Raw genomic sequence first — 72,089 nt, forward strand, 5'->3', positions numbered from 1 at the left:
TCGATGCAGCTTGAGCTAATAATTGAATTTGTCTTTTTTTCACTAAAGACAAGAAGGGGAAGAAAAAAACATGAGACGTGACTTCCATCATTGCACCTTTATCTGCATTGTGATTGGATTCCTTGTCTGACTCTGATACATTTGAAGAGGTCGATAAGGGTAATTACCATGAGGCACCCAAGGCATCAGTACGTACTTCACCAGAGGTGGTGTTTGTGTGTGTGATGAAAAGATCATAATCACACAATATTAGTACTCCAGAACACCAAGGGCTCCACATTTGCTAAAATTTGATTATAACACACCAGGGCCAATTCAGTCTACATTTTTGTTTGGCTTTTCCTCTCTTTTTTTATTAAACTGCTTAAAAAATGGTAATTTATGGTACATATGCACCTAACCATTATCATTTATATACAGTTTTATTACCTTCACAGTATCTTTAAACATTTCATGTAGGCTTTTTTTAAACAGCTTTAAATCAATTGCAGCAAATTAATTAAAAAAAGTGACTAGTGACAAATCTGGCCACTTTTTCTGATGTTATTGGAGAAATTCTGGAGACTGACGTCAGCAGGAAGTACTGACTCAGTTAAAAAGGTTAGCTTCTGTAAAAGTTAAAAGTACCGTAACATGTTATAAACCCCCAGTTAAAGAACAGTCGGAGCTGTTAGTTAAAGTACTTAAAATTGAACTTTGACGTTAGTTCTCTTCAATTTTGGCCATGGATATTTTCTATTCATTCAACTATTGTTCTAAGATTAAAAGTTGATTAATCAAGATTAATTCATTACAAAGCATCTTAATAATTAGATAATTTTGTAAATCAAGTCCCACCCTAGTCTGAACATACTGCTGTAAAGTAAATGCTGTCATATGAGATATCAAGGATACTTACTTAGTCTTTACTCGCCAGCCAAATGCTGCAACACCGCTGCCATCAGCAATATGCAGATGCATCTATATAAAGAGTTGTGGAAGGGATGATGATGATGATGATGCTGGGGTGCACACCTGCCCTTGCAATCTCCTTCTGAAACCTTACACACAGCTTGTGCAAGTTTCAGTTGCATGGTACTTGAGATACAGGCTACTGCTGAATCATCAAAAGAATATTTAAAAAAGTTTCACTGAGTAAGGTAGTAGGAGAAATTTGAACTTAGAAAAAGACCACTGTGCTGAAATGAGATTCTAAACCTACTTAACCCCTAAAACTACAGATGTTCAATAAATATTCTCCAAAAGCACTTCAGATACTTAATCTAATGCAATCTTATATCATATTATGTTTAGTTATGATGTAGAATATTACTTTATTATGAAGTTTTGTAACTAAGAAAAGAATGAAAAAAAAAAAAAAAAAGAGTGCTCAAACTCAACCCTGTTCTAATATTTAGCCACGCAAACCAGATAAAGACAATCGAGCATTGTTTTAATAGATGCAGCCACAATGAATTGTGGGATGGAATTGTTACCTTTCTTTTAATAAAGTATGGTGTGGTGTGTCTCATGTTAGAGGCAATCTTAATGGAAACACTGGGACTCTTATCATGGCTGAAGCCTCAAGATTATTTCATTCAGTTAGGAAGGCTCATTAGCAACTTAGACTGTGCAACCAGACCCCTACTGTTCTGCATGTTTTAGACGTTAGTATCGTCAACAAACCTGGCACAAATGATGGATTTTTTTAACAAATTTCTGCAGAGCTTGATGATAAGCTGATGCTGTGATGTGTTCAATAGAATCTGGTGTGTTGGGGCAGGGAAATATCTCATACATGTAGACCAGTGAAGAGCAGGATCGGGAACTACAGAAAAGTCTGCACAGGGATGTTGTGTCGGTTTCAACTAGTGGTACTTGTCACCCCAGGTTTACCAAATAATTGTTTTCTCCACTATTCAACTAATTGTCACAAGGGCAGAAATTTAAGGAAGAGGGACACTGACAAAGCAACAGATATGTCCTTGTTGACGGTGCAAGAAAAAAAAAAAATAAATAAAAATATATATATATATATATATATATATATATATATATATATATATATATATATATATATCTTTGTCATTCTGCAATGTCCAAAAATGAAAATAAAAAAAAACTAAACAAACAAAAACAAAACAAAAAAACATGCTAAATATTACAAACCATGTGAAAATTAAACACTTGTGTTTTAATTTCTAACATTTCCAATCTGTTATTCACTTTTTAAAATTTTGATAGAGCGTAGATAATTATTATACTGGTTAAAAAAAAAAAAGCAAATCAACTGCAATGACAAATTCACTGCTGCATAATCCACTTTTCTTCCTTCCATTTGGCTGCTATGGATGGAACACACATAATGCTGACAATACATGTCTATTTATGCAATATCACAGGGAACATCAGGACAGGGAAACAGTGTTGTCATAATATATATGAATCACACACATGTAAACAAACACTTGTTTGTGTTTTAAAATGCATTTGCAGTGGACCTGTGACAAAAGACTACATATACATAGGGAGATACAGCAAAAGATAAAACATAACAAAACTGATTGAAATACAGATCCCTGTCCGTTTTGAAGTTTCATTTCACAGGAGTTGAATCCACTTTGATGTGCAGTCACTGACACCCTTTGAGATTTGCTATTAAAATGTATTTATATTCATCAATATATTCACTGATTCAAAACACTATATGTTTTGTGTAACATACTAAATAACTGCAAGAGAAATAGGCTTGAAAAAAGTAAGTTAGTTGTCACTTATCTTTGAACACATCACACACAACTGTCACACATGAATATTTCACTTTGGTCCAATTACTTTTCTGCTTGCTAAGTTTGGGAAAAGTTGAGAGTAAAATATCACAAGGATCAGAATCCAAAGCAAAGCCTGCAACTAGTGCACTGTTTCTGCATTTTGAACAGAGCTTTTGTAAGTCCCATGCTCACCATGTGTGGCGAGTGTTTTTGTTTACAAAAACAAGAAACAGAATGTCAAAAATCAAGTAAATAAATTAATAAATAACAACACATTGACACAAAAACAAGGCATAGTTGAAAGTTTTTGTTAATTGAGTGTGAATATTTTAATAGGAAGCTAAAAGCTGAAAGAATAATTGTCTTGTAAGCCTTCTGGACAAATGAAGAACTGTGAAAAAAAACAAAAAACAAAAACACCTCAAGTGGGCAGCCACTAAATTTTCAGGAAACACTCCTAAATTGCATTTTTTCAGTATTAAATTGTGAACACAATACAGTAATGAGCCTAACTAATCCAAACTAATTATTTGATCTCTCCTTTTATACGTCCCTTGACTTAACTGTACATAAAAGAATGTACGCAAACTAAATAAAAAATACTGAACAGACGTTATGGTAATAGTATTCCTTCAAATTTTATTTATTTATTTATTTTTATTCTGGCCTTAAGCTTTATCTGTGTACTGTTCTGGTCCGAGGTGTATCATCCTACTGTCAGTTATTAGGCAAGATATAAAAAAAATATTTTAGTTGTTGTTCTTTTTTTTTTTTTTATTGAGACTCCCTTTAGAAATTTCCACCACACAGAAGAGATAATTATCTTAAAATATTTTCAGAAGCCCACTTTTCTTTCAACTCCTCATAGGTTCAGATTATACTTAAATGTTTGTACCAAGAGAAGATGCCTTTAACACGACCTCTAGCCAGGAGCATCATTAAGATTTCGAAACATTAGGGGTTCAGCACAGCTCAGAAATCTTTGAACTTTCATTTGAAAACAGCAAACTTTCCATTTAAAAATAAAATTTGTATAAAATGTGCATTTACTTCTGATTCTGTAATAAAAGGTTGTACAGACTACTGAGCCTCTACAGGATGGTTATATAGTGGTGGGAATTAGGACAGAGCAAGGGAAGGCAAGGTAGGTTGCTGCGTATGACGCAAAGACACTGAGACATTCTTGTATCATTGTGAATTTCTGATAGGTTTAAATAAGCTGTTTAAATAATGTTTCTTTCAGTGTCTATTGGTGAAACCTTTATATATATTTCTAAACTGTATCTGAAGAGGGGAGGGGAGACGTATGTATGTTTCCATTTTCAAGAATGAAATTAAGGTAGAACAAATTAAACATGAAAAACAAAAATTTACACAGCATCTAGAGCTGTAATGTAAAAATAATCAGCTGGATTATGTCCAACATTCTAAAGAAATTTTATGGCACACCAGTTGTGATCAATTGGGTTAGAATAATAAAAGAAAATTGCAATCTGCACAGTGCTACCCTGGTTTCAGCTTAATACAATTTACCTTATTGCCAACCTTGTGACAGCCAGTGTACTTGTAGCACAAGGTTCACTGAGATCACCTACTTGTGGAGTAAACTGATGCTTTGATTAATTTCCTGGGTGTGGGATTAGAGTAAATCAGTCTCCTGTGACTGGAAAATAAAGGATGCTTAAAATAGATGCTGTCTGAGTTGAAGAAAGAAAGGTGGAAAGAGGGCAGTCACAGAAATCAATATTTTTAATTTAGTTGACGGAAGGTTACAAGTTGCACAACATGTCTGTCATACACTAAAAAAGACAAGATCTCTTTACCGAACTGCTCAAAGAAAGATGGGCAACAATTCAGTACATATACATACAGAGAAAACAAGTTTTTTTCAACTGTGTCACTCTTGCTCTTTCACATCTCTGTACTGGTGGTTGAGTAGCTCCTGGCCACCTTTCTGTCATGCCAGCTCCACAAAAATCCTTTAAACTGCTCATCTAGTGGTCCTACTTAAGAGAGGACATGAGACAGGTGGCAAGACCTGGTTCTTCTAGCTCCCTGGGGCACAGATGCTCACACATTAATTCTCAGAAGTGAGAGGACCTCTAAATATATCAAATATACACGCACTGATGTTTGATCATTATGTATGGACACAACCTGACAGTCACACACATATATATAGGCACAGTGAGCTACTTCTCAAGGGACAACAGTAGCCTTAGCAACAATAGTCATGTTTGGATTTCCTGATTCAGATTTAAAAATGATGTCCTATTGTAAAAGGAAGTGTGTTGATTAATTTTGTTTTTGAATCTTTTTTTATTTGTTTTTATGTTCTCTGTGTTGTTGTGTTATTTTGTGTTTTGTGTTTCTTTATTAAGCATTTGAGAATAACACTGGATGGAGACAGAGGGGGCACAACTCACTTTATGGGAATGCACTTCATCACAACGTCTCCTGTGGAGGCTCCAACACTGATGGGGACAACTTGAAGACAAGCAGAGATTATATCTATTCATTTTACCTGATTACACATCAGCTGTCAGGTCACTGCCAGTGCAGCTGTATGAGGCTGATGTCTGCAGGCCAGTAATAAATTAAAAACCAGCCTAATTATCTCAGCAAGTCTTGATTATCAGAAACTATAGCCCAACACGTCTTGTGTGGTGTAATTTATCACTTCATGTTGTCTTCATGCTGGTAGTTACTGGTTCTGAATACACTAACCATCAGTGCAGTGATGTAAACTTATTACTAATTGCAGTGGGAAAGGTTTAATTTGCCTGTTTTAGCAAGTGTGTTTTAGCAATTGTTTTTTACTTGATTGTTATCTTGAAAGGTGCTATATAAACATTTACTTACTTACTGTTAAAACTTAACTGTACACCTTAGGTTTTACTTACAAAATGTACACTGCTCAAACAAATAAAAGGGAACACCTAAATCATTACCATGTAACTTAAAGTGAGTCTCTCTTCTGGGACATTAATCTGTCCACTCATGAAGAAACATGGATTCAATTTCAGCTGCTGTTTTACAAATGGAACAGAAAACAAGTGGAAATCAGAAGCAATTAACAAGACAACTCTTATAAAGAAATGGACCTGCAGGCGGTGGCCACAGACCATTTCCCCATCTTCATCCTTTCTGGCTGACCTTTAGTCATGTTTGCATTTTGTCAGTGCCCTCATCACTAGAGGTAACATGAGGCAGCATCTGCACAGGCCTGCACAGACCTCCATGTGCTAGCCAGAGGTGCCCTGACTGCCATTAGGTACTGGGATGAGATTCTCAGACCCACTGTCAGACCATATGCTCCTGCAGTAGGACCTGGGATCTTTCTTTCTCATGACAATGCTCTGCCTCATGTGGCTGGAGTGTATCAGCAGTTTCTGCATGACAAAGGCATTGATGTTATGGACTGGCCTGCCCGTTCACCAGACCTGAATCTAATCCATCACCTCTGGGACATCATGTATTGTTCCATCCACTGCCACCATGTCGCACCAAAGACTGTCCAGAATGTTGATCGATGCCCTGATCCAGGTTTGGGAGGAGATCCCCCAGGAAAACATTGGCCGCCTCATTAGGAGCACACCCAGATGTTATAGGGAGTGCATACGGACACGAGGAGGAGGCCACACAGACACTGCTGAATGTCATTCTGAATTATCTTGCAGAATTTGCACAGAAGTTGGGTCAGCCTGTGATCTGATCTTAATTTTGAATATGATTCTGAATACAGAATCCATTGATCATTATGTTATTTTGTTCTCAACACATTCCACTATGTAATGAAGAAAAGTTTTCATTTGGAACATTTCATTCATCAAGATCTACGATGTGTTGTTAAAGTGTTCTCTCTAAAAAGGACCCTGGTTTCTGTTTTCTCTCTGGATGATTTTATAAGTAAAAAGCTACTTTCTTAACCATTTAAGATATTGTCAAAACCTGTATTACAAAATCAGGACTTAAGTACTATGCAAATAAAAAAACAACTACTAGTTAACAGTCTTGATTGGTGTCATATTAGTCACATTTTATTTTATTTTTTAGTATTTCACACAGGGAAAAACAGTATGCCAATGATGCTTTATAAGGTAGCTACAGAAAGTGTTATTAGGTATGGCAAAAATGATATTATCTTCAATCAGACATAATTCAAGTATTCTTGATTCCTTAAACCACACTGATTTCTTATACGTGCAGCTTAATGAACTACCTCTCAGTAATTTCTTTGAATACAGTGGTTCAGTAGTTCTTCTCTTGTGTGAAGATGACAGAGAGGAGCAATGAAGCTCCATAAATTAGGTCTAATGGGGTTTTGATGCCAGCAGAGGCTAATGTGTGTGTGTCTATTTGAGTACATGTTCAACCTATTCTTGTGCACAAGAGCCTCTTCACTTGGTATAAATGAGCTGATTAAAGTGTCAGAAAAAAAAAGAAAATAGTTGAATAAAAGTAAACCAATAAATGGCTTTAGAAAAATTCAACAAGCATAAAGTAGAATCTTGTGTTATGATGAAAAATATATTATAGCAAAGGTTAACTAATATAGCTGTAATGACCTGTATGATCTATGGGATCTGGGTTAAATGTCACAAATGCTCATAACTGTGTATCACATCTGAAATGCAACAGATGTGATAAGAGTTTGAATGATGCTTATTTAATGCTTGCTAAGATTGCATTGCCCTTGTGGTCACATAGCCTGCCCTGCAGATTTTGATTGAAGCTGATGCTTCGGCACTGATGTCAAAGAAACACACACAAAAGCTCAGCACATGAGCAGAGATTTGTGCCACCAGAGAAACAAATTTGATGTCAAATCTGTTTTTTTATTACCTAAATATCAGCATAGTCTGAAAAACGTGTCAGAAGTGCCAGAATAAACGCTGTCCCACATTTTGAGGCTACTGATGCTATAAAACAGCTGCTTGATAATTGTGGAAATAGTCCCTCAAAACAACCTCAGTAATGTCAAGTGTTTGGAGTCAAACTTTCTTGTATGCAAGCCAATAGCTATGCATAGTGTTATAAAACTGAAAGACACTTATCATAATGCAGCAGGAAATACATTTTAATCAACTGGAGCTAAAGAATTACAAAATGAGTGACCTTTGAACAAAGCATAGCAAAATGCTTTAGCCTATATGAGACATAAAAGTGGTTCAAACAATTTCTAGAATGAAAAATGCACAAAGCAATATAAAAAGACAAGAAAAATGTATTTATACCAAATACAGTGAAACACAAGGGAAAACTTGTGAAAATAAAAATGAAATCGAGGGAAACAGAGTAAACCAGGTGCTAAAAATTTCACACCAGCTAAACAGTTCAATATGTTATGAATAAATTGGCCCAGATTTATTATGTTTTGGGAGTTTCTTCCAGATTTGTTGTGAATAGTATCTGTAATCTGTTTGTCCATGTGTCGTTTGACACTGTGAAATAAGCAAACTCATCCCTGGTCCTGATCCATGTCTGCCCTGCTCATAAGAAGCAGATCAAAATGTGTTAATGAATTAACATACAACCCTGTATGGATTTAGTTTATTCAGAGACAAACAGAATGCCTCTAACAAAACTAAGAACAGGACAGACATCATCTGTTTTGTCGGTCAGAGGGCATACAGTGGTAGCCATATTTAAAATTTTCTGCTGTTTGTACAGATGTTGGTACATCCCATAACTAATCATTTAAAGAGAAAAAAAACAGTTTTTATATAATTCATGCTGTCTTGAAGGACAAGACATTCTGTTCTCCATGCTAACCCTTCCTCAGGAGCTGTAATCAGCTCAATTCTTCATCCTAAACTCTGTTATAGATGCCTGCAAGCAATCACTGGACTTCTCTTGCAGCAGGATTACATGTACATTTCTGTCTGTGTTGCTCTCATTCCGTGAAGGGAAGACTTTGGGAAGTCATCCAAAGTGAACTGTGTTGTGGGCAGTTCTCCAAAAAGCTAACAGTTTCATAGCCCTTGGAGATGATGCTACATGTAGGTAAATGCTGCTTAGTTGATAATTCATTTGAGCCTTAATGGGAGTAACAACAACAACAAATTTCATCACAAAGAGGAAAAAGTATAAAAAACAGAAGCATGGGTAAAAAGTACAGACAGCAGCTACACTGGAAGATTAATTCATTTCTAGCACTGCAGCAAAACCAAGCTGAAGATAAACACTATTACCAAGAAAAACAAAGTAGTCTTGAAATGATATAAAGTATATTTCTATTATTTATGATTTATTGAAACATGTGATCAGTGGCACATGCTTGCCTTGCTTGTCTCTGTGTTGTTGTCACAAGGCAAGCAACTATGCACACTCATACTCAATACTAGAGCTTCAAGAAATCAAATTATGATAAAAAAAAATAAATAAAAAAAAACTGATGTAAAAATCACCTAAAATTAGGTTGCTCATTTAATTCTTAAAATAGTCTCCTAGCACATTTTTAAAACCTGCGCTGGGGGCTGCTTTTATGATTATACCAAGTAATATATTCCACATTATGATGGTCCTGTACTTTACAGATCTGCGTAAAGCATCTGTTTTGGGTTCTTGTTTAATAAAATAACCTCTGGTGGCCTGTCTAGTAGTATGATTATGTTGATCTCTCACATAAATTATTTGAGAGTATAGACAATTTGTTTTTTTTGCTGAAACAGATATTTCTAAAGAAACCCTATAAATTGCATACCAGCCTCTCTTCTACTTTGAACCATGAGGGACTGGCATGAAGACTATTTGTACTCTACTATTCACCCATTGGACAGTGCAGTGCTTGTCCAGCAGCTTTGTTCTAAAGTGTATGAAGCTTGGACAGATGATTTTTGTCTGCACTTGACCAGACAGGAGAACAGTAATTAATATATAGTAACACTAATGCCTTTGTCACAAGTACTCTACAAGCAGGGGCCAGAAATAAGGAACACCTAGAACTTGTTTAATGTCAGAACCTCTTGTCACTTGTAGCATGTTTGCTCTTAAATGTCATATGTTTAGTTTTAGCTACATTCAGAATTAACCTATTCTCATCTATTCAGTCAACAAATAGATGCAGTTCAGATGGAAGTGTGTTGCTTAACTAGGTAATATTGTGTCCTGCAAAATAACCAGTTGTATCATCTGTAAATAAGGTAGCACTGCACTTGTCCACGACACAGGGCTAATTATTTGTAAATAATAGGGATCATTTTTTTAAAATACCAATAAACCTAAGGTTTTGGACTGTGGGAGAAAGCCAGACTATCCAGAGAGAACCCATGCATGCATGGAGAAAACATGCAAACTCCATAAAGAAAGACCCCAGATGAGATTTGAACCAGGAAGTGTGAGGCGAACCAGTCTAATTAACACACCACTTTGCAGCCCACCTGTACTGTGATTTTGATTATGTTTACATGTCTTACAATAGCCCAAAGAGAAAACTAGAGTTAGTTTCATGGTCTTATAAATTTGTGAAGGAACTAGTTAAACTAAACTGGTGTTCATGCATGCAGCTATTTGTGCACTTAAAATAGCAAGTGTAAGCATGAAAATCTGATATAAGGTAATGGAGTTGAACCTACTATAATTGGAGAACTAGCAGATACTTCCTTTTTCATGGTACATGGTGTATAGAGCCTTTGAGAAATGAATGAACACTCAATGACACTTAAAAATCAACCTTGTCATGATGGCACTTTCTTGTAGTTGTGATGGGATGCACTTCAGTGTGAAGTATGCCAAAACACTTCTTCAAAGAAGAGACTGCACTTTCATTAGTTGTCATCCTTAAGTTATTTAACTGTCAGAATGCAAATGCTTAGAGAATTATAAGTTTTTGCAAATGCATATTTAAGCAATTCTACCCCTGCCCTCCTTCCCCAAACACACACACATTCACCCAACACCCCGTTTGTTCTGCAGAGTGGCTTTAAAGCAAAAAAAAAAAAAAAAAAAAGCATCCAATTTAAGTAACAGGCCATGCCAGCGAAAGCTGAGGATGAAAGATAAAAAGGAGAATGGTCTTACAGAATGCATGGGCAATGTTAGTTTGGAAGCTACTGAGATTTGTGCTACAATCATTCTCTTGTGAGCCCTGATGATAATAGCATAGTTACCACAAAACCAGAAGGGCAGCCAAGTGTGTGACTCTTTCATTACCTTTAAAGGAAAATAACACAAAGCATTTCTGCTATTGGCATTACTTTAATAATCATATTGTAATGCCCTTTGACTATCTTACTAAAATCATCTCAGCTGAGGGGGGAAGATCTTTCATGTTCTTTAAAAGACACCAGTCAAAAACAAATCAGAGAGAAATCAGACAGCCCTTTAAACATCTTGTCTCCTTATAAGTAAAAGAAAATAGCCTAAGCCATCCATAGCTGCAGATAACTGCCATGTCCCTAACGAATCATTACAGTGAAGTCAAAGATGTTAAAACTGCGGCATGGGTCACAATCGGTGAACATCCTGTACTCATAGGACATGTCTGCACTCTGAGACAATTTGTTTATTCTCTTTGGGGCCTGGAGAATGATAGCTGAGCATATGGAGATGTTTCTGCTGCTGCAACTTGCAGTTTCATGGGAAGAGCTGTTTACTTAGCCTTGGCATCATTCATTCAGTAGAGCTCCTATAAAATAACTACAGGGTTTTAAAGTTACATATAAGTCATATTTCAAAGAGATGCTGAAATAGAAAATATGCATAATTCACAGGATATGTAAATAGTAGTTCCAGGTGTTTATAAATAAATAAAAGTGTGACAGATTTTACCCCTGCTCTGAAGTCAGCAGGAAAATTATTTAAACTTTAAAGAATTTAACTTTACTAAGTTAATTTCTTCTAAGATCAATTCAGGGATTTCATTTTTTTCTGTTTTATTTATTTATTTATTTTTTCTTAATAGTTTACAAACAATTGTTAAGTATTTCAGCTAAATAATAAAAATCTATGTGTCTATTCTCATTTAATGCAAGCTTTTAGCTGCTCAGCAGTCTGTGTTCGTCACTGTCTAATTCTCCTTCACATGCGCCATATATTTCCAATAGGAGACAGGTCTGTGCTGCAAGCTAATCAAGCACACACACTGTGTCTATGAAACCATGCTGTTGTAAATCATGCAGAATGAGGTCTGGCATTGTCCTGCAGAAAAAACCACAGACCTCCTGGGAAAAGACGTTCCCTTGATGGTCTTTCCAGTATATGCCTCTGTATCAATTGCACCTTTACATATGCAAGTCACCTGTACCATAGATACTGGTACACCCCCTATACCATCATAAACATTGGCTTCTGCACCTTTCTATGATAACAGCCTGAATAGTCTTTTTTTATATATATATCTTGCATACAGAATTCAATATAGTTTGAATTTGAAGCATTTGAGGAAGGGTTACGTTAGATTTATACCAAATTCTGGCAACTTCATCTGTAACCACTTTTTCTTTCAATGGTTGGATTTCCCAGATCATTGCTAGCTGTGTATTCAATAAAATGTTCTATCTGTATTTTACTCTGTCCCAGGTTTCTTCTTTTAATGTGTGTTTCTGAAAATTCTTAAAAAAATCAGCTTAGGATTTGTGCTTCTGTGCATTCAGACTTTGTTAGGAAAACCTTTGGAAAAACGTATCTTTTTTTCAATTATTGAGTAATTTATGTGTCAGGTAGAATTTGATTTTTCAGTTGGAACCACTACACAGCATTTTTCTGTCTTACACTGCCATATTTAGACCATGAGGTTTGGTTAAAGCTTTGCACTTTATATGTCCAACTACTTACTCTGACTTCATTCATGCATTTTCTGTGCCAAATAAGGTTGTCACACTTAATAGATTGGATTTCTTGATTTGATAGAAAAAGAACACAATTTAAAGACCAATTACATCTAACATATTAGGCCAAGTTGATATGTTTTAAGAGTTTATTTATTTACAAATTTTTCCAATAACTTAGAGTCATTGGTAGAATTTAGAGTTTGGTAACGAACATACAGCGCAGCTAATCTGGAATGGCATTGTGTCTTCCTATTGTGAAGAAATGCAAATGTATATCATTGGCTTTCACTCTGCATTACTCAGTCAGTGCTCTTCCTTTTGTCCCTAATTTTTGCTTACTGCCTGTGTTAAGAAGCATCGGATAGGGAAAACAAATCTATTTAATTACCCAGTAGCCTCTAAGAGAGCACAATAGTAAAAGGGATTTAAACATGGAAGTTAACCACACTAACCTCAAGGAACCCCCAGATACACTGATACAAAATATAGCACAACTCCCACGGATGGACCCAGGAGAAAAGAGGGGTTATAAAAACCTGTGAGTTATATAATGGTGATGTTGACAAAAAAAAAAAACTATTCTATGGTGTAACCTCATGAAAGAGTGACCAATTTGTTTTGGAAGCTTTGGACAGGATGAGGTTGGCACTGCATGTTCTTCGAGATGAAAGAGAAACAGATGTAGACGTCTGTAAGAAAGATGAATCCAATTCTTTGTCAACCTCTTGACAACAGTGGGATTAACCTGCAGCTTTGTGAGAGTGTGAGGGAAAGATATAAATAAAAAAACAGGGAGACACAGGACACAGATGGAAAGACTGGGATGCTGCAAAGGGAGATAACACTGCCAACTGGATGCTCGTACTGGAATAGAAGGCATGTTACATTTCATAGAGGGTGCCTGTTTACTTTGTAGTTGCATAGGCAGTCTGCCCCACATTCTCTGGAGCCTTCACATACCTTGATGTGAATTGCACCATCTGTTGAATCTCATGGAACTGTTGATGGCAAGGCTGCCCAGTTGTTTGAAAATGAGGAGATGCAGAGCCTACTGTGATTACAATGGAAACCCAATTGCACTGAATCAACATTCAAAAAGCTCAGATTCAGCTAAAGTAGCAGAATAGTTAGTTGAAAAAACCTTACCAACAACCACAGCACTGTATTTTTTTTTTTTGTATTCTCCAGTATGCTGACACATTTTTTAACAGCAGAGCAAAATAATGTCAGATAAGGGGAATTCTCTTTCAGTAGAAAACTCCTGAATAAAAATAGAAATGGTGCTTCTGCGTCAAAATCCCTCTGCTGCAGAACTTATACTGTGTTTTCCCTGGAGGGGAAATTTAATCAACCAGTGCAAGAAACGTTACCTTCATTAGGACAAAATGTCTGTGCTGTCATGAGACACCTTTGAAAAAGTAAATAACTCTGTTAAAGAGAGGGAAGTAGAATCATATGTTTTGCTTTATACCTCCACAAGTCATTAGATGGTTAGAATGGTTATAATCAGTCCCTTTTCACATTCCCTTTTATGGGGCTTTGAGCTATTTTTAGAGCTGATAGTATTTTCTGTTTTTTTAATCTGTCAGGCATAAATGTTTAGCAATGTTAGAGTTATTTTAATGTGTTCTGTATTTAGCAAAATCCATCTTAGCTTGTCTATAAAAGCTTTAAATAGCCCACTGATATAATTGCTTAGCTTACTGTGTTTCATCTGTCAGTACTACAGTAAGTAACTACAAACACCATAAATATAGATCGTTTATCTTAGTAGAAATGTATTTCTTGTACTTCCAGTCTATGGAAATTATTTATACATGTCACTGCACACAGTGTAAAAAGGCAACAACAATAAAATAATTATTACCCATCATTTGACATGGTATGTTATTTGCATTGGTCAGAAGCCATTTATGAACCACTGGAAACTTGGGAAATTCTGACCTCCAAATTCTGATGCAACAAACCATTATACTGCCTACCAGTCAACTGAAGCACACTACCAGTCAATGTTGTCATTAGATTTAATGGGATTTAAAGGGAACCTGCTTCCACACTTTTGACTGGTACTGTAGATACATTTATGTCCGATCAGTAAAAAAGTGCCCCTTCACAACATCTAAGGTTTTTTGTTTGTTTGTTTGTTTTTTAACCCTTTTTTTCCATCAACACACAGCATTGCTTTAGTTGAAAGAAATATTCAAAGTGCAACAGTTTGTAACTTTAATTGTCTGTCAGGAGTGTAACAACCTGTGACTTGGCAGTAGTCATTTCGATTTCAGCAGGGGTCAGTGCCCTCTGGCCCCTGCTTGGATCTCGCCTTGGTGATCACAGGTTTTTAATTATTTATTTAATCATTATCTTGCTCAGGCCCCTTAATGAAGTGAAAGTGTGAAACAAAAAGGCAGGAACTGCATGAAGCTTGTTTATGAGGCTGAGACAACAGCTAATGTTCTTACTGCAAGGTTCTAGCAGCTCTAACTCATAATTCCATATAATGATGTCTCTTTTCTGTGTTGCATTACAGTTGTTCCGCATTCATTAACTCCTCATGGATTCATAGACCCTCCACGAATGCAGCTTTTGGTTGCATTTAAAGGTTCATTTACAGGAATTAGAGCAAGTCATTGATTCAGTGCTGTTATATGTGTACAGCACCTCTCAACTTATAAGAAAGGGTCCCCCCTAAATCGGAAACAGGTCTATTTAACCTCTTAGGCCAGAGCTTATGAGGTTTAGTCAAAAAGAGAGTTAATGTGCAGAAGTCTGCATATAGGATTCAGGACGGGTTTCAAAGAACGCTTTTGTCCTTATCACAGTTTAATTTGACTCTATAGAATACATCAAGGAAATTAGCAGCAGGATTGCTATTATTTTATTTTTAATTACAAGGTTTTACAAATGGTAGATTATTTCTATGTGTTTAACATATTGTACAATATTCATCACTGTGGATTAAGCATGAACAATATAAATATTACTGTATAGTAACATGGTAATACTTTGCAATACAATAAATTAAGATGGGAATAGTAATTTTAATATGTGAAAATGAAAGAAGGAAATGAGAAAGAATAGTAAACTCTTTTACATTTACCCTCTGTCCACTCTATAACTGTTTCAATAATTCCATCCAAACAGGACCAAATAGTGAAAAATCAAAGATTTTCTGTGTCCAAACTGTGTTCCTTGTGACATTTCGATGTGATTGGACCTGCAGTGCAAATGCATGTTCTGCCAACATAAACTAACACTCAATCTTGCACCAAAGACACACACACACACACACAAAGAATTTTTCTGGCCAGGATACTCTATAAACATGCCACAGGACAATCAACAGCATTACACACTATTAGGAAGAATTTACAATAGTGACGGGTCTTAAACAGAAAGAAAATTATGTTGGCAGTGTGTTTGAAGTGCAAGCAACTCATTATATATGACTTCAACTCCAAGCATGTGCAGTGTGCCAGCTCACTGCTAAGCCAGAAGGGATTGGTCCTTCTTGATATCTATAATATGTCTTACATGCAATGTCTGAAACACTTGATATATGCTTGATTGAATACTGTAAGAAATTCTGTAAGTCCTGTATTATTTTTTAATAAAATGATGAAATGATCAAATAATAAGCCCTATATCCTAAAGTTTGTCGTTTCAATATCCCTCTTCTTCCCTTTCAATAGTCAAGCATTAAATAAACGAAAAATCTGTCGCTTTTGGGTGAGATTGCAGACAGAAATATCTTCCAAACGGTTTTGGATGTTGGCTAGACTAAAAATATCCAAAACTGATGTTCATTTTCAGACCATTTCAAGCCTCTGTGTTGTGGAATCATACAGTGATGTTGGATCTCAGTTTTATTTGTTAGAAGTGAGGATGGGTTCGGGGCTGAGTTGTTTGTTTAGATTATTTTTCTCCCTCTTGCAGTGCCACAGTGTTCAATGCGTCTCCAAGTGCGCACGAGTCATCTGCAGCAGCGCTCCGCAGACCGCCTGCCAGGCATCTGGATGCTCTGCGTTTATTTCTGGAGGCGCTTCTTTTCGCTCAATCGCCCCCAACAGGTGGATTAAGTCGACTGGGCAAAAGCATAGGTGAAAATTAGCCATGGGGAAAAACTGAGGAACAGCAAAAGCAGATGCGATCTGGCGGGGAAACTTGCACGGTGTTTGCTCATTTTCGACTCCAGGATTTATTGCGCGGTGAGCTGAATGCGGTGTTTTCCTTTGCGTAAGACCGAATGGAAATCGTGATCAAAACCGACCGAAACGGAATGAACAGTTGGACAGCGATCAAGTGTCCAAAAACAAGAGTGGAGAATGCAGACTAGGCAGAGAAAACAAGAAAAAGACGAACTGGCGTCTCAAGGCACAAACATATCAACAAGCAAGGTCTGCATTTAGATCCACACTGCTGGTTCACATCTGGGGGGGAAACAAAATTCATGAAGTTAAGCTGATTTTCTTTTCCATGCTATTTGCAAAGGACGAACGTGGATCTCCATGAGCCAAGTTCCAATGCTCAACATCCCAAAGGTTTGTTCTTTGCTTGAAAATGTACACATTTCAAGATATTTTAGTCTCGCGCACAAACGTGAATAAAAATGTCATAATCATTTTAGAACACATACAGTCAATATCACCACGTTACGCAGACTTGTCGTTAGTTAGTCAGTAATTTTATCATTGTTTTAGGTTTGAACAGGATTCTCTAAATGTGCCACACGATCTTATCAGCTGCTGCAATCTTACTGTAACTTTCACAGTAAACTATATTGTGCTCACTACATACTTTTCAGTACTGACATATGCATCTGTAACAAAATGAATACGATTTTTTCTTTGTAAATTATTAGGTTATAGTTGAAGATAGTCTGTTTAAATGGTGCGTGTTTTTATGTTTTTTTTTCTGTTCCTCGTGTACATTTTCCTGATTTAAGCATAATTTTGCTACTTTTTGTTTATTTATTTGAGTATGAAACAGTCAAATGTGTAAATCATATGGCTTAAGACATATGAAACATAATTTTAATATCACAAACCCTGTCTTGGAATCCTATCTACTGTCTTTTAAACAGCAGGCATCTCAAATAGCTAGATATGTTTAACAATTTAAACTGAAGAAGACCTTTGAAAAAACTATACTGTTAGATCTGAAACCCCCTACCAAAATAATTAGTAGAAAAAACATCACCTAGAGCAAATCTTTCTTTTTTACAGTGCCTTGACTTTTTCTTTATTGCATGTTATTATCAGAAAATATCAGAAGTCAATGTTCACATCTTTAACAGGAATATACGACATCTTGACTACAGGAGATGAAGACCGGTGACATAGATGGAAAAAGTGTCAGTTAGGAACAGAAGCTGGAGACAACCCCCTCCCCCAGGGAAAAATATTGCATGGCAACAAGTTAGTTATGAATGGACACTAAATCAATATGTGGCCATGGCTTAATAAGACTGTCTCTCCAGGCTGCTCTCATTCTGATGCCATCACACACTGCCATTTTGTCAGAACCTCTGCAGTGTTAAAAAGTAACGTAGATGGGGGTACTTAGTGTAATTTTTAATGCCCCTGGTGAACATAATGAAAGAGTTGTTTTTAGTTTAGTTTTTTTTTTTAGTCGTCTGTTTTGTTTTTTAAATCCCAGATCATTTTACAATGTGCTGGTTTGACTTTATGAAGTGGTATTTTAAACAACACTGCAATCCTTCCCTAAACCTTACCAGGTTAGATTCTTAAAATTAACCAAACAGCTTTGGTGCCTTAACCTAACAAGTAACCGGCATTGTCTGTACTTAACCAAATAGGTTTAATACCTAAACCGAACCAAGCAAGTGTGACCAAAAAGTAAACAATGAGTGAAAAGAAAAACAAAGAAAAAAAAATGGTCTCAAATGAAGATTGTGCTTAGGAGGTGATAGGATGAAGTATCTATCACTCAGTAAGTCTTTGTGACATAAAAAAAAAAAAAAAAAAAAAAAACAGTGTTGTAAGTTTGATGAAAACTCCACTTTTAAATAGTTGGAAAGATGTAAACTGAATGAAATTATATTTCTTGGTAACCTATATATGACCAAAAGTCCTTGCCTCATGCAGGTTATGATCCCGAAGTAACATACAAAGCTGCATATAAGATGACCAGTAACAATATAGAATAATCCCAGAGGATATCATTAATCTTATCCGTAAACACTTAATTGGTCTGTCTGTACTTATATGGTGCTTTTGAATGGTGATTTTAATTGTAAAGCACTTACAAAATATACAAAGGCTAGTGAAAAAGTTGCCCTGATCACCACTCAAAATGGCACCAATTTGCTGCCAGCCACATTGCTGAGTACTTGTTCTGGTCTGTGACATAATAGGTCAATTGGAAAAAAGCCCCATAACAAACAAGTTCAATTAGGGCATATGGTCTCCTGTTGTAGTTGATCATAGTCAATACATCCCATACTTACACAGTAGGCCAAGGACAGTATTCTAATTAAATGGTCCAACTGTGCAAGCACATGCACTGATTGTCACATGAAAATTTCAGTAAACCACTGAAGCACTACAGGCAGAAGCACTAAGTGAATATGAGCCACAGATGTTGATTGCCATCACACCTTAAAACTGCCCATAGTTACCAGTTTTGGACACTGATTAGAGGTAACATGTATTTTTCTCAAATAGGATGTCTGGCAATAAGAATTGTCTTTTGATCGTTATCTTACAAATATTTTAAGAATATAGCTCCGTTGTTCAGACTTTTTATTAGTAAGATGTCCACAATTTAAAGTGAGTAGAAAGTTATATGTACTTTGAGGAAGTCAAAGCAAAATAATCTGTAGCTGCCACTCTATGTACAATGGTAGGTAATGAGAGCCAAGAAAAGTCGCTGCATATACGTAATGTATGATTGTAGCCAGAGTGGGTTGGAAGAATCCAAAAAAACCTGTTTGTCTTTTAGAAGGAAAGTTTGAAAATTAAAAAGCAAAGACTGAACAATAATAATAATAAACAAACAAACAAAACAACAACAACAAAAAAAACACTGTTTTTTGCAGAAGGAGAAAAACAAAGTTTATGTTCCCCGAAGCACCTCAGTCTCAGCATCAAGCACACATTTATTGAGGCTCCAAATTTAGCTTTAACACTTAGGTTTAGAGTTTGAATTGTTAGTAATTGTGATTATTGGTGATTAATCCATAGCTATGCTGTGGTTAATTAGATTAAAAATCTTAACTGTTTGACAGTCCTAGTTTTACGACATGTAATCTTTGTTTACAAAAACAAAGAATTACATATTTTCCCAGCTACATGACCTAATAATGACTTTTTTTTAACACATTTTGTGTTAACATGATTTATTCAAAACCTGAGATGTAACATACTTGCTTACCATTTGTCTATAAAATTAAGTGTTTCCATTTAAAATGATTATGGGATGCAAATATAATGCCCCTGTCAGTGCCCTACTTATAGCACTGAAAAAGCATTAGATAGTCACCAGTGATCTGTTGATGGGAGCTGACTTTCATTTTCATTCCATATTCATCTTACTCAACTTGGCTACTGCTTTTGAGAGCATTTCCTATAATCTATTTCTTATCTGTTTAGCATATATTGATTTATCTTATTCACCACTTGCTTTGCCTACATCATACCTCTCTGCTACACTCAATTTGTACATCTCAAAAATGTCCAGTCACTACCCCACCAATTCGTGGGTTTTGCTCCTTTCACTTCTATGTAGATGATACTCAGCTCTACCAGTCCACCAACTCCAAACCTTCATCACTCTTCATAGTCCTGGTTCCTTTTTTTTTCTCAGATCCTCTCAGATCTTTCACTCCCCATCTGTACCATTGAGTTTCCTACTTTTAAATAATCTCTGGAAACCCAGCTCTTTAGCCTGGCCTCTGCCACATAAACTCTACACCTCTGCTATCTAATTTATGGATGTAGTTTTTTTTTCTTTTTTTTTGTGCACATTTTAATTGCTTGTTTAGTTGCTTAACTTTAATCCATTGTTGGTTTTAAATGTAATATATCATTTAATGTTTTGAAAGGCACCCACAATCAAAATATATCATCATTTGTTATTATGTTGTCTTTCAAATTTCTATTTGAACTAGAACTAAGGTCTTGGTTGTATATATGTAACATGGAGATACCTAGGAGAGAAAGACTAATTTATAAAAAAAAAAAAGTCATTTAGGCAGTTTGGGTTTTGTAAGTCTCCAGACTTTACCAGTAAAAAAGGCTCTATAACACACTTTATAACACTTTCTTTAAGACCAAAATTATTAGCATAAGTACACCAAGATAATTTTCTATGGTAATACTTTGTTATTGTAATGACTTTTATTTTTACTATGACTTACAGTGGACTATATAAAAAGTTTAATCATGGCAATCACGAGGCTGAGAAACTTCACAACTTTTTCTTCAATTCTGGAGCATCACTTTATAGCAACATTTCACTTTATGCACTGTATCCCTTGCCAGCAACTGGGTATCAACACATTGGCCGTTTTGAAAACACACTGTGGCTGATTCATCATAGAAATTCTAGAGGGCATTATTGGATGAAGTGAGGAAAAGAGAGACAATGGCAGAGCAAGAGATTAGACTAGTACAGTTCTATGTTGTTTTCTCCTTTTGTTATTCACCAATTAGCATGTTTGCAGAAATCACAAGTTGCTCATTTAAATTCAGTATCAGCTGATTTATCCTTTTTGTATATATTTAATCACCTTCAGTCTGAAAGTAAAGACTTGGACATGTGTAGGCTGCATCTGCAAATTTTACAATCACACATAATCTTCTGTACTTATATGAATATGACTTAAGCCATCTGCAGTCCTGAAAGAAGACTAAAAAAAATCAATCAGTCTATAAGACATAGATGTTATACAAACTCGAGCATGTATATCTTTGCCTGCAGTATTCAAACCCCTTGTGCAGGAAGAAGTGCATTTGTAACATTTCCGGTAATTGCTGATAAGCCCAGCACATCAGCTGGCCATTCTTGGTTCATCTAAAACATTAATTTGTTTCTTCTTTAATGATCACTTGACAAAATAGCTTTTGTGCTTAGGAATGTTGTCTTTCTTCAATATTCACTTTGCCATGAAATTCAGTATACATGTAAATGTCCTCATATGTCTTTGTATTTTGTTGCTATAATTTACTGATGCCCAGTGTGAGGCAAAGACAGATCCAAACCATGAAACTACCACCAATACAATTTAAAATAGAAAAGGTTTACTTGAATGAACTGTTTTCCTCTGTCTCTTAAACCATAAAAAATAATCTATTTACTGAACATTTTTTCTAGCAGGGTTCTGTCTTATCAATATGTGTTTTTGTTAGCAAACCTCAAGAAGCTAGCAATGTTCTTTTTCCAAAGAGCAATGGTGTTCTTCTTGCAGCCCTGTCATGCACATCATGGCAGTGTTGTTGAGTATCCTCTTGAAAGTGGTGTAATGAACACTAATATTCGTCAAATATATGAAAGGCCATTGATGTTAGAAGTTATCGTGGCTTCATGGCATCACAGACTAATTTACACCTTCTCTTAGTGGGATTTCTGTCAACAACTCTGGGAAGAATATCAGTGGTCATAAGCTTTGTCCAACTGTATCAATAGATCTTTTTCTGAAACCCATCTGTGGCATGAAATAATTGCACCAACTAAGACTAAGACTATTTTCTTTTGCCAGCAACATGTACATAAGGTTGGATAATTTTCTTCAAAAGATGGAAAAATAAGTATTTTGTGCATGTTTAATTTGTTTTGTTGCACTCTCTTTATCTGGTTTAAAACTTGTGTGACAATCTGATGTTTTGTGTTGTAAGTTTGCAGAAATACAGAAAATTTTAAATAAGTCACAAACTTTTTAGCACCACTATTGTGTTGTGAAGTATTTCTGTAGATCTCCTCTGGTTGTTATCCACTTCTCCTGCATTTGTCACATTCACTTATAAAGGTTTTCAGCAACAAGTTTATTCTTTTTTTTTTAACACCTTTGTCCCTGTCCCTTCCTGTGTGAACTCACTCAGCCTGGCAGCAGCTGTAGCAGTGTTAGCAGGGTGCTGGTAAGCTGAAGCCCGGGGAGATGTCACAGCTGTACTACCGGCGGACTGACAGCTCTTCATACCGGGATCGCATCCCGCTGAGAATTGTGCGGGCCGAGTCGGAGCTGTCTCCTTTGGAAAAAGCCTACCTTGGAGCTGTGGAGAAAGGGGACTATGCTAGCGTAAAGCAAGCTCTGGAGGTGTGTGTGTATGCATAATTACATTGAAAAATGTATATATTGACTGATAAATGGACAAATGAATGCAGCTACTTGAGAGTCTGAAAATTGGAAGACTGGATGGATATTAAAGCCATAAGCTAATTAGACTGATTCCAAAAAGATTAGTAGATTGTGGGTGACGTGCAGCCATAATAGCCACTCATCTCCAATTACATTTGAGACCTTTGTTTACCACATTCACAGGTGTCGGGCTTGTATTAGCGGATATCTGATGCTGATTATCTCCCTCTAACAGCAACTTTTTTTCTTTGTTTTTTTTTTGTTTTTTATTTATTTATTTATTTTTGAGTAAAAAAAGGTCATAATTGCAATTAATTACTTACTGTATAATTTGTCAAATTTTCTAATATGGAAATGGAAATGTATGCATATAGAAATTTACAACAAGACCTGGTTGGCTTAAAAGTTTCACAATAATATAAAATATATATCATTATCATCTATTAAATTATAATTATTAGCCTTAAATGTTGTTAAAAACTTAAAATTGTAGGTGCAAAAGTTTAGCTACTCTGCTCCAATTTTTATTTAACTGAACTAAATAAATGAAAATGTAATTATATTTCTGCGTTTATATATTTTAGAAAATTGACTGTTGACAAGATGGAAAACAAAACAACAACAACAAAAAATCCAAAACAAATCATATTAATAGAAAGTCATTATGTAAGAGTACTGCAGTGGGTAGAGATGACCAATGGAAAATAATAGATTTTAAAAAGAAACCACTTTTCTTTTCTTTTTTTTTTGCCTTTAGCCTTCAAAACATGACTAGTTTTGATTTGATTTTCCAACACCGTCATGTTTATTGTATGGTTTAGAAAAAATGAAACTGCATTTTGCTCTGTCATTTCCAAAACAACAATGTGAAGACTCTCTGGTCTTTTAAGTGATTGGTTTGCCCAATTACAGAGTAGCCCTTGAAACCAACTCAGCACTTTTTTTTTTTCCCACCCCAGGAAGCAGAAATCTACTTCAAGATCAACATCAACTGCATTGACCCTCTTGGACGCACAGCTCTGCTGATTGCCATTGAGAACGAGAACCTGGAAATCATTGAGCTTCTGCTGAGCTTCAACGTCTATGTTGGCGATGCCCTTCTGCACGCCATTCGCAAGGAAGTGGTGGGAGCCGTAGAGCTGCTGCTCAATCACAAGAAGCCAAGTGGAGGCATGCAGGTGAGGAGGGGCCTGAGGGGAAAGAAGGCAATTCCATTTGAGGGTGATCCATCTACGAAGGAGAAGTCAGTCAACAGAGAAGATATGTGCTTATAAAGAGAAAGTGATTAGTAATATTCTCTAGTGGTTCTCTAAATTCATTTGTTTCCCCATATTTTGGTACTTTAATTTATTAATTAATAATATTTTTTGGAAATGATTAATGCTGCTGTGTTGCGCCCTGTGCTAGTTTTCTTCGTGTGTGTGTGAAACAGTAGTATAATTGTTACCTTTAATCCAAAACAATGTTAAATTGGAAAAATGCACTTGTGTTCCCTTCACACCACATGTTGCATTTATCATAAAGTGTATGAAAAAAATGTCTGAAAACTAAATAATTGCACTGCAGCCATAGAACTAAAAGCAAAACTGTCCACATACACAGAGGCCTAAGTGCCAAAACGCAACAGGTCTTTTCATCCACCTGATTGATAAAAAAGCTGCCAGGCAGTGAAATACTTGTAGCTACTAATTGTGTATCTTATAAACTGTGTGTAGTTGCCTGGAGCCTTCATACCATCCAGCATAATTGGCTTTGTATTGTTGAGATCAACAACAGCTCAGACTTCAAACAGCTGTCTTTATGAGTCTGTTTCTGCTTTTTGAGAAAGGAACAAGTTGATCAAGAAAAGACTTGGCCAGTATGTTAACTGAGAGAAAGGATTATATATCATTTGTGCAAAATTAGAGCACTCTCATGTCTCTGTTTTTAATTTTGTAAAACATAAAAATCACAGTAGCCTGAGAATGCAGCTCTTTGTGATTAAGTCTCTTCTTGTTGCAGATGATAGCTGCTTGTTTCAAGCACAATTGCATTAATTTAAAAAAAGGAGAAAAACTCATTTTAGTTCTTACATTTTATCTTGTCTCTACCCCACATGTACTAAACTCAGTGGAACACAAGCACACACATGAATGCTTCACTTCTTTCTCTTTTTATTTCCTGCCAGCAGTAATGCATTATCAAGCACAAAGGAATAAATGCATTCTTATCAATCACTGATGGGGACAAGTTCCTGCTGCTCCCACAGTGTCCTGTTAGAAGCGAGAAACAAGGCTTTCAAACAATAAGTAAAATAATGAAAAGAATGAAAATGGGAAAGGTTAATCATATTCGGGAAGAAAGTGAAGCACAAGCTCAAGCAATAGTTCAGACTTGTTTAAGAAATTTATATGGAGGGAGTCAAATCACAGAGGGCAAAAATTCCCAGTCTGAACCCCATAGACACATCAATCAGCTGACACATTACCTCTTTAACTTAATGTCTTTGTAAGATAGCAGTTCTTTGTGTCACACGAGGAGGCTGTGAAAATAGATCTCTCCAACGCAGCCAAATCACCTCTTGAGAGCCCCATGGATTAGATTAAAAAGCTGTCTGGGAAAAATGCATGCCAGTCTTTTCTGAGATTTATTAATGGGAGGTTGATTTGATGGTTTGTAGAAATAGGGCATATTTGTCTTTCTATTTTGTCAGATGTCTGAGTGATGTGTTTGTAATAATCTCCCAAGCATTGTGGCTTATTCATTGTCCACTGAAAAGCCTCCCCTGCATTGATAGCAGCCATTTAAACAGCTCCATGTATTATCCTAAGCATTCAGATAAGCATCTGCCAGTGGCAGAGACACTGTAGCTCATGTATTTTTTTTCTCTTTATTTATCAGGAGATATGTTATGTAAGGAAATCCCACCTACATGACAAAGAGCAAGATGTAAAAAAAGCACAGTCATGCATTCTTGACTTCCAGACTTGAGCTTATTTTTTCCACAATACACAGAAACAGAACTACTCAGTGTCCCATTTTCTGCCAGCTGCATGTTTATGATGTTGTAGGATGACAACTGAAAACCAGCGAGAGGCTCAAAATAGAGCACAATGAAAACAGAAGTAAAAGCTTAGTGAGCTTTTGCAGATGCAAATACTAATATTGCTTGTTTAATCAATATTGATTATGAATGTCTCATTCTATGAGTAATAACAGTGGGCTGTAATTTCATCTCTTTTCTATGCAGTTATCATAACTTCACATCTACCAGTTTGTCCTCCTCCTGGTCCATGCCTGGGCACAGGCCAAGACTGTTTGATGTAGATTATTTGAAACCCCTCCTCCTCCCACATGGACAATGCAGTATATCGGAGCATATTACATTAACCTCCTCTGTGAATTATAACAACGCTCAGATATGGCTCTGCGCCATCATATGGAGTGGCTGCTTGAAGGGTAAACCACAACAGTGATTAGGGTCTGTGTGACGGATTGACTTTTGGGTGCAATATGGATGAAACAGTTTTGAGAAAACTAATCCCCAAAATAGCATTTGTTTTAAATGTGTTCTCTCAGCTAGGTGCTGTAGCACAAAGCTTCATGAGCTTGACTATCTCACATAGAAGCTTTCAGACCTTTTCATAACTTTGGCTTGTCAGTTCTCTCTTTTGACTGATTTGAAATATAATAAAATGAAATGAAGTGTAAAGATTTTTACCCAAAACTACCAAAATATCAGATGGTAAATCTATTAAACTTTTATTAGTTTTATATAATTGTTATCATTTTCTGTTATTTAATCATTCATTTACTCATTTTCTATACTGCTTAGTCCAATTCAGGGTTGCAGGGGAGCTGGAGCCGGTCCCAGCAATTAGCAGGCGAGAGGCAAGATACACACTAGACAGGTCGCCAGTCTATCACAGGGCCAACACAGAGACACAAACAACCCCTCACACTCACTCCTATTTAATTATAATGCCATTAATTAATTTAATATACCAATTTTACCTTGTTCAGAATCAGAACGGGGCTTTCCCTGTCTTTCAAAGGCCAAGCAGAAAAAGGATGCTTACTCTCATTCCTACAATCAATTTAGCTACTGATTTAGTCATTCAACCTATTGTGTATTTTTTGAGCTGTGGAAAGAAAAAAAGAAAAAAGGATAACCTGGTCAGAACCTGCACTGGCACTAGGACACCATGTACATTCTCCAAAGAAAAAAATTCAAAGAGGATTTTTTTTTTTTCCTTTTTGGGCTGCACTTGGTTCAGTATCAAGAAGGTTCCCCACTCAAATCTGGTGCCCAGTGACCCCGATCAGTGCCCCCATCTGGTCTGCTTCTAAGCAGGTTTTTTTGTCTTTGCAATATGCTTTGATCTCGGGAGCTAGATATCTGCTCAATCTACTAACAGACAAAAACCTCTGTTATTTATTCTAACAAATCAAAAATGCACATGCATTAAATTGAAATGGAGACTTTTTTCATTTGAAATTTGATGCCAACAACACATACGCACAGACAAAAAAATATTAGGGCATAGGATGCAGAAGACATGTAATAGAAAAAAATAGTTGTGTAACAGAAAAAACAAAACTTTGACAAATTTTTTGTCAGTTTTACCGCTAAATACTTTGTGGAAAGATAGTGTGTGACAAAAAACTTGGGTTTTCATTTTGTGTCAAAAGTCAATTTAGCTTTATTTGAAAAGCACCAGTTCATGACAAAGGCATCTCAGGGCACTGTGGCGGTGGGCGTGGCTCCGGCTCTGCTGTAGGGAGGAGATATGCAGCTGTGGTTCAGGGAGCAGCAGCAGATGAGGCAGACTGGCATGTCTAATCATGATCCATCCTTATCTGTGCTGTAGTGTAGTAGTGTGCTGAGGCTCTGGTAGGAGAAGCAGAGCTCAGAGCAGACAGCCAGGCTGGTTGTCCTGGTCTTCCTCACATACGTTAAAATAAAATCCTGTTAAACCAGAACCACGTCTGTGCTGTTGCTGTGCCGATTAAATCCCTAAATTAGCGAAACTGCCAAAGGCACTTTACACACACAATCAATTCAAGCCAATCCATTGTGATTAAAAACAAAGCCATATTAGTTCAATTTATAATAACAAAAAACAACCAAAAAAATAGTAGCCTACCTAGGAAACCATCAAAGAAAGCAATTTTTCCTTTTTAAATTGCAAAAAAAAAAAAAAAAAAACATATTCAGATGATATAGAGAAGGTCCTCTGTACAGAACAGATAAGGTCAAAAAACAATATTAGATGGCTGTGATCTCTGGACGCTCAGGTGGGGCTGCACTGAAAACACAATTCAGTCATGGAAATCACTCCATGGGCTAAGGGCGCTTCTCAAATACATTATCAGTGAAGAGAATTGTTGCTGCATCCAGCCTACTATGCAAGGAAGGAATAATAATGATGTTTTCATACTAAATTTCACAGCTTTCACTGCTTTTTTTCGACCCCGGTTCATTTATGATGCACCGAGTTGTAATGGAAAACTATCCAGGGAGTCTAATTAATTTTTTTTTAAATCTCTTTTTGGAACCATCAACCCTTTTATCGCATCCTTACGACAAAAGAAGAAAGGAAGAAAGCTTTTAATACAAAGTTAAAAGCAAATATTCCTGAAACATGTGGGTGCTTTAATGCATTTCATACATAACTTGCACACTCATGAAAAAGTACCATTAGAAGACATTAGTTGACAGAAGATCACCATCCAGATAGCGTCTTTTCCCAGAAAAATCTTGTTTATTTCAACCATACAATACCAAACCATGTTGTGCATGTATTACTGCAGAATGTTTAGTAAAAGAAAATATAGCAATCTGCTGCAGCCTTTAAGATTTAAATCCTAATTCCTCAGATTCCTCCATTGTATTGTTACAGCCAAGAAAACCTGAGATCTTCCAACTACTCTCTTCTCTTTAATATTCATCTTTCAGCTTTATCTCTAGTACTAGAAGCTCTTATTTCCATCTGTCATGAGTCTGCCTCAAGCTGACGTCTTTACCTATCTCATGCTCATCCTCTCTGACATAAGTTCCTTCCCTGCCGGGGAATCAGATAATAGGCCTTCAATTAAAAGAAGTGAAAAGAACCCAGCTTACTCCTCTGCTGCCCACAGCGGTGTATTCCCACTGAAAAGCAGCAAATACCAGAAAGACTTAGCTGCAGTGGGTGATAAGTAGGATAGGTTGGGTGAGTTATTTTTGGAGCATTATTTGCTTTTAAAATGTGTCGAATACAGATATATTTTGAGCTGTGGCCTACATCCTTTACAATGGTCTTGGATGGCATATTATCCACATCTCTGACTGAAGCCATAATTTTTTACTGATATTTAGTTTTTCTATTGCTTTCAAAAGCTGTATACTCTGGTCTTGATCTTTTTTATTCTATATAATCTTATTGTGAGGACCTTTAACCTTAATTCTGAGGAAAGTAAAATACCTTTCAGGCTCTGTGTACAACCAAACAAATTACTTCTACTATTGAGCGATCTGTTATCAGTAGAAAAGGTCTACAAAGAGTATAAATTGACAATAAGCTACAGGCCAAGGACAAATGTGTTTTTTTCAAAAGCTTCACTCAATATATACTATATAAGTGTGACTAAAGGTCTTATTTTCTCCCTTCTATTAAAAGGTCCCACCTATCTTATTGGACAAGCAATACTCTGACTTCACCCCTGACATCACTCCCATCATCCTTGCTGCACACACCAACAACTATGAAATTATTAAGCTTCTGGTGCAGAAAGGTGTGTCTATGCCACAGCCACATGAGGTAGGTAACGGATACATGTCTAATTCATGGTATAAACGCTATTATTCTCTTTGAATGCATTCTATTTATTTGTTATATAAGAATTCATTTATCATGTAAATATACACATGGATTTTAAGGTCAGTGACTCCCTGGTGTGTAGTTAATGTTTAAATATCATTCCCAGACAGGACAATACTTACTTGATATAATGGATTCAGCTTGCTTTGCAAGACCGGAACCTGATCCATGACTAAACACAGGGAAGCCTCATTAAAATGTGTCCATGTTTTGTTTGATGTTGCAGGTGCGCTGCAACTGTGTGGAGTGTGTGTCTAGTTCAGACGTGGACAGCTTGCGGCACTCGCGCTCTCGCCTCAACATCTACAAAGCACTGTCGAGTCCCTCGCTAATTGCACTCTCTAGTGAAGACCCTTTTCTGACCGCATTCAGGCTCAGCTGGGAGCTCCAGGAGCTCAGCAAGGTGAGGACAAGAGATCCAGCTAATAGTTACTGTTGTGTAAAATTTGGTTTAAAAGTGCTGATCTATAAGGTGTGTTCATTATAAACTATGGTATTAAACCTTTTATATTACTGTTTTTATAATACTTCGCGTGGAAGATATTTCCCTGTGAGTTAATTTGGTGGTAATTAATATGAATTACTCTTTGTAAATGTCATCTGATAAGAGCCTAATACACCAGAATGAGTTGAGAAAATGTTATAAACAGAAATAATCAAGAAAGATTGATTTTCTTTAGTTAATGACATTTCCGTCAGGCAGAACTTTCATGGCTCATTGAAGTAGTAATAATAAATGCTAAAAATAAAAAAAAGATAGAGAATTAAGAAATAAAAAGCTTTTAAAAATCTCATATCTTTTACATTATATGTTATTTGTATACTGTTCTTATGCAGATCATCTGTATTTCTTTGATAATAAATACTGTTCTGAAACGTGTGGCAGTGTGTGGCAAAAGCTGATTGGCTGTTTCCAATCAACTGCACATAAAAGCTGGAGAAGGAGCAAACTAAATGAAAAGGTTATAAAAGGAAAACATATAGACAGACCCAGAAAGACATCAAACACATCAGAAAAGAATAGAAAATAGACAACAGAGTTTTTTTTGTTTGTTTGTTTGTTTATTGTTTATTGTTTTTGTTTATTTTTATGGGCAGAAATAGCATGAGTCACAACATTTGACCTAAACAGAAAAAAATAGGTTATGGTGGGCTAAACAGGAAGCAGTCATGAACTATGAATGAGTTAATAAAACTGATATTCGATTAAGCATTTATTTTACCAAAGAGAACGCATAAACTTTTGTTTGGTGCAGATTTGATCCAACATGTAAAGAATGCCTGAAGCACATAGATATATTTCAGCAATCATTAATATTACACATTGTATCAGATAAAGGACCAGAGGAGATGGCATAACCTAACCCTTTTTTTATTCCATCAATGAAAAATAGTTTTGGTGAAGTAAGTTTTTGAGATGATAATGTGTCTTTCTACTAAGGAAAAACATTCAAACTTTTTCTTTATTTCAGTAAAGACATGTCAACTTATTTACATAGCTAGCATGGATATGACTTTGTGGAAATAAAGATTTATCAATAACAAGGCTCCATCCTGCAAAGTTGATCCGAAAACAATAATTCATCAGTCTATTAGATGAAGAGTATTGTTTTTAATTAATCAAGTCATAAACAATGAAAGGTGGTGTAATGGTGGTTCATAATTCCATAAATGTATTTATTTATTTATGTCAAACATTCAGCTGTTAGAAATTAAAAAGAATGTTGTTTTCTTATATATATATAGATATATCTATATATCTATATATATGTTTTTCGTTTAAAAGAATTGGATGAAAAAAGCGGCTATTACCTCATTTTTTTGCCAGGAGTTGTAGAAGTTATGTAATGAGCAAGATAAGCAGTTAAAGTGAACAGCAGTGACTGACAGGAATAAAATGAGAGACTTGTCAAAGTTGGCAGGTTAATCTAACATTAGCCGCACATTATTAGCTGTGGACAACATGCTCAAGGCAAAGAGTTGATGGTTTTAACGAGATGAGGTGAGCAGCAGCAACTAGGCAAGTGGTTGAAATACAGAGGTTGGACATCACATATTTACAGATTTATTCTTACTAAGTAAAGAAAAAATATGAAGGTATCCTTTAAAGAGTTTGAAAAATGCCTGGGGTGATGTAAATGTCTTACCTGAGACTGATTAAACCCAGTCCATACTCATAGTATATTTTAACTTCAGTTGAGAGTTGAGACAGCTCTTCCTCCCCTTGATATTAAGATATAAAAGGGTTTTAAAGCATAACTAATGGAGTTGTTCCATTAAAAATGTGTAAACAAGAATGAAAGAGCTTCATAAACTAAAATATCCAGAAGCAAAGTTTGCTTTAGACAAACTACTTTCGCTTACGTTTTTCTCAATATACTGAGTCACAATTACAAATGTTTATGCTATTTTAGTGAAAGAATATCTTTACTCTGCATGTGTTTCCAGGTGGAAAATGAATTCAAATCTGAGTATGAGGAGCTGTCTCAGCAATGCAAACAGTTTGCTAAGGATCTCCTGGATCAAACAAGGAGCTCCAGAGAGCTGGAGATGATCCTCAATTACAGAGATGACATCAACTTATTGGAAGAGGAGGGCAACAATGACCTGGCAAGACTCAAACTAGCGATCAAGTACCACCAAAAAGAGGTAAATGTAACGCATGTTATTGATAATGATATAATATTGATCATTTAAGAGGTTTGGGGTCATGTTTAATCCAAATATAAGAAAAACAGATTGTGTAAATGGCTGGGATATAGGTTGATTGTTATAGACGACAGAACAAGAAGGAAATAGGACTGGTTGCTTGTTCGTACAACGTTGTATTGGTTGATATCCTATTTATGCTCATAACACACACACACGTAGACATCTCAATGCACCTGCCCCCTCTGTCACCTACAGAGCTGTATGAGTTTGCAATATCACAGTTATAGCCTTTTAAATTGTGCAATAAGAACTCATATCCTTTTCAGATTTTTTTTTATGCTCGCTCGGTTTGCCTCATGATACTGTGATGATTTGATGCTGTATGCCCCAGGCAATGTTCACATTTTGTTGTTTCAGTAATACTGCCAAGCCTGAAGTTTCTGCTGCATCAAGCCAAATTCTTTTCACAAGTGTCACCACCAGTCATTGTGCTGTTAGATAAGCATCAGGTTTTATTCCTCAGACATGGGTTATCGCTGAATTTTATCTGTTTTGGCCATGGTAGCTTCTGCAGATGACAATAAACATCAAAAAAAGTGGAACCAAACAAAAGGCTGCATGCTAAGGGTTTGATTCCATATAGAAATTGTAGCTGTAGATTTAAATGCTAGCGTGAAATAACAAAATAACAATGAAAATGCAATTATGTCTTTTTTTCTAAGTGAAGCTAGACATCACAGAAGAGCTGTAACATTTTTTTCAGCCATCTCTGCAGGCAGTGCTTTATGTAAAACACATTTGCATTAAAAAGATCAGTCGGTTTTACTCCCAAACAATCACAGTTGTTGCCTGAGTTTTGAAGCTGGGGAACAAAGAAATATGGAAATTAAGTTAAAATAAACTAGCCTGTCCTCGACACAAATGCCTCCTCAAAATATCTGCTGAAAGTATGATTATGCTTTTATTTTTTATTTTTTTAGATGTTCTTTGATTAATCTGCTCTTAAATCCACTTAGCAGCTTAGCAGCTGAATAGCACCTTTTACAACTCAATTTTCCATCACTGAATCAGTTTTTGGTTATGTAGTGGTGACCTGTCCAGGGTGTATCTTGCCTCTGACTGGCTGCTGGGATAACCTCCTGCCCCAGTACCATGAGTTGAATTAAGTGGATACAGAATACAGACGGATGGATGGACAGATGGATGGATGGATGGATGGATGGATGAGCTTTCTCACCATACTACAATCCAAATGAAAAATTAATCAGAAATCAGAATCATATTCAATTATTTTATTCTAAATGAGACCAAAATTTGCAGAATAAATGTTAAGTGTGCTGTAAACGATCTCATTAAAGCAGGTTAATCCCAAAATGTGTTTGTAAAATATTGACCAAGATAAAATGTTAGAGGAGAAAAAAGATCTTATCCGGTTTCTAAAATCCTTCTTACAATCAGTTTATTTCCAGGTTTCATGATTCTTGTGCACTGCATCACGTTACTATTCAGAGCTGCAGCTGTAGAGACCAGCTTATAGGATTGCCCTGTTTATTAAAGAGACCACTGGATGCCCCCAAACGTTTTTACAACTTAAAGACTGATTCCAAGACATGTACAGAAATCTAATTTCCTCTCAGCTTGTTGTGCAAAATTAGTAGTTGCTGCAGTTTTAACTGGAAAAGCCTGTTTGCATTTAATTATGTCTTACATGTGCGTAAATTTGATATTTAATAACTTTGTAAAACTTGAATTGCAAATTGCAATTTCAAATCCTTATAAACAAGTTTATAGGAAACAGTCCAACCATGAATACTAGAAACAATATTCTTTATTACAGTCCACTGATTTTTTGCATTTCTTTTGTGCAAGATGAAAAAACTTCTCCCTGTGGGTAAAACAGTTAGTATGCAAATATGTTTATTTAATCCCTGTAAAATATTTCAGTGAATTTTACTGTGAGTATGAACCTCCTACAATGTAAATACTGTAAAGACACGTGTCTAAATGATGTAGCATTTACCAGTTGATTAGGCAGTGAACGTAGGCTCTTAAGGTTCTTTACAGTTTTACTTTATATTTATGTAGTAACTGCTTAGTGCTGTGAGTGAAGAGAAAAATTGTTACCATGGCTTCCCCCAACTAATGCTTGAGCCATAGTATTTCTAGATTTGATGGAGAATGTGGGAAGCAACAATTTAAATGTGCATTCAAAGTTATGAGATGGCTCAAGGCAAACTTGATGGTTGAATATATTTTGTAGTGCAGAATTGTTCTACTGAATATAAAGACGAAGTAAAATGATGAAAAGCAAACACATCACTCTCCAGGAGCAACCAATATTTATTTGAGCTGTCTTTTGCTGGGAGCTCTGTTTGGCTATCAGAGCAGATGCACTTTTGGAGGAGTCTCAAGTCTTGACACTCTCATTTGTTTTAGCCGTTGTGCATCATCATCACACACATTGGCGGATGAGCAGGTTCAGTTATGAAGGAACATCTGGGAATAGTTGACGTGTACAGGTGGACATAATGATGAAATGCACCCTGTCATCTTACAAAGCCCCACATCGCGTACACTGAAAACAAACATCTCTCCTGCTGCCTCTACAACAGTTGTGCCTTGCAGCATCTTCTCTCCCCAGCTGTGTTTTAATTATCCATTGATATCCCACTATGCCCCTCTACTGCACTGTTTGTGTATCATCCTTCAGTTGCATCAAGACATTGATGGAGAGAACTGTCACACTGTGGGTAACAATCCACCCAGTTGCCCTTTCAAAGTGATAAATGTTCCAGGTATTTTGACGTGTAAAGAGTCACGTCAAGATAAAGTTATTCTACTGGAAATGCTCATCTTGTTTGTGCAACAAGTTATTACAGCATTCTCCATTTCAATTAAGATATAGACCCATTTTTCTATAAATATTGATCAGTAAACACATTAGATCCATCATCTCATTGTTTCTAAATGAGTTTTGAAAGAATAGGCCTTACTGCAGCGTAGCTACATCTCTGCTTTGCAGTCTGTTTATTATCAAGACTACATTAAAATTTCCAAGACAAATTTCATGAAACTTTTTAGGTTTGGAACAAAAGAAGAACCCATTGAAGTTTTTAGTGTGGACTGAGATCTGTGTTGTAAAAATTGCAAATGCAGGAATGGCCTTGGTGGAGAATATGCTCTCGAGTGCTGCTTTGTAAATGGCAAATGGACTTCATTTACAAAGCACTTTTCTAGTCTTAACCAAATGAGAGTGTTCTCCAAACTACAGTCTATATTCACCAATTTACACACAAATTTAAACATGCATGGTTTTTCTGTCACACACTAACACAGCCACACACTGATGAACACATCAGAGCAAATAGAAGGTTGAGTGTTTCCCCTGAGGACAATTTTGACAAGTACACTGGAGCAGCTGGGCATCAAACCACCAACCTTTTAATAAGTGGCACCACTTCATTAGCTACAGTGTCTTTATTGTGTCTTTCTCATTCATGTTATTTTCCTTTCTTTTGTATGAAAAACCTTGTTTTGTGTGTAACACACCCTTAGTTTACACAGCAAAAGAGATTTAGACCACATAATTGCTAGTCCAATAAATAAGACTGAGGAATGATGAACTGGCCCTAAAGTAACATTTTCTGCTGCTGCCTTCTCAGAAGAATATGCCTGTGTGATACAGTTTGCTTGTGACAGATGATCTCTCTGGGAGCTCTAATCATTGACCCCTATGCAGCATTTAAGGTTTGGTGGACACTTATTTAGACTTAAAAGGATTGTCTGATTTTGCTGTGAGCACAGTTTTTTCCCCTTATCTTCAAGGCATTTTGTCAACAGTTCTGCAAACAAGTGCTTAAGCACTTATAACTGGTATGACCCTTGACCTGAATGTGGGATTTGTTTTTTATTTTTCTTTAACTGCACATACTTTTTTCAGTGTTGAGTCATAAGGAGCTTGATTTTGACCCTTAAAGAAATTAAAGATAGTTCTTTGTTTAACCCTGTTCTGTGTGTAGTTTGTGCACTTTCTTGTTTACCTTTTTCTGTTTATCCTCACATCTCTGTGTGTATTCTGGTTTTGCTGTTGCTGTGCCACTAGGGTTTAGAAAGGCAGCTCATAATGATCTGAAAAAAACTCCCCACAGACTTCTTGTCAAAACAGCTGTATTCATAGGGCACTCTGTGCTTAGATGCAGCAGGAGGTCAAATCAGACATGTTTACTAACATTAACATATGCACATTGCAGTGTTGATTGTGTCTCCAACTTCCTTGAGGGTTTCTGTGATAGATTGTGCTAATTTTCACTAAAAAACTTGAAAAAAAGGTGGGTAAGCACCAGAGATGGGGACTTGAGTCTGTGACTTGGACTCCAGTGGCATATAATTTGCATTTCCAATGACTTGAGATTCGACTTGGACTTTGCATTAAAAAGTCAAGTCTGTGGTATAAAAATCCAGGACACTGGATCCACAACATCCATCTTCATCCACCTTAAAACACACCTGAAGAGGTTAACCACTGTAATATAAAAGCTTATTGTTAGCAGCTATGTTAGTAGCAAGCTTAGCACCCCAGCAGTATGTGGTATTGCTGTTGCTGATTTAGGAATGTAAAGACTATTTATTTGATCTGCAACTGTTGGATCTAAATTAATTTGAGTTAAGATTTTTCTGATGCACTGTACTTCAGATTTTACATGTGTACTTGCTGCTATACACCTGAGTCAAATTATTAATGGGTTATTAAGAGGCTGGAGCAGAACTTGACAACAAGCTGTCATTTTGCTCATTGCAGCAGAGAAACGTCTAAAACCCCCAGGACTGTTGGTAATCCTGCACTTAAGTGTAGTATATTGCCTTTCTCTCCACATTCAGAAATAAAATGCTGTAAATTAGTTTACAAAATTTCTCTGTGTGTCCAGGTGGGGTTTTCTACACATTAAAAACTCTTAGATAAGTTGTGTTATAAGCATTAATCAGAATAAAATGTTCATCCACAGTTTTTCCAAATTCAGAGGAAATGGACAGAGCATTTGTCAGTTAAAGCTAAAGGTCAGTGCTGTTAGAAAATGCTAAAGGGTCAGTAGCAGACCAGACGGCACGTGTCACATGGCAGATCACTCATTACAACTAAAAATGACTTGCAACTTGACTTGGACTTTAGTCATTAGACTTTAGATTTGACTTGGACTTGGAAAAAAAGGACTTGGGAACCTTACTGGTGAACACAGCAAGCACACTAAATAGTCACAGTGTAAGTGAAAAGAAGCTGTGACTTAAATATTTGAAATAGTCAGAGATGCCAAAGGGAACCCATCAATTTTACATGCAGTAGTTTCAGGTTGCCCTCTTGTGATATCTCATAAAAACTGCAATTCAATATTTCAACATGTTCAAAATACCTCCAGTCAATTAACATCAAGATGCACAACAGGTCTATTTGTTGCATGGTAAAAAACCATAAACACTGAGCTGAAACACTCAGCTGTTTCAGCATTTTTAGTGCACCAAATTTCCATCTTCACAAGTCAGTTTCCAGTTATCAGTAATATTCAGCCTTTACTTTATCATACACATTGTGTAAGGCAGGCAAGGCAAGTTTTACATTTCATGTACAAGACAATTCAAAGTTCTTTACATAAAACATTAAAAATATCACAGATGGTGCAAAGGGGGCATTAAACAGCAGGTAAAGGCATTAAAAAACAACAAAAATAAAATATGAGTAATAACTTGTATGTGCTTTTAGTGCAGTTAAAAATCATTTTGTACGTTTATTTTCAAAATAATGATTTCACTGTATGACTGTTGACTTCTTACAGATGTGAAAGAAGTTGTGTTTTATGATCAGTGTTAGTACACTTGTCTATTCATATTAAAAATATGGTCAATGCAGATAAAAATAAAAGTAAATTTGGTTCCTTCAACTTCCCCTCAACAATCACCATACACTGGCTCTGTGAAAGATAAAGTAACTATAGCATCCAGCAAAGGAGGAGAAAACTATGACAAGGTAGCAAAGGATTTCTAGGAAGCTGTTTCATCTCCTTGTTATATAATTAAGAATCAGGAATTAACAAGAAGACTAAAAGACTCCAATGGTGCATTGTTCAACTGTGCAGCAACGCTCACACAAACATGACCTTCGTGTAAGAGTAATAAAAAAACACAAAAGTAAAAAAAAAAAAAAAAGCTATTGCAGTTTGAAATGGAGTTCAGCAAAAGAAAAATAATAAATAAACATATTTCTCCATGTAACATTTTTCCGTGCTAATCTCTGAAGTAGCTTCACTTTGTCTTTAAGCATAATAGTATTTTAATATTGTTTGTTGCAGCCAGTAGCACAATGAATGGCTCAGCAGGGGAACGGATAAATTGAATCTGCAAATTGTTACGGTAAAAATCACACTGTCTTTATTAAATTGACACAGGGCCTAAAGCTGAGCTCATAATAATGACCTATACTCCTGTATTGCAAGTATTTATACCTGTACAATGGTACCTCTTCAGTCTGCAGTTAGACCCTTAAAGGTGATGTTGACAGCTGCTTCACACCATGAAAACTAAAGTTAATGAATGTAACAGAAGTTGTATGGGTACATTGGAAGCTAATAAATGCTGAACAACAGTCACCTTTATTGAAATTTTTGCAGCAGAGAAAATAAAGAAAGGGGTGTTAAAACTATTGATTGAATTAAGTTTGTGTAAGCACTGACAGAGCTTTGAAAATGAGTTTGAAGCTGCAGATGCAATGCTGTTTACTGTGTTAGTAATTATTTATTTGCAACCCTAATTCCAAAACAAGTTTGGATGCTGTGTAAAATCAAAACAGAATTTAATGATTTGCAATTCTCATAAATCCATATTTTATTCCATATAAAACAACATATTATGTGTTGAAACTGAGACATTTGACCCTTTCATGGAAAATATTTCCAAATCTGATTTTGGATTCAGCGGCAGTAACACATCTCAAACTTGGAACGTGGGCAACAAAAGGCTGGGAAAGTAATTAGCACAAGTCAAAAACAACTGGAAGAGCATTTGACAACTAATCAGGTTAATTGGCAACATTTCAGTAATATAACCAAATTTCAAAGAAGCAGAGCCTCTCAGATGTAAAGATAGGTGGATTGCCAGTCTGTGACAAGCTATGTCTTAAATTGTGGAACAATTTCTGTAAAGACTTTCAAGATCCCACCATCTATAGTGTATAGTACCATCAAATGTTTAGAGAACTAGGAGGAATCTCTGTGCATAGGGAACAAGGCTAAAGGTCAAAACTGGATGCTCATCATCTTTAGGGCCTCAGGCAGCACTTCATTAAAAAACATGGATGATTCTTTTGGAATTCACTCAATGGACTCATGAACACTTCCACAAATGATTGTCTGTGAACCCAATTCACTGTAAAATCCATAAATTTAGGTTAAAATGAACCTAACGCTATAACCTTATAACCCTATAACTAACCCTATAATGCAAAAAGTGAACGTGAACACAATCCAGAAACACCACCATCTTCTCTGGACCAAAGCTCATTTAAAATGGTCTGCGGCGAGGTGGAAAACTGTTCTGTGTCCAGAACGACCAAAATTTGACATGCTTTGTAAAAACCATGGGTGCCATGTCCTACAGACTAAATAGGAAATGGACCATCCAGCTTATTATCATTGGACATTTCAAAAGCCTGCATCTCTGATGATAAGGGGTTACATTAGTGCCTGTGGCATGGGCAGATTCCACATCTGTGAAGACTCCATTAATGCTAAAAAATACAATCTGGCAATGAAGGTCCAGGACTGTTGAGCAGCCAGATTCCTGCATCAGACCAGACTAGGACAACATTCCTCTCCTACAACTCCAGTAACTGGTCTCTCCACTTCCCAGATGTGTAAAGTTGGGATGCCGTTCTAAATTTTTTAAACTGCTGCAATAAAATAAAAAAATTAGCTAATATTTTCCATGAAATGGTGAAATGTCCACATTTCAACACCTGACATGTTCTTGAAATAACAAGAACAACACTAAATATTAGTAAAGATAAAAATAATAGTAACCCTTTAAATTTAATAATTCATGTTATCATTTTAATTGTTATAATTTCTTATTTTTTGGTAATAAATGGTTTTGCTGAAATTTACTGTATGTTGGAATATGCACAGCCACAGTTATTGTTGTAAATGAATATATTTTTCTCCAGTGTAATGTATTTTATGAGGAGGTTGGTCCAGTGACTGAAATGCAAAGAGTTTTTTAATTTTCAGTTTAGAAGTATAGTTTTATTGGTGATATAAAAAAGAAAAAGAAGCAGATTTCTACATTTGATGGGAAGATTGTCAACTTCTGTGATATTTCCAAATAAACAGAGTGATGGTGATTGAAGGATTCTGCAGCTCAAAATACTGGAAAGTTTCTGAGTTACTGTTGTCCAGAAAGCGTGAACAGGTGAACAGGTCTATGTGGCATGAGTGTAGTCATCAGTTCTACCAAAAGTACATTTTGAGCATGTGTCTGTGTCTGCTAATCCCATTTTAAATATTTTCCTTTGGGTGATGTGAGCTCCGTTTTGTACTGTATAAATTGTAAATTTGTATTACTGGTCATAATGAAAATATTGTTGCAGATTTTAGTCCAGAAGTCAGAGTTGGGAGAGAAGGTGAGATTGTTTTCTTATTTAGCTGTTGGAAGTACTTTTGCTGGGTCTGAGTTGGATATGAGCTTAAAAAGTTATTTCTTTGCCATTTTGATGATATTTATATTGGATTGATTATACATTTTAGTTGTTGGTAATGAAAAAAGTGTTCTCTCCCAAGTCTGAGCTTCTTGACCGGTGCATTGAATAATATAAACTGATTATTTTTGCTGCCATGAAGGAAGATGGACAGGGTGGTTGTACAGCTGAAAATGTGGATTGTGCCAGGGGTGTATTTAAATGGTAGCAAAGGTAATTTAATCATTTTGTTTGCTTTCCACATTGTGTTATCATTTATGAGTAAACTTGGAAATTACTGCCTGCTATATTTAACATTCGAGTTCCACAGAGGGATTGTATTTGATTATAACAGTAGTAAACTCTCCATAGCAAAGAGACCAATCACATTCAAGTCAAGAAACTAGAAATAAAAGCAGAAAGACTCTTAGCATTTACGTACAATGATACTTGACTTGACAGTAAGGCCAAACTTTTCCTTTATACTCTTTTCTTCCTCTTAGTCCACCTTGCTTTGACTTTTCTAACAATGTGACATTTTAATTTCATGCATTGTTATAAAAGTCATCTTACATTCTCTTAGCTATTCATAGAAATCTTAATTGCAATTTTACCTCTGGCATCGATGAGAGTGAGTTTCATTAAAAGTGACACACAGTGTGATCATCACTGTGTAGGTGGATGTAGAAATCTGGAAATCCATGTTCATCTTAGAGAGGTGGAAGCATGTTTGTAGGCTTTGTGGGTGGATTCTGATTAACTTGTAGCATATGATAATAACAGATGAAGACTATAGTCTACTGTAGCAGAACTATTTAGTCATATATGCAAGCAAAGAAAAAAAAAATAGACTCCAAAGGTTGTGTGATGTCACCGTTTTGTGAAAGTGGGGAAAATTTTTAGCAGACCTTTCATGATGGTAGAGCTGCAGGGGAACATGTCCTCACTGAGCTAGAAAGCATCCTCAGCACTCGCAAAGATAAGCACTCTCCTGGCACTTATAGACATTTGACAGTTGAGAGGTGTTTCGTGGAGAGGCACTTCCATCTGGACTTGATTTGTGTGAAACAGTCACCCAAGGCAAATTTGGCACTTTACTGCAGCAAGTTTTCTAAATGATTGTGACAGGCAAAATGAGGGCACCACTGCAGTGATGTTTGCCTTGTTTGGATTTTTCTTCCTATGGGAGAAGGAAAAGAGGGAAAAGTATGAAGCAGAAATGGAAAGTAACTGTATAATGATTCAGCGAGTAAGGAAGGGGGTTAAAATCTACTTTTCTGATTAGCTTTTGAAGAGTTATTGCTTAATTATTTCTCTAGCATATTAGTGCAAATATACTTTCTAATTATCTTGTTAATTGGCTAATGTCTACAGTCATTACCATCACTGTCAGTATTTAATTAAGACATCAAGCAACCCGATAACCTCCTTTTCACTGTCAGATTTTACTATTAATTGAAAGATGTAAACTGTAAATGAGCTGACCATTTTCTTGTACCTCCAAAACACTGAACATCTGTCAAAACAGGTTTGATAAAAACTAACCATTGTCTTCTTTAAATAAACATAACAGCTCTATTCAAAGCTGCTGCAGTATTGAAAATGGTTATTTTGTTTTTGTTGTTTTTTTATTTCCATCCATGAGATTAGATTTTGCTTTTTTTTTATCTATTAATTATAAAGTTCATGTTCAAAGTAGTGGGAGAGAAAATCAGCAGGGGCCTCCTGGATTTTCTTTGCTTTATATTAATCTAAAATATTGCCATTGGAGATCCTTATTAGAGTATGCACTTCTCTTTTCCATTAAATTCATTCTCTCCTTGGTTTTCTCTCATGTCCTCTTATGTTTTGTGGCACTACTGTGGTTGAAATATGGAAATATGAGCCATTCTGCTTTAAACCCCGACACAGATAGATCTGTGGTTCCCATGGAAACAAAGCTGCAGAGTTGGTGAATTGGCCCCCACCGGTGTCCGTCAACACTTTTGACTCTGATGTAAAAACTCAGCATGATATTTCCCAATATTATATGCACCTGGATAAATGTGTATGCTTAGTCATGCGTGTGTGTAATGTTTGAATTATATGTGCAATAAGTTTACATTAATTAGCATTTATCCCACTGTCACCAACCACTGCTGATCCGCAGTTCTTCTGTTCATTAAAATGAGGTAGCCCCCAAACACAGCTAAACCTACACTCAGTTACCATGAGAAACATGTCATTAAATTGTATTTTCTTTGATTTTCTTTACAGTCCTATAAAATGTTTATGATGTTTAGCATTCAGCAGCATAAAACATCAAACAAACAAATCAATAGAAAATTAGACTAAATTTTGCTGGTTGAGAATTATGTTTATTTTTATTATTATTTATTTCAGAGGAAGCTCAAACTATATTTGGAGATCTCAGGACGCAATCTTCCACTTTCTTGACAACTGGCTGCCCTTCCTGTTAAAGGACACTTTTTTTCTGCATCAGGGCTGCCAATATCTGATTCATTCTAACATTTCAATGTGTGTAAATGAAAATCCCTCATTTTGTTTGACACCATACATCCCACTTCTTTGTGTGTCTGCCTGTAGCTGGAACTTACTGCAGGTGCTAATTCTGGCACACAGTCACAAGGGCGTCATGGTTTGGTAAACCAGAAAACAGCCTTAGGATGAGAATATTCTCTCGCAATAAGCTTAAAGGCTGTAGCTATACCCTGAATTAATGCATTGAAAAAAGAACCTCTTCTACACCAATTTTATTATAGGTACATGTCATATAATGGAAAGCATAATTCTCCCCTCTTTTCTCATATCTGTTCAAGTTTGTAGCTCAGCCAAACTGTCAGCAGCTTTTGGCATCCAGATGGTACGATGAGTTCCCTGGATGGAGGCGGCGCCACTGGGCAGGAAAATTCATCACTTGTGTCTTCATCGGCCTGCTTTACCCTGTATTTGCTCTCTGTTACCTCATTGCTCCAAAGAGTCGCTATGGCCTGTTCATCCGCAAGCCCTTCATCAAGTTTATCTGCCACACAGCATCCTACCTTACCTTTCTGTTCCTGCTGCTCCTCGCCTCCCAGCACATTGTCACCACAGAACAGGACAGGCAGGGCCCTGCACCAACCACTGTGGAGTGGATGATACTGCCATGGGTGCTGGGTGAGTAGAATGGGTGATGGTTGTGGATGGTCATTAATAGACACCTTGTTGGTGACATACAGCAAGTCAAGTGGTCATGAGACAGAGGGGGACGCTAATTTTCCAAAATTTAAAAGAAATAATCCTGCATTTAAAATTAGCACACATTATTTTAATGTACATTATATTAATGTTAGATAATGTTGTTTGAAATTAAATCTTGGGGATAAAAACTGCAAAGGATGTAATTTCTGTCTATGACCATAAGAAATTAATGAGAGCAAAAAGGAAAGAAATTCCTTGCAGATTTTTAAAAGATGTGCTGGATCAAAGTGCTTAATGAACAGATCAGATTTGTACAAACTGTAATTTTTTATTATCCCCTGGGCAGTTCAAGCAACAGAATTTTGAGCCTGTTGAGAGGATGTTTCTTTCAGTTTGGGAGTTAAAGCTCACTTTCATCCTCAAGATGTTATTTCACACAAACTTGTACCTTTGATTTTGGTTGTGTCTGTAGAGAAGGCTCTTTTAGTGTTTAGTTTTTCCATCACTTTTATCCAAACTGTGATGCCTCAACATTGATCGTATCAGTGGACTTAGTATAGAATTATATAGGTTTTAATTTTGGTTTGGAGACATTTAAAGTGCCATCATAAATTCTTATGACAGTACATACAATATGACATGAGAGTCATTTTGTGTCACGTTTATGCTAATGTGCTAAGCTCATGCAAACAAGCTAAATTACGTGGTAGATCAAAATACTCTACACTCTTACCAGTGAAATGGCTACACATGTTTCAGCAATTAGTACTACTACAATTAGTAGTTATTATTATTTTTTTTTGTGTGTGTTTAGACATATTGGTGTAAGTTTCTTTTATTTTTAAGTTAATTTTTAAATAAGTGAATATTAAACAGATTTTTTTTCCTGTTCCACCTTACAGAACTGTTTTCATGTTTAATACTTTTCTTTTTGTGCTACATTTTAATACAATGAAAGCAAAAACTATAATTCCGCTAAAAATGTTCCAGATTCCACGTTACCTATCTATAATGTCTGTTGTCTAAGAAAGTACAGTCTATGCATACAACTGATATTTTAATGCTTGAAATATGTCTTCCAGTTTGAAACTGCTATTGTCAATCACACCAGTCAATCAGTAGCAGTCATTTTATGATCTTTATGTTTACGCAAGGGTTCATCTGGGCAGAGATCAAGCAAATGTGGGACGGTGGCTTCCAAGACTACGTCCATGACTGGTGGAATCTGATGGACTTTGTCATGAATTCACTATACTTAGCCACTATCTCCCTCAAGATTGTAGCTTACACCAAGGTAACTATTTCTCTGTAAGGGGAAATTAAAGGGACAGTTGTAGCCTGATTGTCTCTGTATTATCACCATCCATTTCCCCCCTATTCAGTACAGTGGCAGTAAACCGAGGAACCAATGGGAAATGTGGCACCCTACCCTTGTAGCTGAGGCAGTGTTTGCCATTGCTAATATATTCAGTTCCCTGCGCCTCATCTCGCTCTTCACTGCCAACTCTCATTTGGGGCCACTGCAGATCTCTCTTGGGCGAATGCTGCTGGACATCCTGAAGTTCCTCTTCATTTACTGTCTGGTAAACTTTGCTCACAGATGGGAAACTTACAGTAGATGTGCTAAAGTATAGCAGTTTCAACTCTGCACATGTTGTCCCCCTTCAGGTTCTCCTTGCTTTTGCTAATGGACTGAACCAGCTGTACTTCTACTATGAGACAAAGGCTTCAGATGAGAAAGGAAAATGCAAGGGGATCCGCTGTGTTGAGCAGAATAATGCTTTCTCCACGTGAGTTTGCCTTGTTTGCAAGCGTATTGCAAATGTGTGATCAAATCAAACTATTTATAAAGCACTCTACATTCATAATAGCAGCGAAATGTTCTTTGCATAATAATAACTGTTTTTACATCTTAAAAACACAATCACACACCCAGGTTTATCACAAAACTAATTGAAGCACACACACACCTAATCAAACTCTCTCCCAGAAACAAACTAAACAAACATAGAGCCCCAACCCTGGCTTCTCGACCCCACTCTAAAACAAACTAAAAATCATAACAGTATAAACAGACATATGTTTCGATGAACCAGGTGATGAAACAATAATCTCATCACCATGAGAAACACCCAGATCAAGGCAGACTGGAGTTATACCACAAAAATGGATGCATTGCAAGTTTCCAACTAAACAGACAAGTACAGACACCACAGCAACAACCATGCAGTCAGACCAGGCAGCTCCTGATGTGGAGGACCCCCCATGAGAAAAGCATTGGAGTGGGGGGAAAAAAATGAAAATAAAACACAGGCATAATGATGCAACAAGGTCTCACCGTAGGTTTTGCTACAAACTATGGGGACAACCAAATAACCAGTACCAGAGGACCTCAGGGACTGGGAGCGCTCATAATTTAAAAGCAGGTCCAATAAATAAGAAGGCCCAAGACCATTAAGACATTTAAAAACCACTTAAAGAACCTTTAAATCAATTCTGAAATGCACGGGGAGCCAGTGAAGTGATTTTAAAACTGGTTTAACGTGTGCCCGCTCTCTAGTCTGCATCAGAACATGTGCAGCTGAATTCTAGAGTATCTGTAAACTCGATATACTCTTTTCAGGAACACCAGAGAGCAGGGCATTTTACTGGAGATAAAAAGCACGCATCAACACCTCTGTGCTGGCAAGAGAGAAAAATAGGCGGACTGTCTATGTTTTTAGGATGTTAAAAATGTTTACACATTTTAATCAAAAAGGACACCAAGAAGGTTTTAAATTCTGTAGTTTGATTAAAATGATCTCTCTCTTGCCTTTAGGACTGATAATTTAAACTTCAGTTTTGCCTTTGAGCTGTTAAAATCCTCTGCTATTCATTACTTTTTATCTAAAATACAGTTTAAAATGATGTTAACTGGCTCCAGGTCATCAGGAGACTCGGCGATGTAAATCTCCATATCATGCAGTATACTTACAACAAACTTGATCTGTGAAATAGGAGTAAAACCATTTTAAAACAGTGCACCAGACTTGCAAGTCTGTTTAATAAAATGTGGCCTCTGCTGTATAAAAGGCAGCACTCAGATCCACTAGAACCAGGACTGAAAGTTTCCAACCATCCAAATTATACCTGAGGTCATTAACAATCATATAAAATCTTAATGACATTTTTTAAGATATTATTTCTATTTTAAAAACTCATTTAACTGAATAAAAACAACTTTTCTATCATCTGGATGGTATTTATCAAGAACGTTGTGATCTAAATTTCTCCTCTTCAGAAGGGCGCTCTCCACTGCCTCTTTAAAGGCAATGGGGAAAATAGAGTTATTTACAATACTTCAAAGCTCAAACTGAAAGAAGCCATAATGTGATGCGTTTATTGGGTCTAAAAGGCAGCTTGCTAGCTTCAGTATGGGTAAAACTCAATCAAGAATACTCTCCAGTGTTTCCTCAGATAAAAGCATTGTTCATACAGGTTAAAATCAACATTTTGTTGAGATTAAAGATTCAGTCTAATAATATAAGTTTTATTTTTTAAGTGGTCTGCAAAGTCCTCACAAGCAGCATCTGATGGCGACATGGGAGACATGTTAAAATGAGCATTTAAAAATTAATTTGGGATTGTTCTTATTGTCAGTGATGGAAGTTGAGAAGTGATGATGTGAAACTGACCGTGAAAGGAAAAGAGCTGTGTGGCAGTGTATATTTGTTACTAACTGCAGAATGTGTGAAACCTCTCAGAAAGTTTACCTTTGCTAAGAGTAACTGATTACCGTAGCAGCATTTTAGAAATACAGGGTAAGAATGCAATGCAATGACATGCAATTCCCAAATTAGCTTTTTTAACGACATATATCTATCCCTCACAGGTTATTTGAGACTTTACAGTCTTTGTTCTGGTCCATCTTTGGACTGATCAGCCTCTATGTGACCAATGTGGATGCAGATCACCAGTTCACTGAGTTTGTCGGTGCCACCATGTTTGGCACGTATAATATCATCTCGCTGGTGGTGCTGCTGAACATGCTCATAGCCATGATGAACAACTCCTATCAACATATTGCTGTAAGCACATATCACTAACTGCATAAATAAACCAATACATGTGGAACAGATGATACAACACACAGAACCACATGTTCTTAAAATATATCTAATCTGGTTTCAGGATCATGCAGACATTGAGTGGAAGTTCGCCAGGACAAAGCTGTGGATGAGTTACTTCGAGGAAGGAGCCACTCTACCAGCGCCTTTCAACATTATTCCCAGTCCCAAATCATTCTTGTACCTAATGTGCTGGATAAAGAGACAAGTGTGTAAGAGGACACGATCCAAGCGCCATGAAACTATTGGAACTCTTGGTGTAAGTTGGTTTTACCAGACGTCTCATGGGCAGGATGTGACATATAAATATGTATTTTACACAGTCTCCATTGCAAGTATCTACACATTATACACAGTTGGAAAGCTAAGATTCTTCATATTTAAATGATGTACCATTCCAGGGCACAATCATAACTTTAGATTCAGTAAGCACTTATTTCTGACCAGTTGCAGATTCAATGTAATTTTGAAACTCCAGTAGCAGATGATACTGCAATAAAAATGCTCCTGTTACATCAGCAAGGGTCCAGTAAAAGTCGTCCAGTAAAATAGTTGGTCCACAACAAGTACTTTAGCCATAAAATCCTGTTTTAGGTGAAAATTGCAGGATTTTAAGGGGTTAAATATTACAATAAAGCTAAAAAAAAAGAGGGGGCTCTGGTTTGATTAAAGGATAAATGTCAGAAATAATATCAAATGTTCATAAAACATTGTATCACTGTGACAAACAATTCCTAATTAACTTTCATTTATCAATAATCATTTGCTCTTTAGCAGTAGAGCTCAAAGCATAAGTTGGATCACTTTATCAGATGTCAGTTGCCACAAAAGCCAATTAATAAAATGACAGCGGATCAGTATTTTAAACCATTGTTAATGTGAAAATGTAATCTCCCCATCAATGTTAAAATCTTATCCTTCCTCTTTCATGTTTTAAATTTAACTGGATATCATAATATTCAGTTGTGTCTTTTTTCTATTTTTAAACCCTCACTGATAGTGGCAACACTCCACTGTAAGGTTCAGAAAAAGCAGCTTTCATATAAACCTGTAATCTTAAGAAAGAAAAACATATGAGTTTTTTTCACTCATCTGCTCTTAATCTCACTCAATCTAAATTCATCTGATGTCTGCAGAGGCGAGCAGCAGAGAATCTGAGGATAAACCATCAATATCAGGTAACTAATATCTCTTAAAGCAAGCTGAAAATCATTACATTCTCTATGGTTGTGTGTGTGCCTATATAGAAAAAAAAATATGCTCCTTAACTGCCTTTATCCAATTTCATTGTGTAAATACAAAGATTTTGCACTGTTTCATGCTACAGGTCTAACAACAACACTCAGCGGGGCAAACATCATTATTCTCCGTAAAGGATTTCCTGTTTTTCTACATCCATGGAGGGGGTTGCCATAGTATTTTTATGGAGATATATATAGCTTTAGTCATTTACACATAGACCGTACATATGTGTCATTTTGTTTTTGTCCGATTAGCTGTGAGGTTTTAACAATAGCAACACTTTCATTTGAATAAAAATGTTTATGTATGTATTTTTTACCTTGTGTAGGAGGTTGTAAGGAACCTTGTGAAGCGTTACGTGGCTGCTATGATCAGAGATGCCAAGACAGAGGAAGGCCTGACTGAAGAGAACTTCAAGGTAGGTTTAGGTCCCAGAAGACAATGAAATAATTAACAAAAAACTGGTCTGTATTTCGATTAGCAGTGCATCAGAACAAGTGTTGATAGCGACAAATCCACTTAGAATAATCCCAGTACGTAATTCATAGCATCTTTCACACATCTTTGTTCTATTGATTTACAGCTCTCATCCATATCCGTTTCATCCAATGTTTTCCCTTTTACTCAACCAAGCTTTGAAGTTTTGAACTTGTTCCAAAGAGATTTTGGGTGTGTGTGTGAGTGTGTGTGTGTGTGGGTGTGTGTGTGTATTTGACCAGCTACATTTGAGCATTCTGTGATTGCATGCAGTTAAACATTGACAGAGAAGCAAAACATAATCCTGAACTCATCACCATCTGTTGTCCAATGATGATTATGCTTTTTCATTTTTCTTTCTTTTTCTATTTCAGCTGAACAAAAAAATAGAAAGAGTTGGTCCAGTTTTTTAAATTCTTTTCTTTTTTTTTTTCCTTCTTCATTGTTTGCAATATCATGTAATTCAAAGCAGATAGAAAATCTTAACCAGCAAAAATTTATAATCAAATATGACATCAGGTCTCTTTTTGTTTATATTGGATTTAGTATAAACTGATTAATGATTTCTGTAATGCTATGAGTTAAAGACAACTGTTGGCTTCTTTGCTTCACATCACTTAGCAGCAATCACTAGTTACAGATAAAGCACTTTTTGTGTGATGGAAAATGATAGTAAAAAGTCAGAACTTGCTGGACATGGGTAGGGACATGTCTTTACCATCCCTATTCATTTCTATGCCCTTTGTTTGCCAGGTATGCTTTTGATTCTTCTAACATACGTGCCATCAAACCCCTGTCCCATATTTGAAAAGTGCTGTATCACTACTATTTATAGTATTCTTTAGATACTTTAGGTACAGACACCAACTTCTGAAACTAATATTTAAATAAAATGCATTAGCAATTTCAGGGAGAGCTGAATTTTATTTTTCTTTCTTAGGAGCTGAAGCAAGACATCTCCAGTTTCCGTTACGAGGTGATGGGTATGATGAAGACAGGAAAGCCTGCTCTACAGGGAGCAATAGCGAGCAGCAGCTCAGTGGAATCCACGCTTGCTTATCCTAACTCTTCACTCAAGATTTCTCCCTGCCCTTCTAGTAGCCAGGTGAAAAGCAAACTCAACCGATTCAAGATCACCACATCCATCTTAAAGCAAAGTAGCTCTTCATCTTCAACCAGGCCCCCTGAGGCCTTCAATGGTCTACCTAATGGACTCTTATCCTTGGCCTCAGATGAGAGTTGCAGTGAAACTTCCAGCCAGTGGAGAAACTATTCCAAAGACAACAGTGACCCTGGCTCACTCCAGAAACACCTCTGGAGTAGCAAAGAAGTCACATCTGGAGTGGAGAAAATTTCAAGGGAGATGTACTCTTTGTCAGAAGAGGCAGGGGAGTCTATGGACTCAGATTCAGAGAAGCAGCACAAAGAGCTTGTAGGTGGAGCCAAGGTTGAGACACAACTACCGGGGATAAAAGAGAAAGAAGAGTCTCCAGAAAGCATGGAGAAGTCAAACAACAGCTGCAGCTCTGAGCAGGATGCCGAACAACAAACTGTTGAGGGTGATAAAGATTCACCATGCACTGATTTAGTAGATGATGGATGTTTGTCAGGGTCAGCCAGAGAAGATGCATGAAATGTGATGATACATGAACAGGCCTGCAGCCAAAAATTGGACTGATGACCGAGGGATTGACAATCAAGAGTTCCACGAGAGACATGTTTTCCCACATGTTAAAAAGAGTCAAACTTTTCCAGTTGTTAAATTAATGGTCAGCTTTGATCGCTGGAGACTCAGGGAGGCTTTTGGTTTAACTGAATTAAATCAGCAGAGGAAATGCAGCAAAGGTGATGAAGTTCTGTGTAAGCATGAAAAGGATAAACTTTTTAAAATAAGATCATTTTATCTTACCTCTTCTCCACAGATGACTGGAAAATAACTATTTGCTTATATTAATATTTCTGTTAAATCATTCTTTTCCTTATCTAACGTGAATTTCTACTTAAATAATCCTGATGTTTACCACCTCCTTGATAAGTCTTGCTACCTCTTTTCCTTTCCCATTTATCTCTATACCACTTTAGCTCACCCCATCCTTATCTCACTAGAGCAATAGATGTGTAGTTTCTGACCTGACTTTCTGCCTTACACTGTCTGTTTCTGCACTTTACACACTTTAAAATGACATTCAGTCTCTTAAAGATGTGTCAACTTATCATCACGCAGCAATTTTGTCAATGTTTTTCTATGCAAAAACCCTGGATCGTGATCCTCGTCATTCTAACGAATCCGACTGTACATTTAGTTCCGACAGCTCATGACAAATGGTTTGTGGAGTATGGCTGAACTTTGAGAGATACACAGTTTGAACGCAGCCTATCGACCATTTCAAGCTACACAGTATTCATGTTTTATCACTCCTGCAGAAAATTAACTTGTTAATTTGGTCAGATTTGCTAGTTTTAAGATGTAATGTTTGAATTTATGACCAATACAGAATAAAACAAAAAATAAAACATTTTATGTTTTTTAATTTTGTTGTATTTGATATTTAAGTATTTAACTGTTATTAGACAAACATTTAAAATATGTAAAATTTCTGGAATTGTCTGTACATAATGATCTCTGCCACATTATTTAATGTAACTTTTTGGACCTGCACAGATAGCCACAAAAAGTGAGAAAGTAACTCATTTAATTTTGCAGTATGTCACAAAACTAGTTCCCCGTTAACCAAATACATTTCTGCCCCATGAGTAAAATAACTGGTATATGAAATTTCTAAATAGCTTTTTAGAGCCCAAATTTGCTCAGTAGTTTAGGAAACTGTAAAATGTGCCTATCTTGTATAAAAATGAAGGCTGTCAAATTACAAATTTTTTAAATCAGATTAATCACAGCTTTCAAATGAATTAAGAATAATCACCACATGAGACTGTGCCTGAAATTTGCCAGTTTTTGCTGTATTATCAGAACGAGCCAATGCAACAAATATTTAGTTAACAGACCTTCCCTTTGGTAAACATCGGATGTACAAAGGTCAGTAAATCCAGCATATAATGTACTATATATGTTGTTCTAAATCATCTCTACCATGTTCTAGATCATAATTCAGAATTCATATATCATCATCTCACCAACCATGTTGAAAATTTCTGTCATGAAACCACCAGATGTGACTGAACACTGATGAAGAAAATAAAAGTCCTACAGCAGCATCACCCAACATAAACAGCTGTTGATAAAAGGATCATTGATTCATTTTTTACCTTTTTTTTTTTTTTTTTTGACCTAAAAAACGATCTCATTTGTGTCCCCCTTTTCCTGGTCATGCCCCTGCCGACCCCCCATCAGAACTTTTCTAGCCCTCTGGTGCATGAATTATTAAAAAACAAAAACACCAAAAACGATACCTTTGAGTAAAGATGTGACGGTGTGAACCATGAACCACTAATTTCCTTCTTCTCAGCTAAAAGATGAATACACACAACATGAGAGAAAGACCGATCAGCTGATCACCTACAGCCATCATGCTTCTTGGTGCAACATGGGAGGAGAGAGAGGAAGCAGCTGCTGCACAAACAACGAGACAACTAGAGAGCCACTAGAGCAGACATGTTGGTGCAAAATGCCAGATAAGTTAAAAAAAAAATTGAAAAATTGAAAAATAAGGGTGTTTCTCATCTTTTCCATCTCACCTCTCCACGTCCCGCCATCATAACGGATGTATGGGGCTTGTCATGTCACACATGCGTTAATTGTGTTAAAAATATTAACGCAATGAATTGCATAAATTAGTTACCGCCTTGAATGCGTTATTTTTGACAGCCATAATAGAAATGGATTAAAATGGCCACATGTTCACACATGGGCTGCACCCACAAAATTTTCCAGACATGGGGTGAGAATCGAGATTGGACTATAAATATCTACAACATTCACTCTGACCTGCTTTTTGAGATTACTGAACTCATTCATAGTGATTCAAGCAAGCACATGTGGCTCTGATACCAACACATTAAAGACCCACTCCAATGAAAATCAGGTTCTTCATGTTGTTTACGTGTGCATGTGGCATTTTTCTATTGCTAGAGAACATAGCTTAAGAAAACTAAGCTCAAAATTGCATTTCTGAGTGTTTTTGCATTATTCAAATCGCTGTGAAATAATGACAGACCCTAAAAGGCAAGCTCAGGTAGATTGGCTCTCACAAAGCTGCTGGGAGGCTGTTTCGCTACAAGGGAGGTTCATCTGCCATCCTCTGCATGTTGTAAGTAATTTTTTTTCCTACCAATATGTTACTCCTAAAGTACTTTTATCTACTTGTAAATTTCCTGCTGTGAACAAATAAAGCAAGAATTTTGACAAATTTTGCAAAATATGTGGCCTACCCAATCTGTTATGGTAGGATGGTAAGATATCGTCCTAATAATATATGCAGTATTTTATAACATTTCAACAAAGGGACTTTTTCTCTTGGTAAAATATGGATGTGGCCACAGATAAACTGGTCTTGATTGGCTGGAAACTGATTGGTCTTTCATTGGTCTCTCATTCATTTTTCTGTATTTTTAGTGTAATTGATTTTGTATGGTTAGTTTTAATTATGTTTTATCTTTTGTAAAGCACTTTGGCCACCTGAGGGATGTTGGAAAGGGTTGTACAAATGAGGATAATAGCTATTACTTTACATTCAGGCCAAACTACAACATGTCCTCTGGAATATAAAATGCCACCACAGCCTAAACATTTTAAAAAAGGAGTTTTTTTGGGAGATTGCAGTTTGCCTTATTTACATTAGATCTGAAAAAGAAATGAAAAAGTTAAAGTGGAATCATGTTTTTGTGAAATCTGTCACTTTGGCTGTAAATTGCAGTTCAGAGGTTATTTTTTCCTGTCACAAAAGATATAAGTATAAATGCCTCGTTCCTCAGAATATATGACAAAAATGAGCAATGGTTAAAGATTTTTGCACAGAACTGTGGATGGAAAATCTGATCTTTTTATTTATTTATTTAGAGGATACAGAGGCTGGTTTAATTTTATGACCAGCATTCAAGAAACTGCACTTATTGGTATCTTCCTTTGGGTTTTGATTTTCCAGGATGGGAGGTTGTCCAACAGAAATCTTAGGTTAGGACTTGAGAGTTTGTAAGAAATCCGGTTTCGACTTTATAACTTTGTCCTGTTTTTTAAAACCTAAAGTTAAAAGCAGAAACACTTTTAAAATAGAAAATCAAACAGAGTTAATTGTCTTGTCCATTCACTCACGAAATGAACACTTTGTGCTAATTTATTTTTTTATTTACTTTATGTCACTGCTCTGTTTGTACATCTTAGTGACCTGTATTGAAATCAGTGAACAAGTGACATAGTGAGTGAACAAGACATGAAATATTCAACAGATGATGAAACTATATGCTTTGCATGTGATCAAAAGGCTGTGCTGAGATGCTTCTGGGTTTGTGATAGATCTTTCAACTGCATTGAACTAGGCTGTCACCAATGCAGAAACACATGAATAGAAGAGACACACACACTTGTATATGTACACACTCAAACATGCTTTAAACTCTCTGTCAGGAATAGTGTCATGTTAACCAACTTTTTTATGACTAAGACATGACTAAGCCTTCAGTTTTCAACTACTACACTCTCCTTTAACATTTAAATATAAATGCCATAAAAGTTTCACAGATTTTTTTTATGTTTATTAGGGTAAATGGATCTACATGAAATATTCAAATTAAATTGGTTGATGAAAATAATTTATTTAACAGAAATATAATAAATTTGTGTTACTGAGGCCCATCGATCAAGGACAGAATGCAGAATTCAAGAAGCTGTCAAATGTATGTATGAACACACATACACAGATGCACACAGTAAAGAAAAAGCTTTTTTTTTTTAAAAAAACTGGTTAACGTACAACTTTTTATAAACACTCAAAAACAATCAAGCAAAAAAAAAAAAAAAAAAATCATCAAAAAATCTGACAACACAGAATCTCTGTCATGACTGTAATGACAAGTTTTGTCCACTAGAGGGCGATGTCACCTCTAGAAAAGGGTTCTTCCTCTGTCCGCATTTCTCTATCTGATCTCAGTCGCACAGATTAGCAGCTTTAGAAGAAGATGGTGCAGCAGCGTCTTGACACGCAGGATAAATTTTCTATTAAAGGTTTTCAATCGATCTTAAAAGGCGAGAGAACTGAGGACTAAAAGGGAAAAGTCCATCAAGCAGCGCCAGTGTTTGTCACCCTATGAGGCTGCATGAGTTGCTTGCATGTACATACTTGAATGCTTGTTGAGAGCTTGCCAGGAGCATGTATTTATATCTGATAAGATTTGAATTACGGTGGGATCTTTCCATCCTAACGCCCCAAGACTCTCAAATTCATGTGAAGGATTATCTTAAAAAAAAAGAAAGAAAAAAAACTCATATTAAAGTCAAAGAACTTTACAAAAATCAAAAGTTCTGCTTCAAATGATTTTAGTGTGCACTAAAAAAAAAAAAAGCTCAGTTGTTAACGCACCTGGTTTGAATTTCTTCATCAGAAGAAGCCACCTGAGATGCTGGTGAGTCCCCTGCATGTTGGTGTCATCTCCAGGATCACAGATGTCATGTAGGTTATAAAGGAGTGAGGACATCAACCATGTGTAGCTGATTTAATAAACATTATTTTCAAGCTGTCACACCCATGTCTCCTGAAATGATAACATGAGTTCTGTTTAACATGCCAACTGCCGCATCAGGCTATTTGTTTCAGTGGAATTTGATGAAACTCAAAAATTAACATTAATGCAGTGTCTTGATACCATCAGCATATATTTGTGTGTTCTAAGTTGCCCCTGTTGTTGCACTGAATGTTCTGTGGTGCTCAGCAGCTCATCTGTCAAGTTTAATGTTACCTGAATAAGTAGCTTTCAACTTCAAAAACAGAAGAAATACCAAGAGATTCTTCACTTTATTAAAGAGGCAATCAGCACTGGAAAATGTTATTAAAGAATCACCCTGATTGTATATCATGAACCAAGACATGTGCACACTTTTAGCTGTGGTCACATTTGTGAAATAATGGAAAGAATTTGCTCATAATTAAATGAATCAACAATTCTGGACCAGTATCTCTTCTGTCTGAAGCATCCCCCTTTTTCTTCAGAAGTCAAGACTGTACATGACAGTGTCAAGAGACCCTGTTTCATGATGGATTTTTCTTTCTCCTTTTGAAGCTGTATCAGATCTGGCTTGAACATGGGAGATGGAGACTGCTGCAGGGAAAAAACTGGGACTGGGGTGTGAATCTGAGGTGATGAACGATGAACATGACAGCATGGAGGATGAAGGGAGGGAATAGGATAACAAAGGGGAACTTGGTGGAGAAAAAGCTGGTGGAAATGATGAATCCACATCATAAAAGTAAAAGGAAGGAGAATGGAATCCCAGGCTATGATAACAAATACTAAGGTTTCTCTTGTGTTCTGTGTCAAGTCTAAAGCCATGATCATCACAGATTCATCACCATGGGACTTGAGCTTTTGTTTTTAAACTAATTAAAAACAAAGCTGTTAAAAAAAAAACCTGCTTAATTTACATTTATCTCCAGGGTATATAGACTTGTGTGTACATTGTGTGTCTGTCTGTGTTTAAGTGTAAATGTAAAATACACAAAATGACATTCAGCTAGTTATGTACTTTTTTAATTTATTTATTATGCATATCTTTTTAGACTGTGAGGAAAACCCCTACTCCGAACCTCTACATTAGTCAAACATACTTCAGAGACTGTTGACAGTTAGAAGACAAGCTATCCTGATGCTGTGCAAACTTTGAATTAGAGGGTGTCCTTGGTGTTCTGGGATGTGATGGTGGTCAAGACATTCATGTTATATTTGTGTGAAACATTGTGAGGAAGGAGGAGACAATAAGCTTGTGCTGTTGGTGGAGTTTTTACTGGAGGAAGGATTTTGACTGAAGACAAGGATGTGGGGTTGGGGGGGGGTGGGGTGGGGGGGGGGGGGGGGGGGGCAGGACGTCATGGTATGGAAAACACAGTGGGGGAGTAAAAGAGAGAGGGTGTGTTTTGGATAGACAGACTTGTTGGTATAAAATCCTCCCCCTCTCATGCATGTTCCCATATCTTCTGTGTGTCGTATTTGGAAGGGGTGCAAGTGTATGTGTGTGCATGTATGAGTATTTAAAAGACTACGAGTGTGTGTTAGTGCCCTTAAAGTACAGAGGACTGATAACTCCTCAGGATGGATCAGCTGCTTGTGGTGACTTTAGTGGTGGTGGCTTTCTGCTCTTTAGGGAGCGTGGATTCTTCAGCCTATGACAAGATAGTCAGCCACAGCCGAATACGGGCCAGGAACGAAGGGTAAGAGACAGGGTACAGGAGGCAAGACAGATTCATGTAGAAATAATTTATTTTTGTCTCAGATAACCGATAATATTATCCATCCTGATCATCTTGTTTGTGTTAATGTCAAAATGGATTAACATCATTTGTATTAATGGCAACAAACTGGAAGTTACGTGCCCATGTAAAGTTCTGAGAATATCAGATTTTTAAAAGCTGGTTTTGATTTACACAGAGCACTAAAAACACAATTTGATAATCTGTTAAAATGCAAAAGAATCAGCTAAAGTTACTGAAAATCTTTAACATTTTCAGTTTGCTTAGACACAAACATTTGCATGAAATCTTAAGCTATGTGCAAGTGACACTTTAATTAAATAATGTCATTCTTTTCTCTTTCCCACATGCACTCAACAACTTTGACAACTTTTCATTTATATTCTTGCCTTGTTTAACACATCTGCCTCTCTCCAACCTGCATCTCATCCTTACTCCTCACCCTGCTTATTGCCTTCTTTGTCATCCCCCCCTCACCCTCTCCTCCCTCATTCTACTCCTCTTACAGGCCCAATGTGTGCGCTCTGCAGGAAGTCATAGGATCCAAGAAGAAGTACTTCAGCACATGTAGGAACTGGTACAAACACTCCATCTGTGGCAAGAAGGCGTAAGTCACCACTGAATGGATCTGTTGTGTTTTGTTATTTGAACAGAACCAAAGTGTCCAGCTAAAGTACAAACTTAAACAACCTTCACAAATTCTGCACCTATAAATAACTCTTTTCTAACTATTTTAATAAACACAAGTCTTTGTAGTTTTCACACATTCTTCTTTGCAAATGATACAGTTTTACATCCTCAGTTTTTCTTATATTGAATCTAATACAATATATACTGTAAAATACTCTCATTCTTTGTTCTCATTCAGCCCACCTCTCAAGTTTGGGCATGTTTTCTAACCTGCTGGCACATGACATGCTTCATTGTTAGCCTGATGATGATGCAGATGTTGATCAAAGATGATTGAAGCTGAACTTCCCGCCTAGTATTGTAAAAAAAAAGTCAGATTTTCTTATGCCATGATGTGCAGGATGATTGTATGTATGGAGTGCAAGGCCCAGCTGGAGCTGTTCTGTGAAATAGCATCGCAGAAAAAGTGTACACGCTTCCTCAGCCTCTATCATTAACACAAAAGCTCACACATGTACACACAACAAGATAAATCCACACCTTTTTTTTCAGTCAGCTGGAACACTTGCTGGGTGGTTAAATCTGAAAATGAGGAGATGTGGAGACAATGGACAAAAGAGTGATTGTGCTGTGTTCTTTTCTACCAAAACAGGTCTCTGCTCAGATTAAATTACACAGAACCCCCAGCAATTACTAAAAGCACACAAGATTAGGCAATGTGGAGGTAAATAGCTGCATGTTAATGATCTGCTTCTATCATTCCAAATTAGGTTTCTTGTCCCGTGGATTACTCATATAAAATGAAGATGCATAACCTTCATTTAGGAATATTGAGTCTTGTTTTGTTTTCTTTTTTTCTTTATTAATCTGCATTATAAGCATTTAACGTAAAAGAAAGCGCATGTTTGGTGGCGGGTAGCAGAGGAGTGAGATAAATGATTGTCAAGGAGACCAAAGATTATCTCCTCTGAGAACCATTACTTTTCAGTCAATGTTTAAGTTAAGGCATTAATAAGACCCTGTTAGCATGAAACCTAAAAAAAAGAGTGTGATCAGGTTTAAGCCTTAGGAATTTGCTTGCCTTAAAATAAATTCTCTCACAGCTATGTCTTCCTAAACACTTGCTTGCATTTCTAGCACAAAAAAATGGACATACATAAACTTAAAAGTTGTGCTGAATGATAATTACCCAGTTAATTTTAATTTGCATAGCATGCCATAGTATATATTTCTATTTGATGTATTCACTATATATATATATATACATATATATATATATATATGAATACATTCAAAAGGAATACAGAAGACAGAAATTAAAAAAAGACAAAACCATAAAAATATCACTTCCTTGCTTCCTGTCAGGTGTCATACTGTGGAAATTGATCAGCAGCAGTGGAAGAAATCCACCCTGCAGCTGTGGTTCTGTTTCAGCTGGAATTGGTGTTGATGAGAGATTAGAAAAGGATGTTCCAGTCCACAATGAAGCTGATTGTACTTTGTGTTCACCGAAGGCTGTTGAACCAACAGGCAAATGTCAGAAGAGGTTAAGAGGGTGTATGACTTTTAAAAACCAACAGTAGATGAAAAGATTATCTTCATCTGATCAGAGATCTGGGTCACAGATCATTTTTTTAAATATGTTGGTCCTTTTGCAAGTGAAATGACAAATGAAATAGTGAGGATCTGGTTAAAAGTTTCAGCCAGACTATCGTCCCTTGAGTACAAACTACAAAATGCAACATAAGAAAATGCATTGTAATGACACACATGATTTGAGCTCTTACGTGTCAAGCAAAAACTTCACTTTGATGTGAATTGAACACTTCTAATGGATATAATGGGACCATGGTGACCTTTATATGCCTAAAGAACGGAGATTGAGCTGTTGGAAATTCAGGTGGAAACAATTTTCTTGAGATGTTTCAGACTCATTAAGAAGAGAGAAGAGGATTAAATGGTGAAATTAAAAATATTTAAAGGTGACTTGTAGGTTATAATGTCAGAGAAGTGATCCTCTCCTATGTGTAAAAAAAAGAAGAAAAAATATATCTAAGGGGAATGGTGATGATGAGTATCTAAGCAAACTACATAATACAGGATCTTAAGCCAGAAAACCCCACCTAGTATTTGTGTGTGTGTGTGTGTGTGTGTGTGTGTGTGTGTGTGTGTGTGTGTGTGTGTGTGTGTGTGTGTGTGTGTGTGTGTGTGTGTGTGTGTGTGTGTGTGTGTCCTGTATTTACACATCTGTTCATCTGGGAGCCACATTGAGCTGTAGACACTGCCAGGAGTCTGGTTGCAGTACAGAACTGGCTTGTTCTGTTTCAGGTCTCTGCTGCTTCTATTATCCTGTCAGAATACAGCCAGGGATCGATGACTTCATACTTTTAAAACTGCCAAAGTTGCATGGATATTTATGTTGTTACATTTATGAAAAACTGGAGTAGACACTATGAGTGATTTTTCAGTAATGAGCAGGGCTATTTACACAATAACAGCCAACTGATTAAAGTGGATTAGAGAGGTTTGTCAGAAGCTTTTTAGGAAGTTAAAGGGGAGAAAATGAGTGATGATGGTTTTGTGTCTATGATTAAAGTGATATTCTTTTCCATAATATATCCCCACTGTTCGTTTCTTAAGAGGAAAACATTCTGCAGGAGATTTGGAATCATGGGAAAACAAGTGAACATAAAACAGCAAAGCTGTATAATGAGCTCCAAGGAAACCTCTAAACAAATCTACTTTGCAAACACACTGGCAGCTCCAACTGGAACCCATAATGTGCTCAGGGTTAAAGTCCAGTTAAATTAATTCAAGAGCTCTGTGCCTGTTTCTCTGGTGGATCATTGTTGAGCATCCAGTGTTGACTCACATCCTAATTCATTGCATCTTGGAAGAGGTGTGTTAACCTGGAGGTTTCCCAGTAAAGCTGCATGATTTATACTTCATGGAACCTACACTACTGACTAAATGCTCCCAGTATCAGAATTCTCACAGCTCTTGATATCATCCATTACACAGCAGTAAATTAAACCAGGGATCTGCAAACTTTTTTTTTTTATGTTTTGTACTGACTGAACTCTTGCCACAGGGGGTCAGATGAGAGTTAATATCCAAGGCAACAACTCCACATACATTATAATCAGCATGTCAGTGCAGATGTGCATTATTACAGTTATTTCTCAGCAGCTGTATGTCTGTGAGTCTGATATCAGACACACACAGCATGTTTTCCTTGCACTGGTCAAAACATCACAACACTTTAACTGAAACCAGTCCAGTCTCCAGAAAACATGTAACAGGCATATTTGCCTTCATGTTCAACATGTAGCGGTTCTAAAAATCATGAGATGGAACAATATGTATTCTGTTCATTTTTACAGTGAAGTTTCCATGTTACCTTAATAAAAGAGTAATCTATGAATATTAAAACCTACAAGCTAAACCCATTTATATTAGTTCTAAGTCTAACCATGTGATTTAAATTCCTAATCCTAATCATTTGGCAAGAACAAAGGCATGTCTGATCAACAATGTTGGGTAATGTTATTTCTAAAAGTAACTATTTAGGTTTCACATCACTGCTATTAAAAAGTAATGAGTTTTGTCAGATTGCTCACATCTTGGTAACATTTTTTTGTATACTTTAATTCTTTCAGGGTTAGTGTATAAAGGTCAAATCTACTTCCTGTCATTTTTCAGATTTACAAAGCTCTTCTTTTCATTTTAAAACCTAAATCCATTAAAATGACTTAATGGGTTGTCTACATATTAAGACTTTGTTATTGTACTCCCTCAGTAGTTAGATTAATGACCAAGAGAAAGGCCAAGACACTGGTGCTTACTGTATCAGAATCTACAGCTTGTAATGTAAATCTTTGATTTCCTTAGGGATGTGGGAGCTGCAAGTTTCTGAAAGTTTAACAGACTATGGTGTTATAACGGATGCAGGCAGAGTGGTGTTTAGCTCACTTTGTAGAGCAGCCACCCCGTGCACAGAGGCTATAGGACTATAGGTCCTTAGCGCAGTTGGCTCAGGGTCAAATCCCAATCTGGGGCCCTTTGCTGCATGTCACCTCCCCCTTTGTTTGTTTGTTTTATTTTGCTGCTTGATGCTGGTTAACTCTATTGATGCAAATGTCTTTGGTTAGTTATCCAAGTCTGTTGCAGGGTCACTCAATTCAGTCCCACGAGGGTCGCAGTCCTTCAGGTTTTCCGTGTATCCCTGCTCCACACCTGACTGAAATGAAATAAATCAAATAGTCTACAATGTTCTGCACAATGACTCATTATTTTGAGTCAGGTGTGTTGGAGCAGGAAGACAATGAAAACCTGAGGAGCCCTGATCTACTGGGTGTTGAGCGCTCTCTTCCATGGAGTGGGTATTTTTTCCTTCTGTTTGGTTGCTTTGTAAGACTTTTCTAAATAAAAAAAAAAAACCTTTTATTTTGATTAGCACATTGCTTCATTATGAACTGATTTTGATAAGCCTTTTTCCATTTTCACTAACCTCAGTCCAAGCGGTCGTCACCCTCTCACATTTCACAGGCTGTTTTCTTTCCCTCCCAGTTTGTGCTGTTCAGTTGATCTGGCTCTTTTCTTTTGTCCTCAAACTGCATTACATTCATGTTGGATTCTTATTCTGTTTGACTTTTGTTTATAATGTTGCCAAAATATTGGAACATAATGCTGAATGGGTTCTGAAGAAACAAAGAAATCATTCTCTTCTTTTTTAACAGTGAGCATCTGGAAAAAATGAGTTCTTTTTTAGATTTTTCAGCAATCCTTTCAGCCAATCACAGATCTAACATTTTTTGCACTTTTTTGACAGTACAGTCATATATGAATGTTGCCCTGGGTACATGAAGCTGGAAGGCATGAAAGGATGCCCTGCAGGTGGGTCCCAATCTGGTCACATTATAATAATCTGTATAGTATCCTTTTTTCTCCTTAACTAAAATTCATTCTGCTCCTCCTAGTGGCTCCCATTGACCATGTATATGGCACGTTGGGGCTGGTAAAGGCCACAACCACACAGCAATACTCTGACATGTCCAAGCTGAGAGAGGAAATAGAGGGCGAGGGCTCCTTCACCATGTTTGCACCAAGCAATGATGCCTGGGATAACTTGGATGCTGTGAGAACACAGAGGCTTAAATGTTTACAGACATGTATATTTCCAGTCATAACACTGGAAACAGATTAGCTGCTTTTTTAATTTTGTCATTTCCATAGACTGTACGGTCTGCTCTGGTGAGCAATGTGAACATCGAGCTTTACAATGCTCTTCACTTCCACATGGTGAACCGCCGTCTTCTGACCAAAGACATGAAGAATGGCATGACTGTCACTTCCATGTACGATAACCAGGGGCTTTTCATCAACCACTACTCAAATGGGGTGGGTCCATGCAGCATTTAGATAAGCACTATACTGTAATTACTTCTTAACACTTTTTGTATTGACTTGAGAACAAATTTCCTCCCTGTGAAGGTTGTCACAGTGAACTGTGCCAGGATCATCCATGGTAACCAGATGGCCACAAACGGTGTGGTGCATGTCATCGATCGGGCAATCAGTGGTGTTGGTAATACCATCAAGGACATCCTGGATTCTAACGATGACCTGTCCTCATTCAGTGTATGTAAAGTCTGGCTTCTAAAAATGGGTTATTTAATTTTAGAAAAGCAGACAAATGACATCAGTTGTTAAATACAATGTAGCATCACTCATGACGACATGCTGCATGCAAGACACAAAGTTCTCTCTCTCTCTCTCTCTCGCTCTCTCTCTCTCTCTCTCCTGTTTTTTTAGGCTGCAGCAATAGCTTCTGGTGTGATGGACAAGCTGGAAAAGCCTGGTCAATTTACTTTGTTCGCTCCAACAAATGAAGCTTTTGACAAACTGAGCCCAGGCCGCTTGGAGCGTATCATGGAAGACAAGGATGTCATTGCAGGTACATACATGATGCATGAATGATGAAATGCACTAATATGTCTATTGTCTCTCCTAGAAGATGTCCAAATGAGTCTGAAGCTCATGCTCTTTCCTGTAGCACAACCAATGTTTTTTTTTTGTGTGTGTGTGTGTGTTTGTTTGTTTGTTTGTTTTATTTTTTTTATTATTTTTTTTTATGTGATTGTTTGACGCTTTGGATGGTTTGCCATCAAGATATTCATGTTCCTTTAATGATAAACGCTCACTTCGGTTTTAGCGACAAGATCCTAAGAACTTAAGTATGTTACTTGGTATAAGTTATTAGATAGATGACCAAATGTCAGAACAGAACAGTGTCTGTTTTAGTTGCTCTTGCCCTAGCTGGAACTGCCCCATTATTTTACTGTGATTTAAAAGCATACCACAAAAACATACACAACAAAACCCCTCAAAGTCTATGTTTCTCTGACATAATGTTTGTTTTGGCTAGTGGAGGTGGTTGCTTCATATCACCCTTTTACAACCAACCATTTGCTCTGCTGTTAGTATTTTGAAGGAAAATTGTGGTAGAAACATGGCCAGCAGTCAGCACAGGTCAAATAAATTCACATTTTTAAAAAGGCAGAGATATGTTTACTAAAGGTGTAACAAAACATAGATGATCTATGATACCTGTGGCCACCTGCACAAATAAAACCTGGAATTTAACATGATAAACAAAACACAGCCTTTTACTGGACTGGCTACCTACTGAGCGTACATCCTGTTTCTCAGGTGATGACAGCTGGAATAAGCTTCAGCCCCTCGTGTGACCCTGAATTGTGTTAAGCAGGTATACAAATGGATAGACGGAAACATAATGTTTAATCCTTTAAGTCCTACTTCGTTGCAGGCAACACAAAATACCCCTTATCATTCATATTATGATACTTAATAAGTTAAACTGAATGCCAACATGTTGCCACTTTAGCTAGTCCCAGCTGTGTCTAGTAGACACAGTAGCCATGAACATATTGACATGCCTCTGTGCAACTTTGCACAGGTGCTATAAGGAATATAGAAGCACAGTTAATCTGCCATGCCAGAGGACTCCCCCTTGCTTCACAGCTGGCCAGCATTCATCACATTAAAGTTGTATATGAAATACCAGAAAGCTTAGGTCATGATCCACACAACACAGTTGCACACAGTAAAAAGTGCTCCAAATCCAGTTAATACTGTTCTTACATGCTTATTTCATGGTGGACTACTTCTTACATATTTTGTTTTGGAAGCACTGATGAGAAGGAGGGAGATATTTGACCCACGCTCACTTGCACTTCCAGTTAAAAGCTTGGACACACTTTCCCATTAGATTTAATGCAGATGCAAAAAAACAAAAACACATACATGCAAGTTTTGGTTTTTGCCTATGGGGATTCTTAGGAGATAGGTTGTATGGTTAGTTCTTTTTTATGCGTGAGAAAAAAGGACAAATGAGATGTGCATATTGTCAGCAGCTGCAAACCTCATGGTTTCAGCACAGTCAGGTTTTACATCTGATGTTTAGCACACTCGATTTCATCTGTTTGAAACAGGCAGAAACTGATCATCATACCATGCCTGCAAGACTGCACAAGATCCAGACAACCAGTTGATTTACAAACGTCACTGAGTGCAGCTAAACATCTTTTGTTGTTTAAATAAATTTAGCATTCACCTAATGAGAATAGTGCCGATAATTGATGAATTAAAAGCAAACCACAGAAACTGAACTTTGCATATTCCTACAAAGGAAACATAGGATCTGTATATTTGCTGAGGCTGTAGAATGAGTATGATGGCAGTCTAATAAGTGTGTAGCTTCCTGTGAGAGTGCAATAAACTTCTGACAAATTATCTGAAATATAACAGTTTTTACTGACCAGCCATGTTTAAACATTCATCAAAGGGAAGATAATATCTTTGGAGGATTGGGGCAATGGTGTTATTTGGCCTGCAGCACAATATTTATTTTTATAGGTTTTGAGAGTTTTTCCATGAGACCAAAGCAGTATTTTTGTTTGCCTTTTTGGGATTCATTGGTTGATGTGCAAATGTTAACAGAAGTGGCTAATAGCATACCAAAGGCCCAAAAATAACCACTGGTAACCACAAGTATCCATTCTAATCATGTTTCATTTTGTGTTTCTTTGACCAAATCCCTCAGCCCTGGTGAATTACCACCTGCTGAACAGTGTTCAGTGCGCAGAAGCAATCATGGCAGGATCAGTGTATGAGACAGCGGAGGGCAGCACCATCGAGATCGGCTGTGATGGTGACAGTCTGACTGTCAATGGCATCAAGATGGTGCTGAAGAAGGACATTGTAACCACAAATGGTGTCATTCATCTCATAGACCAGGTGCTCATCCCTAATTCAGGTAAAGCATATCTTGAATTTGTTTTATTAATGTGGCTGTACTGTTTCTCTGTGGTCATTAGTGTTTCATGTTTGTGTGATATCACATCAGCCAAGGAAGTTATGGAGCTGATGGGACAGTCCCAGAGCTTATTTGGCGACATGGTGTCTGAACTGGGCTTAGCAGCTGACCTTGGTGCACAGACAGAGTACACACTCCTCGCTCCCTTCAACAGCATCTTCACTGGTGAGCTGAAATAGGTTCTTACAGTTTGAAAATACACAGGAAATATTTGAACTGGTCTGACATGTAATTTACCCCATTTAAATTGAAATCTGTGACTTTCTGTGTATTGGTCAGATGAGGTCATGTCAATAGACCAGAGCCTCCTGAGAATCATTTTGGAAAACCACATCTTGAAGCTGAAAGTCACACTGAGTGAGCTTTACAACGGACAGCTGCTGGAAACGTTCGCTGGCACACTCCTCAGAGTCTTCATTTACCGCACTGTGAGATCTGTTTGTGTCTGTATTATTATCAGAGTCAAATGGAGTGAAGACAAAAAGATAAATTAAAGTTTAAACACTATGGCAAGCAACAGTTTCCACACCGGAACTCTGGTATAGATTACTAGGCCTCAAAGCAAGTGTTAACATTATTTTATTCTTTTAGCTGTAAACAAATGTAAAACAGCTAATTAGTCTAACTCGTGGCAGATGAAATGTGTTTTTGCTCAGGTGGTTTAGATATTACAATCAGCTGGGATTAATTTATTCACAGGAACACATTGTTCTGTTTCACTGATTGTGATCAAAGAGGATCATGCGAGAGCATTCTTTCATCAAATAAACTGTTTTCATATTTGACCTACGAATTTTAGACCTGTCTGAATGTTCCTCTGTTGACAGGCTGTGTGCATAGAAAGTGCATGTATGGTGCAAGGCAGTAAGGAGGGAAACAATGGGGCCCTCCATCTTGTGAGGTCCCTCATCAAACCGGCTGACAAAACAATCTACGAGTATTTGATTGCTGATGGGAGGTTCAAGTAAGAATGACATCTTAGTTTATTACTGTTTTTAATGTTTTTGCTTGATCATTGATTGATATCAAGGGTTCTAATTACTTATGTATTTGCTATTTTAATTAAAACATTTGACAAAGTTCATACTTTATAACATTTGAAGGAAATAAAGTGAGATCTTCCTCTTGCAGGTGAAAACTTGTAAGCAGTGAAACACCATTTTTAAATTCATCATACTCAGGGTTTGTGCAGCTGCAGCATTATGTGGTCTAATAAGACCTGTACCTCATGTTAACAGCTTTTTAACCCATAAGAGCCCAACGTGACATATATGGAACATACAGATTTGGAGACATTTTGCTTCAATTTATGATATAAACTTAGCTCAAAATCCTGTTTAACACAATCTGATACTTGTCTTCTGTCCCCTAATAGATGCCCACAAGTGGAAAATCACATATAATATTTTTAATATATCACATGGTAATAAATGGTAGATATCCCTCCCCAAAAAATGTTTTTTTTTTTTTGGTTCATTTTGTTAAAGGGCCAAATAAAGACCTCATGTTAAAAAAATTGGACTTTTCTTACCATTTTTTCATGGGTCGGGCCTTAATGGGTTAAATTTATTTTAATTATGAACCGCATCCAATTTATCATATTAATGAACCCAAAGACTTAACAATCTGCCTTGCTCATAGTGCTTATTTCCTGTCTTTGTTCATATTCAAATTAATTCAGGATTTTCTTGTCACTGATGGAGACAGCAGAGCTGCTGGATCTGTTGAAGCAGGAAGGCTCCTATACCGTCTTTGCACCAACTGATGAGGCCTTTGATGGGCTCAATAAAGAGGACTTAGCTTTGCTAAGAGGTAAGCTCTTGAAAGAAATCCTACCATACATCTCTCTTTTGATTAGCTGATTTGTTCCGTTGTGAGATTATGTGATGCAGGGATGAGGAAAATAATCAAGAGTCATAGGTCTCCTGCATGAAATCATTGCTGTTTTGTGTTCTCATTGTCAGGTGATCTAAATGCTTTGAGAACCATCCTTCTCTATCACTTCAGTAATGGCATCTTCATCAATGGAGGATTAGAGAGAGGAGTTATCAATCTGCTCAAAACCTTGCAGGGTAACAACCTGCAAGTTAAATATGTAAGAAATCAATATTATCTATGTTTGTGTGTATTTGTCTTTAAAATAAAAAATGTTATGAATGGATGACTGTTTTTATCATGCAGGGGTGGCATCATACAGGAAATACCTGTAGTGGTGCTTGGAAATTTTCTAACCCAATGTTTTCCAGAAAAATACTCTACTTTTCTGTAAACCACAAAGACTACAATTTATAAACATGACCCTGAAGTTGTCCCTTGAAGGTGTTTCCTTTAAGGGAGTCTTGTTATTGTGCAGTCTTTATGGATGCACATACAAAACTTGTGAGACTTGAACTCAAACTTTTATCTAAGTACTAAAGCTAGAAAATATCCAGCAATCTTTGGAGAGCAGCCAAAAGTAATAAAACCTGATTTCCTGCCACTTCCATCAACGCCTACTGTTGGTGTTCGTCCCCCCTCCCTACCCACCTCTCACCCAGTTCTTTCAACCTGCCATTTATCTCTTTGTCTGCTTTGTTCCTGCTCACTTTTGCTCTCTCATTTACTCTGCTACTCAGCTATTAGGTCATCAGTCAAGGTCCTGTCAGGCCTGCAGGATATCCTTGACAGACAAACGAAAGCACAAAAGGGAGTGTGTGCTGTTCAGACTGATCAGTTAAAAGCAATGGGCACTGAATAATACAGATCTGTGCTTAGTTTCTGAAAAATCTTGTGGCTCATTTTGATTTTGTAGGGAGGATAAGAGGAGGCAAAGGAGAAGTGAAGCTTATCTCTTATTTACACAGTGTGGACAGAATTTCAACCTTTAATCACCCCCCTAAAGACATTTGTCTTATCCTGACTGGAGTTATATAGTTTTCACTTCTTTACACTAATTAAACACACACATTGGCTTCCTTTTTAAATTTTACCTGAACTCTAAAGCTTGTATAAGCTTGTTTTGATGTATTGTGGTTTATCAGCAATTCAATTTAATGTTAAAATATTTTTTTGTTTTTAGGAAATAGGGATTAACATTAAAACTGTAGAAATTTGCATTCCTTTTTTTGTCTCTAAGGTGAACAACTCTATCCATGTCAACTCAGTGGACGTGCCAGAAAGTGACCTGATGGCAAAGAATGGCGTCATCCATGTGGTGAAGAATGTTCTCTATCCTGGTGGTGAGAACAGCATCCATTACCGGACTTTCATGTAATCTGTACTCTGTTCAGGAATCCTGTTTGTTCTTTTGATATGACATGTGATGCATATACTTACAGACCTTCCTGTGGGCCGTCAGGACCTCCTGGTTCTGCTTAAGAAGCTGATTAAGTACATCCAGATAAAGGTAGTGAAAGAAAAAGCTTAAGAATGTAAATGTGAGAAAAATGTTTTTTCTTTACATTTTTCATATTTTTTGTCAAATAGATTTAATTCGGTCATCATTTCTGTTCCTTAGTATCTTTCTGGATTTTCTTATACTGAGATCCCACTCACCTTCATCAGTAAGTTTCCTTTCTGGTGTTATTACTGTGTGGTGTGTGAACATTATATCATCTGCAACAAGTCAATTTTAATCTCATGACTTCACAGAGAGAACGGTCACAACTCATTACATTGAAGGTAAGACCAATAATGACTGAAAGATTTAAATCCGCCTTGCTTTAAGTATGGCTCTGTTATTAGTTGGGATTTTATTATATTTATATTATGACTGCCTGTAAAAGGGAGGTACATCCTGCAACTACATGAGTGTCATCATCCCATCAGGACCCCTGCTCTATGTTTTTTTGATCTTTGAAAATGTTCTCTCACTGCTGCCTAAGTCCACTTGAACCTCAAGGGATATCTAATTATGTCCTTTGGGATGAGGTAATTAATCTTTCAAAGCATAGCCGAGTCAGAGACCATGGAGGAGACTTGGATGTTGCTTTCTTCAGCTGGAGCTGAGTTCAGTACTCCCTACCAATCGGGATTCGCTTTGACATACTGAGTAACATGAGAGAAATGTAGTCTTCAATGGTAATTAGGAACATAACATGAACTCCATAGCTGGAGCTCCAGGTCTTCAGGGATTTTCATTTTCGGGTTTTTAGAATTTAATACCATGCATGAAACTTAGATGTCTACTTTTTATCGTTTTTGGCTCCAATGCACTCATTCTCCAGGCCACCGATCTTTCATCAAACCAAAGAAGGTAAAAAGGAGAAGTGTTATTTGTCTCATCCACTTGTTATAGTTCAAATAGGAGACATAATATTTACTATTTCTCAAAAGGATGTGTACAGGAGAGGTAATAATTGGATGCTGCTTCACATTACACTTTTTATCATGCAATATTATATGAGTATGAAGTGCTGCAGTAGAAGTGCTGAAAAATATAGAAACCCTCAAACTGAAAATCCATAAAACCTTCTGATAATAGTCAAATTGTAGAATGGACTACTTTAATTAATTTATCCTCAATAGAAAGACTGGCCCATATTTATATAAACTTTACACTTAAGCTTTATACAAATGACTAAATGATGTTATTTGAAAGAGAAGACACAACTCT

The 72,089-nt window shown here is 36.7% G+C and overlaps 2 protein-coding genes across 4 annotated transcripts in view; both read left to right on the forward strand.

The window, feature by feature from the left end:
• Nucleotides 1–16,511: 16,511 nt before the first annotated feature.
• Nucleotides 16,512–53,322, forward strand: LOC121654807 (short transient receptor potential channel 4-like). Of its 2 annotated transcripts, XM_042009115.1 has the most exons (16): nucleotides 16,512–16,917; nucleotides 17,012–17,061; nucleotides 22,582–22,796; nucleotides 23,798–24,016; nucleotides 29,480–29,620; nucleotides 29,907–30,083; nucleotides 32,129–32,329; nucleotides 43,868–44,204; nucleotides 45,383–45,522; nucleotides 45,611–45,811; nucleotides 45,897–46,018; nucleotides 48,100–48,295; nucleotides 48,399–48,593; nucleotides 49,471–49,512; nucleotides 49,905–49,994; nucleotides 50,994–53,322. In XM_042009115.1, exons 3-16 carry the CDS (start codon nucleotides 22,638–22,640, stop codon nucleotides 51,684–51,686), a joined length of 2,913 nt encoding a protein of 970 aa, XP_041865049.1. In that variant the 5' UTR covers nucleotides 16,512–16,917; nucleotides 17,012–17,061; nucleotides 22,582–22,637; the 3' UTR covers nucleotides 51,687–53,322. The 2 variants fall into 2 exon arrangements, with proteins under 2 accessions (XP_041865049.1, XP_041865048.1); XM_042009114.1 differs by having other exon boundaries at nucleotides 16,512–17,061.
• Nucleotides 53,323–58,180: 4,858 nt separating this feature from the next.
• Nucleotides 58,181–72,089, forward strand: part of LOC121654800 (periostin-like) — an 18,227-nt gene continuing 4,318 nt past the window's right edge. The window contains exons 1-17 of one of the 2 annotated variants that reach the window (XM_042009104.1): nucleotides 58,181–58,428; nucleotides 58,976–59,074; nucleotides 63,929–63,993; nucleotides 64,077–64,234; nucleotides 64,333–64,497; nucleotides 64,591–64,737; nucleotides 64,912–65,053; nucleotides 67,223–67,435; nucleotides 67,526–67,660; nucleotides 67,775–67,923; nucleotides 68,323–68,459; nucleotides 69,177–69,307; nucleotides 69,460–69,590; nucleotides 70,611–70,713; nucleotides 70,813–70,880; nucleotides 70,992–71,037; nucleotides 71,126–71,155. In XM_042009104.1, the coding sequence (XP_041865038.1) occupies nucleotides 58,310–58,428; nucleotides 58,976–59,074; nucleotides 63,929–63,993; nucleotides 64,077–64,234; nucleotides 64,333–64,497; nucleotides 64,591–64,737; nucleotides 64,912–65,053; nucleotides 67,223–67,435; nucleotides 67,526–67,660; nucleotides 67,775–67,923; nucleotides 68,323–68,459; nucleotides 69,177–69,307; nucleotides 69,460–69,590; nucleotides 70,611–70,713; nucleotides 70,813–70,880; nucleotides 70,992–71,037; nucleotides 71,126–71,155 (2,038 nt within the window). In that variant the 5' untranslated portion in view covers nucleotides 58,181–58,309. The remainder of the gene's footprint in view (nucleotides 58,429–58,975; nucleotides 59,075–63,928; nucleotides 63,994–64,076; nucleotides 64,235–64,332; nucleotides 64,498–64,590; nucleotides 64,738–64,911; nucleotides 65,054–67,222; nucleotides 67,436–67,525; nucleotides 67,661–67,774; nucleotides 67,924–68,322; nucleotides 68,460–69,176; nucleotides 69,308–69,459; nucleotides 69,591–70,610; nucleotides 70,714–70,812; nucleotides 70,881–70,991; nucleotides 71,038–71,125; nucleotides 71,156–72,089) is intronic. The other variant, XM_042009103.1, reaches the window with a different exon arrangement.

The sequence above is a fragment of the Melanotaenia boesemani genome, chromosome 15 (assembly GCF_017639745.1).
Source record: "Melanotaenia boesemani isolate fMelBoe1 chromosome 15, fMelBoe1.pri, whole genome shotgun sequence".
Classification (NCBI taxonomy): domain Eukaryota; kingdom Metazoa; phylum Chordata; class Actinopteri; order Atheriniformes; family Melanotaeniidae; genus Melanotaenia; species Melanotaenia boesemani.

Excerpts from the sequence above, each read along its gene's own strand:
- LOC121654807 (XM_042009114.1), top strand. The coding sequence starts at position 22,638 with ATGTCACAGCTGTACTACCGGCGGACTGACAGCTCTTCATACCGGGAT. Across the intron at positions 46,019-48,099 it reads CAGAATAATGCTTTCTCCAC|GTTATTTGAGACTTTACAGT; the intron begins GTGAGTTTGCCT and ends TATCCCTCACAG. Across the intron at positions 49,513-49,904 it reads GGATAAACCATCAATATCAG|GAGGTTGTAAGGAACCTTGT; the intron begins GTAACTAATATC and ends TACCTTGTGTAG.